The sequence below is a fragment of the Argopecten irradians genome, unplaced genomic scaffold, assembly GCF_041381155.1.
Source record: "Argopecten irradians isolate NY unplaced genomic scaffold, Ai_NY scaffold_0194, whole genome shotgun sequence".
Taxonomy (NCBI): Eukaryota; Metazoa; Mollusca; class Bivalvia; order Pectinida; family Pectinidae; genus Argopecten; species Argopecten irradians.
Window position 1 is genome coordinate 1 of NW_027187661.1, and position 69,087 is coordinate 69,087.

General features: G+C 33.1%; 3 protein-coding genes and 1 pseudogene across 3 annotated transcripts; 2 read left to right on the plus strand and 2 right to left on the minus strand.

The window, feature by feature from the left end:
• Positions 1-2,829: 2,829 nt before the first annotated feature.
• LOC138312055 (neural cell adhesion molecule 2-like) lies at positions 2,830-17,253 on the plus strand (annotated as a pseudogene).
• A 15,286-nt stretch (positions 17,254-32,539) lies between these two features.
• LOC138312056 (uncharacterized) lies at positions 32,540-37,769 on the minus strand. The gene is made up of 10 exons (XM_069253130.1): positions 37,672-37,769; positions 36,478-36,766; positions 36,027-36,152; positions 35,840-35,861; positions 34,631-34,686; positions 34,442-34,469; positions 33,986-34,053; positions 33,772-33,802; positions 33,151-33,218; positions 32,540-32,888 (listed from the first exon to the last, which is right to left on the minus strand). The coding sequence occupies exons 2-9, from the start codon at positions 36,617-36,619 to the stop codon at positions 33,158-33,160; spliced, it is 534 nt and encodes a 177-aa protein (XP_069109231.1). The 5' UTR covers positions 36,620-36,766; positions 37,672-37,769; the 3' UTR covers positions 32,540-32,888; positions 33,151-33,157.
• Positions 37,770-39,022: 1,253 nt separating this feature from the next.
• Positions 39,023-45,627, minus strand: LOC138312057 (uncharacterized). Its single transcript, XM_069253131.1, has 3 exons — positions 45,268-45,627; positions 44,322-44,669; positions 39,023-39,069 (listed from the first exon to the last, which is right to left on the minus strand). Exons 1-3 carry the CDS (start codon positions 45,290-45,292, stop codon positions 39,023-39,025), a joined length of 420 nt encoding a protein of 139 aa, XP_069109232.1. The 5' UTR covers positions 45,293-45,627.
• A 15,845-nt stretch (positions 45,628-61,472) lies between these two features.
• Positions 61,473-64,168, plus strand: LOC138312058 (uncharacterized). The gene is made up of 5 exons (XM_069253132.1): positions 61,473-61,558; positions 61,683-61,759; positions 62,328-62,364; positions 62,781-62,851; positions 64,072-64,168. The coding sequence occupies exons 1-5, from the start codon at positions 61,473-61,475 to the stop codon at positions 64,122-64,124; spliced, it is 324 nt and encodes a 107-aa protein (XP_069109233.1). The 3' UTR covers positions 64,125-64,168.
• The last annotated feature ends 4,919 nt before the right edge of the window (positions 64,169-69,087 follow it).

Sequence of the window (69,087 nt, forward strand, 5' to 3'; positions counted from 1 at the left end):
CCGAATTATAACGAAGGTGCGAAAAATGTACATGTACTGTATACGCGAAAAGGATGTGGTTGACGGTAATTTGATTTTTTGGTCAGCGACAATTCATAACATAGTGTATAATGGTGATCTGTATTTTAATCAGACTGAGTCAGTCACAGCTTTGTACAGTTACAATAGAATGAAATAGTATACAGTCAATTGATTAAATGAGTATTATGATATGTAGACTTGACTTATCCATCTTTATGAAAAATGGTACAGTATTGCCATGTTTTTGTTTCATTACTTATACATCTACAGTGTACATCCCATATCAGATATACATGTAATATCAGTCATTTCACAAGGACGCCTAAACTGGGTTCAATTCACCGACTGGGCTTGAAAATTGTCCACTTTGTGTCACCTAGCTGGCGCATGCATGTAATTGAATTTAATTGAAAAATCTGCACCATTGACTCTCTATTTGAAATCAGGAAGACTATGATTTATGAACATTAGTAAAAAAAGACAACAAATTCAGATTTAACTATAACATTTAAACAATGGGAAAAATAGCAATAAAAAGGGAAATGAAAAAATGATTAGAATAAAAAAAAAAAACCCAATAAGTATGCTGTACAATTTCTATTTGTGTGTCGAAAGAAAATCAACGTTGTTTTTTATGTCCACATTTATACATTTTACCACGGTTTCTTTAACAAAGACACAATGCCTACCAACTATGACAATTATACAATATTGCTCTTTGCCGTTGCGTTAGCATATTGACCGAGAATTCGAGATTCATGTTTGAACGGGCGAAAGTAACTTTTTCAGGACATGTCGCGGTCGGTAACCGTAAAAAATTGCACCCAAAATAATGTCAAGGCCACATAAAAGTTATGAAGACGCACTGTTTAATCTATAGGCCAAGTATTTGCTCTCTACTTTGTTTCTTTTCATTTTTTTACTGAAGCTTAAACAATAGTTTTTTTCATACTGGACCTTCGATTGAAAATGTTTTTTTAAACGTATTGTAAACTTAAAAGTTATCGTGTCGTTTTTATCCATCATGGATTTTGTGTTGAATCATAAAAGTTGACTTTTCTAGACGAGGAGACCGACAATAATGTCGACGAAGCAGCCGTCATCTCAGATTTTAAACTGCACTAGGGCTATCTAAAATATTTGAGTGAAAATATCAAAGTTGAGATGAGATTTTCTCTTTTAAAACGATAACTCTTCAGTTTAGAGGGAGAATATTTATGGAAATCAATGTTGTTTATGTACAGCTTCTGTGAACTGTATGTTACCTCCAGTCTCATTGTCTAAAAAATCGGCAGGAAAATCTGTCGGAGCCAATCAGATGGCACTTGACGAAAGCGGTGCTCTGAGATAGAGTTGTCCCATGGGTGATAAGTGTAGCGTAGTGTAGTGCAATCAACCATGGGTCATCGATGATGAGTCCTTGGGTGCAGAGATCATAAGTGATCGGAAACCCTGGGGTATCGACGATGCTAGATGGTGACTCTTGTGTTATCTACAGTGAAATGCGTTCAAGCGTCCAGAATGAGCTTTCGAATAGTCCAAAACACAAATCACGTGAATAGTTTCAACCAGTCGTATGCGAGTTTATCAGCCCTGGGGAATGGTGTCTGTCAAACTGGGTAGAGTTTAGTGAACAGGGATAATCTAACTGAGGGCGGAACTTGGCTGTTTTGGCCATTACACATTAAAAAATTTTGTGGTAATTTCAATCAGTGTTACATTCATTGATGTAAAATTTACTAATCTGACGTCATCAGTTATATACCTCAATGTTGAATGTAAGAAAATTTATTTGCAAAACTGTGCTATTCCAGTCATTAGCTTTTTAATTTGTTATTCACAGACAATAATGTTACGGTATCCAGATACAATGCATTTACTTAATATAAGAATAGCCATTGAACTCACATATACAGAACCATCAACATCTTTTGTACTCCGTTCAGACTTTTGCATGGTCAGTTATGGATTGGGGAAAAGCGGCATTTTTTCCCTATCATGCTAAATATGAGTGTTGATCCGAGTTTTTTGCCTTGGAATTAATGGACATATTTTATATGGATATGCTGAGTGGACAGGGATAGAACAATCTGATACATATTATTCTATCACGCTTACACTAAACATAATGAAACCAGCTATTTAGAAGCATTCATCGTGCCATCATTACAAGAACACATTATCTGTCATATTTCACAAGTTACCCAGCGATTGCTAGGAAAATGTCAATATAATCTTACCTATATGTCTGCCATATGGATTGGGATATTTGAAGAGTATGTTAGATTTGTCTTTTAGCAAAATACTTTCGGATTTTGGGCAGCTAAGTGGACTATTCTATTTATACATTCCTTTTCAACCACGGACAAATCATATCAAGCATGAGAGACTATTATTTCTATACACATACTTTTCTAAATTCCATCAATATGTGAGAGGATTTTACCTGACACTTAACATACTTTCCATCCCAAAGACACACTCTCATTGCGGAAGCTTACTCATATTATCTTTGTTGTTGTCATTGTTTCTGTTCTTGATTTGTATGGGAATCAGGAAACTCTTCTCCACCAACGAATGTGATATGTTAATTTTGAACGTAACGCTACTCGATATTATTTAGCTAAGTCTGGATTGTAGATTACAAACCGTGCGCAAACACTAATTTGTTTTTATCCGTAGCATACGCAATGATGGATGTTCTCTACAAATGATGTCTCCATCTTCAAACAAGCAATGATGTTTAAACATATCCGATATATCATTACTTTCAGTATTGCTGCTAACACCGATTCTTTATTGATACAGTCAGACCACTGGTGACCTTGACCCCTACAACCCTAACAGTAGTAGAAGGTCAGACAGCACAAGTAACCTGTGATACAGAAGGAAACCCTACCCCTAGAGTGGAGTGGTTACGTGGAGGGTCATCTGTACAGACAGGACAGGGGACCTCTCTGACCTTGACCCTAGGTGACGTAGATCGGTCAGAGACAGATAACTACACCTGTCGGGCTGAGGGGGTATCATCTGTACAGGGGAGACAACTCATAACACAAATGATGACATTGATTGGCGTTCAATGTAAGGACCATGTAGTTATCTAGATTTAAAAACGCTTGGCATTTTTTTTTATCTTTAAACAATATTTCATGAAGTCACTCATACACGTTCAGTAATACAACGCCGCACTGTATTTACAAATGAGGTTATTATATGGCCGAGTACTGCAATTAAGTCGATATTTTGGACAATTGTTAATCACAGCTTAAGTATTGAAGGTCTTTATTATTAATGTAATATATAACCTTATTTTAGATATTTGTTGATTTTCCACTACTCACATTGGCTAAAACATGGTCACGTGGGGTTCGATACTTGTATATTTATATCGATTTGGCGCTTGCAAACGTCTTTTGTGACGCCGATATTTTCCAGTTTGTCAATCGATGACCATAATTCTTCTTTCGATTAACATGCTTACCAGCAACAATACATTATAGCAATTAAGAATGTTTAATTCGGTCCATGCTGGGTTAGCATTCCTCGTACAATCTAACATAAAAAAACTCGTTTATTATTTATTCTACCATAATTATAGACCTAAACAAAGGTCATTGATTGATAAATGTGCCTATGCCCACGGACTAAGGAAACTCGGGTGTTTTATAAATAAATGTCAGAAATATAACCTTGTGCAGTAGTTATTCTGAATTATCTTAAAACAATATAAGTTTATCCTTTGCTCGAATTATTTGAGAATAAGGTGTTAATTAGATAATGATGTAATGTTAACTATTTTTAAATCATGTTACGTTATTTCCCTACTTCTCTCATCGAAATATAGACCCACCGGATGTAACGGTTGTGGCGCCCTCTGGTGTAGAGGAAGGATATACAAATGTTCAGTTAATGTGTCAGACGTTAGGAGAGCCCAATACACTGACCAGTCAGTCCTGGACTCAGACCATTGACCAGACCTTCATCACTGACCAATTCACGTACAAGACTTCATTACATGATACCATAGTGTTGGCAGAGGTTTCCATGGACGACGTGGGGATGTACACGTGTAGTGTTAGTAACGGTGTACCGGACAGGAATGGACAGACACTACAATTTAACAGTGCCATATTAGATGTTAAAGGTATGTGTGTAATGCTAAGATAAGAAAGATACCAAAATAACACGCAAAATAATAAACTGAATCGCCATTCCTTTTTATCCTTCTAATAGTATTAGTATGTTCCACACGTGAATAATTCTTAATTATGCATATGTAAATGAGGTGGCCTTTATAATTCTCGAAGATATATCTATATATATTTCAGTGATACCTCATTATAAAAGAAACTGAATAATAAAATTGCGGTGAGGTTATATATATGATACATCAATGTACGTTTCAGTAGTCGTAACGATGGCTTATTTTGACGCAAAATAAACTGCTTATGTTGCATACAAAATGTTCTTGGGAAGTAAAACTTAGTGCCATCAAAGTTTAATTTTATTATGCAGAATAAGTCCTCGGTTTGAAATAAAAAACAAACATTTAAAACGTAACAATTAACATTTAACTGTTTCAAAATATATGTCTGGAATGGTTATTATGTTTCTCAACTATCAGCTGTGTAAAATTATCTCAACGATATATAATTAAAATCATTGGAATCTTATATGCGTTAAGTAGTGACTTTAAAACAGAAAAGTGAAATAAAATAATAAAAACTTTTGGGATATTCTAAATAGTATCAGAGTAGATATAGCAATTAGTGTCTACGTTATCATTGCATTGAGGACGGTTAAAGGTATAACATTATATGCCATAAACGTTCGAAAATTTTGATGTTATGCAATCTCCAGTAATCTGTCGAAAATCATCAGATTTGATTAATTAAGCTGTGAAATGCATGTATGTTGCTTTAAGGGTATTTATTACAAAACAGATTTTTGCGTTTATATTTTTATGTTTTAATATGTATGTTTAGAAGAAACTTTTTTCTGAATTACTTATACATGTTTAACTGTACCAATGTAGCAATGTGAAATGAAATGGTAGACCACACGTTGACGTCTTGGGGTGATCGTGTGTTCTTGTTGTAATTCACTGTAGACCTGCATATTACTGTAAAACTATTCATTTTAAGTATTGTGATTCTCATTAAGTTCGTACATGCAACTGTTGGTGTTTAAAATTGATGGATAATTATTATGTAATCGCACCAAGGATTATAAAAATCATTTACATGTTCAGTTTCATAACAGAGAACGAAGATTTAGCCAATTGATTAGAACGTTTGATTTCTTCATAAACTGTTTCGATAGCGTAAAAGCATAATATAGTTTGTCAATCTGTGTTATGTTAATGGTGCTAAAACAGTTTTTAAATAAAGTCTATTGGCTTATGATTCCGTACTTTATACCATCATTTGAAGACATTATTGCCCGATCGTATGGCCGCACAGTTCTCATTATATAAATTATCATTGTCGTTTTAGCCAATGGGTTTTAACTGTAAGTTTTGCTTTCATAACAAATTTGTCTAATCTAGCTTTGATATTTATATTATTACTGAGTTGGTAGCAGGTGTTTTTGGTTTGATTAGTTTAACGTCCTATTAACAGCCAGGGTCATTTAAGGACGTGCCAGGTTTGTTGGTGGAGGAAAGCCGGAGTACCCGGAGAAAAACCACCGACCAGCGGCCAGTACCTGGCAACTGCCCCACATGGGATTCGAACTCGCGACCCAGAGGTGGAGGGCATGTGGTAATATGTCGGTACATCTTAACCACTCGGCCACCGCGGCCCCGGTAGCAGGTGTTGTTTGTAAAAAGACACATACATTTAGTTAGTAATGGTTATATTCGTAATGATTTTATTTTTATTTTAGTGGCAGCTAAATTTAATAACAGTGATGAGAACCAACTATTCTACGGAGAACTACAAAAAAACCCTTAGTTGTGAAGATTCCATTTTACAGTAACCCACCTGTTATATACGTGGCGGACATAGAGTGGACACAAATGACCACTGGACAAAATATAATACCATCCGGGGACATAACATTCAACCTCCATGATAGAGAGGGTATTTATTTGCCAATCAAGGGAGCCAAATTGTTATTATCTGGCCAGGTCGCTGTTATGACCATTCGGTCGTTTGAGAGTTCTTTTGTCGGAGATTACAACGTGACCATATACAATGACGGCAGACATCGGCATTCCACTTACAGATTTTCTTTGACCACCTTATCAGGTAAATAGGAAGTGACTGAAATAACTAACATAACACACATGAACATGTAGAAAAGCTGAAGCACGACGATTTAAATTATGTTATTAATACGACTTAATCTATTTTCATCCATTCACAGCAGTTAAATAAGATCAAAACGTGTACTTATAAACGGTAGACAGTTAGAGCACAATAAATAACATAATACTTCAACAAAAAGTGCATTGTTTACCTCAATTTCGACACGAGTTCAATTCACAAAAACAAAGAAAATCTAATTAGAATTTCAATTTACGAGAATTGTATTTCCGGTCCGTGAAGCGCGTAAAATATTGTTGAATAATCTACGTTAGAATTTTCAAAAGTCAAATTTCAACATCTGCAAGGATATAAAAATTCGAAATTAGCAATTTATTTAATTTTATGGTTTACAAAATAAATATTGCACAAAACAAGCCCTACTTTTATCATGCCGTCGATGAGCCCTTGCGCATGACGTTTTTCATTGTACTGAAGCCATTAAAAGTAGGACATTGGATGTTATCTAGTGGTTATGAGCATAGATCACCTGCTGTAAAAGGTAGGAAGGACGATATTTCTAACAAGCGCATTTGTTATCTATTATCCTCTGTTTCCTATGCATCATTTTTTTATTCTTTATTCATTTTATTTCTTCAATGTTATTGTTGTTTTCTTAATTAGCTATTTCATATAACTGTTATAAAAAGGGATCATATATATGATGATAGATTTGTTTTAAGATTTCAAGAATTATTAATGAGACGGTCCCCCGTCGTATCTAGTGACGTATTGGACATATTTGTTCTCTGCCTACCTGTCGCCAATATAAATCATATAAATTGACACACGTGCATTCAGTCTATCGGCTAGTTGTTCCTCATTCTTTAAATCTGTACTGTTTGATTTTTTTTTAAAGAAAATTATTTTATGCATATAAGCTATCTTTTGAATAAAGCAGATTGATGGAATGGACCTTTTGCAAAGAACCCCTCTCTAGGTGCAATATCGAACTCGAAACAATCTGATGCGAAGTATATTTCTTGATAAAAAAGTTGAAAACAAAACCTATGTAAGATTCCGAAATTAATCATTCGGAATACTTCGATCCTCTCCATCAAATCAAGAAGTAAATTTAGCCAAGCGGAATACACATGTAAATAGTTAAAATGTAAGTACAATGTTTGTGATATGTTTTGATATATAACTAATGATCTCCACATGGATTACTCGTTTTAATGAAAGTGCATTGTAGATTTTGCGTTTGGTTATATAACGCTTACAGATAGGAGTAGGAAAGAATATTGGTTTGATAAATAGGGCGTTTTTTTTATACGCACTGCTTCTCAGTCTCTAATTAAAAAGTAATTGAAAATAATGGTTACCACTTCCTTAGAAATGACATAACAAGCGGTATTTGCAGATAGTTTAAAAGAAAACATTTTTTTTCATTATATTTTTTAATTCGAACTATCAGATTACAATGCTTGATACTTCTAAACATGAATTTCCATAAACTCGACATTTTATTGTTACAAGGTTTTGTTTGGAAAGTCTAATTGTATTTTTGTAATGCCGGTCATTTTTTAATAGCGAACTAACCAATGTTAAGTTAGTAACTTTAAGTTGAAGATATTTCATCTGAATTGTTGTTTCTTTTTGTTTATTGATAAACGGCAAAATTTTGATTTTTTTAGAAACTACGCTGGTTTTACTATAAAAGATGCAAATAACGACGTTGTTTCCGTTGACAATAATACGCGGTTTTTTATATATGGAGAAATGACTCGCGGTTTTCTTCTAACTTATTTGAAAATGGTGAAATATCATAATTATATAATTGCATTAACAGATCGAGGCATTTGAGAAAAATGCTCTTCCATATATGAATGTGAACCAAAGGGATAAACCATTAGGATTACAAAATGCTGTAAAACCATTGGCAAACTTCATGTTTTACAACATTTTGTGACCCTCGGGTAGAATAATTCTATTCATATCCACATATGAAGGAGTCTTTTAATATTACCACTTTGAGGATAATTTATCATTTATACATGTGTACCAAGACTTCTTGTCAAGAGATTAAAAAGTCAAAAAGTATTCGAGTGTACGAATTAAATACATGTGTTTATCAGACTTACCATTATCAATTTACAGATTATCCAAAGGACCCAACAGGATTCCGAATTATGGATTACACATCGACCACTATAACAGTAGAATGGAACAAAGGTTTTAATGGAGGTCACGCGCAGACGTTTGTTATTATGTATGGACCATTCGGAGGGACTTCAGTGCAGACAATATCAGTCCTGGAACAGCAACAACTAACTTACACCAAGGAAATAACGGGACTCCAACCCAACACCAGATACCAACTCAATTTGTACTCCTACAACAAAGTGGGGAACAGTTCACTGAGCAGCGGAATAGGGATTATTGGTAAAACACAACTACGTAAGTATATCAAAACTACACCATATATACATGGTAATATACGCATTTAAGTCAACATAAAAACATGCTTTGAATAATGAAAATTTAAGTTTCATGTTACATTTAATATCGAATTACCGTGCATCATAACTTGGTGTTTGATATGACATAAACATTACAACACAATTTACAATACAACATCGTAGAGCTATTGTATCACGTAGAAGTTCCTTGAACAACTGAAAAAGAAAAATTAGTAAGAAACCATGAAGTCATGATTGCACTTTTCTTGTTATTTATGTATTCAGCGGCGGTGACATCCAATCTAAATACTGTGGCAATTGTGTTTTTCATATTAGCATCACTGATGCTACTCATAACAGCGTCCCTGTTCATATGCATTTTTTGTAAGTGTAGTTTATGTTATTCTCGCAGATTATTATTGATTGGTCGTAATAAATGTAAACATATGTTACATGTGTAAACTGAAATCAAATGAACATAAACACCCAATAGCACAAAAATATTTTCATATCATCTGAGAGTTGCCATTCTACCAAAGACTTTATAAATGACGCCGATGGATGGTAATTTGTATCTATTAAAAACAGGAGGAGATGAATTACTGATTTTCTTCAGTAGTATACGTGTAGTTACTTTACACTATTAACGCCATTGAAAAATTTAAGCTTCTGGTTTTACTTCAATATAATCGTATTTCAAGTAATAAGTTGTAACTCGAAAATAAATTATGACACTATACCCTATTTGGAATGAGGGACTGATTGACAACAAAAGCAAAACAAATTATATTAAATGTATTTGTAAGTCAATTTGACATACATATATACACGATTAAATATCAATTATTGTCGCAATGATAAATATTATTTATGCTCTATCGGCGATGGAGCATCTTTAATAGACAAACTATAGTCAACAGGCGGAGATAATTGCTAGTATCAGAACGACCCTAAGACCAATCATATGCATTTATTCTTTTTAAAATATTACGCCATATGTTATAAGTTGAGTAAAAAACATTGGATATATATGTAGTTATGCTGAAAAGTTACGACACGTTTGTGAAAGTGATCATGTCAAAGAGCAAACCGAAACAAATATTTCAGAGTCTTACTTAATATTCTTTTGAACGTTTTCCAGTTTGTTTTATAAAAGAAAGATGTACAAAACACAACATTTTGATTTTGGCGTTAGCGAAATAAAATGATTTTCTGTTCAATTTCAGGTAGACAAAAACTAAAAGGGTAAGTAAACGAACTTTGCTTAGATCGTATCTGCACCACTCCATGTTTGTACGGAATCGAATTTCTCACATTATTCACTGATTTGTCACCGGTTTTAGCTGTGAGGGATTCCTTTATCAACCTCTAGGGTATGACGGTTTGCGCACGCTAACCTAACGTGACGTCATGATTCAATGCAGTGTAAATGCAGAGTGTGTTGTTGATAACGTCATCAATATTGACATGCAGTCGACGGAACCATGTTCATGTCGCGGTGAAAATGCTTTTGTTTTGGATTTTATTTCATCTTTTCCTTTGTGTATGGGAGAAAAAGAATCATTCCCTACCTATGAGGCTGTGACAACGAAATCACAACCCTCGGGGAAATTCCTGAATGTCCAACCCTCGGCAAGCCTCGGGTTTGACGTTCATAAATTAACCCTCGGGTTGTGATTTCGTTGTCACACCCTCTAGGAAAAATTTTTATTAACCTCGTAAGATAATTGATATAAGTGTCAGCTACTTATCTTTGTCAGCATGATAAATATATTTTCTTGCATCCAGGATAACTGCATATAAAAGAAAGCACATAGATAAACCAGGTAAGACAAACGATCCTTTCATTGCTTTAATACCATTTATAAATAATTTAAGTATGTACTTAATCTTAAGTACATCCTTAGGAACACAATGGAACTTAATAATTCTATATAAACTGTTACATACTGTATTTAATAGATATAGAGTTTGTTGGATAAGGAATTTATTTCCCACGAGTGAGTTATTTTTTAAAAGTCAGAAAAGACACAAACTTTTAATTATTGAGTGTCTTGTACCTATTAAAGCATCACTTAAGTTATAGCATTCCTACTCAACAAACGTCTTTTTGATTCTAGGTATTTGAACAATTAACTAATAGTTGTCGAACTATATTCAGACATGTGTACGGCAAAGTGACATCGAATTCCCGCAAAATAATCATCAAACCATTGTAGCCAAGTTAAAATCCTGCCGAGTTGCGTTAATTCTACCGAAATCACCCAAGCGTCCTCTTTCAGCAATATATGTCACTATAAATAAAAGACAAGTGTTAATTTTGAGTCGATAATTTATTCTACGAATGGGAAAAACATGAAAGATTCCGACGTCTACACATATCTGTGTTAACAGCGGTTTGTTCTGAAAGCAGCGACATGACATCATTCGATTTTTTGACGTAACAATAAAACATAAACCAAACTGAGTCAAAGTTTTAAATCTCACCCAATTAAAAGACCGGCTAATGAAATATCCTTTTATTTATCCAACACCCAGCACATTTATACAATGGCATGATAATGGAATAACACGACGTATTGTGGTAGAAACTAATATAAATAATCACATTGTGCTTTGTAGAAAGGAGTTAAAATACCCAAAATGTTAGCCTTACGATTAAGGCTGTCGATTTAAAAAAAAAAAGTTTATATGTCACTTATTAATTAATTTCAATTTGAATGTTATCTATATCAAGTGCATATCCCTACACTTTAATAGAAAATCTAGTATCTTCTCAGACTATTTCCGTTTTCCAAGTCATGATTATATTTGCAAGTCAACAAACGTTAATAATTATCGTGATATTTAAGGAATTTTGTTCGGGTTACGTATTATCATTAATTCACCGTTTTGTCATTTATAGGGGGACATGGTCATCAATCAGACGGGTAAATACAAACGTTTAAGGCGTTAACGAAATGAATCAATGTTTCGATAATGATTGGTGAAATAAGAAATGATTTGGTAAAGTGGTAAACGAGAATGATGGAATTCTCTACATAAATACTTTTTCCTGTAGCTGTTTTATACGCACTTTATCATACATAGTGCTACATCTACTATCCTTAAATGTGTTTAATGTAAATTTATCCTGAACTAATGTGGTATCAGAAAAATTAAATGTGATATTATAGTCTTTGTGTAGTTACTATAATGTCGGCATTGATTTTCCTCTATTTATGTTTCAAATTATTTTCTTAATGTAATACTTGTATGATGTTGTTAATCTACAGATGAGAAAAAGTGATTGTGATATCATTGCTGATGATAATCAAGTCATTCTATTCAGCAGGTCAACTTATGATGATTTAAACCTTGAAGAAAGAGAACCGCCTTCAACGTACGAATCCATAGGAAGGGAGCCCGCGGGTACGTATTATTTGTATTTAAAGTATATTCTACAGATACAAAACACCGATCAATCTATGAATAATGTCAGTTTATCATTTGTTTACAATTTATAAGTTTTATTGACTGATTAGAGAACACAGATAATGTATATGGTATAATGACAAGGGATTTTAAATATATACAATCTCGCACTGTATGATTATCAATAAATACATTTGCATTTCCCCTTCAATTTTCAATTTATCTTTTCAAATTAATGAATGACTTCAGGTAAAGTTCTCTTTGTTACAGAGTGTGAAGAAGATACTGCTGACAACAGGTTGGTATAAACCATCATGCAAAGAGGCTCTTGGGAACATTAAAATCAACCCTTAAGATGCGTCTATAAAAATCCAAAGGACAATAGGGGTGTGTGCTATGGCAAAATTCTTTGTTTACCCAAAACGGTATCACAATAGCATTCTCTGTAATCAAATATATTATTTTCTCATGATTATAAGAGCATATTTTAATCATAGTGACAATAAAACTTTGTAACAAATTGGGTTGATATTTACTTTGTAACACTACGTTTAAAAGTACATTTGGTATAGTACACATGGGAAAGTAAAACAAACAATAGATTGATAGGTATAGATATGTGATAGTCAGAAGCAGCAGTGTTGCCTTGCGCGGTATCACGTAGTCTGTCATTTTGGGAGATGATATCCAAGATGAGCAGGGCGGAACCTGACTTGCAGTTTATCAAAGCGGTCAGCGGTACGGTCAACGTGATAACGCCGCAAAGCGTAAGGTTTAGGTTAAATGGAGATTAGAGATTTTGGGCCGCACGTGCCTTTTTTAAGAAATGTACAAAGGGGCGGGGCGGAGTAGATATTACATTTGTAGGTTGTTAGATATAATGAGAATCAAGGGAGTTGGGAGAGAGACTCCAGGATGTAGGCCACAAGGAAACATCACCCGGACGGGGCTCCGAGGTGGTGTTAGGGAGCCGGGCGTAAAAGAAGGACTAGGTAACATGAATATGTAAAACACAACGGAAGTACTAAATAAATTTTTAACTAAATATCATGTGTATGTGTTGTGTCACAACTTGCAGGTAGTAACATGTTAAAAACATACCAAACTTTAGGTAGGTGATTTTTATGCTATGTCACTTATTTACAAACTTTCTGTTCCAGTACGCCAACATATCGCATTAATTCAATTTACAGAATAAAGTCCAGGAAAAAATCAGGGACCGGGCGTAAATTTTGACCTGCTATATTTCCTTCAGAAATCTATTGCAAACAATCAGGTTTGATTAAATGAGTTGAGAAAATCATTCAAATGTACAGAAAAATATGTATTATGTCTTATAAAAATATGTCACAACACATAATTTATGCACTGTAAAATTCTTGTTTTGTTATGCCTTGTGTATATTTATGTGGAGATATACCTACATAAATCACATTACAATTAATAACTCTGTGAAAATGTGAAATGAAATTGTAGACGACAACTAGGCTGCATGTCTATCCGTATGTACTTATTTCACTGCAATGTAGGTGTAAATTTACTTAATTTTAACAATAACCTATTTGCATTTCTAAGATTAAAACATTTGGATCGTTAGAATTGTAATTCACAAAATGTTTGTAGTTTTTGGTGGTGAATAAAATATTTAAAAAAAATCTTTTGGATTTATGAGCATGGAAGGTATAGCACATGTATTTTTAAAGGTTATCATAATATGATATATGTAATAATTTTGCATTATTATGTCGCTAATGTAATATAACATGAAAAGCTTCTCGTTGGTACAAAAACAATTTTGACGTCACGAGTTGACGTCAAAAGCAAAAACCAGTTTCCAAATTAGAAGACATCATGAAGAAATGCCAAAAAACTTTACAGTTGTATGGTCTATACCTTTCGCTCTTTTTGTCATAGTGGAAACTGTTTAATTGGTATACATAGTTTTCTCCGTCTGTCTGAGTTTTAAACTTTCTAATTTATCCACTTTTTATAAAGTCGCAGCACTGGAAGTATTTTTAATTATAAAAGTAAAAAATCTTTTTAACGTTTACACGTGAAAAATAAAATCGAAAGATGCCGAATCTTCCGAACATCGTCGCGAGAGTTGTGAAACCAAGAAGAAATGTCAACAACTTTTCATAAACAAAACATGTGGTCGACCTCAGCAGGCTCTATCTACAAAGACAATAATGCTCGCACATTACAATATTTGATACACACAATATTTTACAGCAATGGGTGAATTGGATGCTTCAAATACTCAATCTGTGCACATACACCAGCATGATTTTCTCACATTAGCTAGAAGAAAAACGTAAACAAACACATGTGCGCTTATACTAGTTACCTGGCTCAATCCGTGCAGGTCGTGTCGAACGTCAACCACGTGATACGATTCTGAATCCGACAAAATCCGAAGTCACTGAACATTGCGATGATTGAAGGCGCTTTATTCAAAACCAGGAATATATGATTCCTAGATTTCGGCTCTCTTATAGGCCGACATATGCTTTTTGGGAGCTAAATCATCAAGTTACATGTCAATGTTTAAATATCAAATGTTTAAATTACATATCGTTAAGTGAAATTAGCAGCGATATAACTTTAAAGTGTAGCTGCGTTTGTATTTGTTACTTTATACCATGTTGTCACAATCAGTTATTGATACCCCTCGAAACATCAAATTAAGACATAAACTAATATTTGGTACCGTTGTGGCAAATATGGGAACATTTTTTTCACTTTTAATGAAAATTGCAGGATTGTAAATTTTTAGTAACTGATAACTAAAACATCTATATTTATAGCACTGTGTTACCATTAACTCTGCATTTGTCAACTAACACTATACTAACACAACTTTAAAGATAAAACTATAGCCTATTTTTGTTTTCGTTTTCATTGATTACTCACGAATGAATCGTTGAATATATGTGTGAAATTGTTAGTTTAATTAAAGAACGCAGGATGAGTACAAATATAAATCTCCCGACAAACACACACCTATGTTTTTTTATCTATTGTAGGAGACAGTATGAATCTCTGGGGACAAGATATGACGCATCGGTGTATGACGAACTCAAAGGTAACATATCCTTCTTTATCGCACCTTTACAGAAATTTCCCAAATTATTTAAGCATTATTCAAATATATTTTGGGAATATGAAGTCATAACCCCAAACGGAAGGTCATTCTTCCGCAAAGCGTCAATGAAAAATTATGTTCGTCCGTTTTTTGTCTATGACTTCATAACCCCAAAAGATATTGGGAAAAATACTTTACCAATTTTTGCCAATCTTTAATGAATCTATTTTTTTCTCTCCTTTCCCAAAAGCTATATACTTTTGAACATAGAAATAATCTTTAATAGAGTTTTTAAAAAGCTGTCACATTTAATGAACCATGTAATCATCTAGTTTTGTAAATATAATGTTTAATATAAAGAACAATTTCATTATCAATCTTATGGTATATACAATTTTGATCTAGTTTCCCAAAAAGCATGATAATAATACTTATAATTTAATTCAGATAACTCAATCAGGTACTAATTAGGCATAGATTTTCGTGATTTTACTCACTTTTACAATAATACAAATGAACTTGAGGCGCATTGATACATGTCTTATCCAATAATTCAGTTTGGCCAGTGACTGTACTATGTGCCGCTTTTGAAATTCCCCGCGAAACCGTTCTGTCTGTATGACATCATAATACTTGACGTAACATTCTTTCGGTCTATGGAAAAAAAATAACCTCAAAGATCTAACCAATAGAAATGAGTGTAACATATGAAATTAAACTATTGGCGGAGAGCCGTCACATGGTGACCCTCTAACACGTTATAGGGGGTCAGTGCATTTTATTTTGGTGCGATATGACGTACATGTATCTCGCCCTCGTTTCAAATTTGAACACATTCTCTTCAATTACATTTCCCATTTCATTAAAGTAAAATATACATTATTTCTTAATGGTTTGTGTAAAATTAACTAAAATCACTTTAATACCTCAAATGAAATAAAATACTAGGAAATTATGTTAGTTACCATTGTTATCCTTTTGTTACAGGGCCAACTAACAATACTTACGAAAACACGATTACTAGGAGATGATGTTAAAAAACAAAACTCAAACATGACATTAAAGATACATTTTTAAAAGAACTTGAATAATCAATAATCGATTAATTATCTCTAAACTGTTCGTCACGGTTTTTTAATGCAGATACAATGGCACTGGTACTTAATGTCATTGCATGTTCACAATATTCACGAAGAAGAATTTGTGGTTATTATTTGATTTAAGATAACCCATCATGGAGACAATTGTTTATGTGTATATACTCAACAACTGCAGTAAAGTGTTCTTAGTAAACAATTTGACCATGATTTTTATTATATTCATCAACAGTATCCCATTCATTGATTCAAAAATATTCCGGATCAGAAAATGGGACTACAAGCAAGCTATAAGGCATACCCTTAATTTCAAAGTTAAAGCAGTTTTAGGTGCTGTGCTGAAAAGCCAATTTTATTCAGGAGTGATCAGTACTTAGAGTGGCATGGGTGACGGCACGACACCCCCTCATGGACTGCCATGCATCGTGGTCTGCAACTTCCTCTTGAAAGCTGACGTGCCGAACCAGTAGCCTGGAAGCGTTGCCACTGCCTACCGATGACACTTTGACTCACGTTGAACTGTTCAGCAAACATTTCGTTCAGTCATTCCAGATTGGAGCATGCCTGAACAATACCTGCCTGTTGTGACGTCTTCGTTCTATTGTCACTTGCTATGTCTTTTACCACCGAAGAAAGCAAAAAAAACGTTGAAAGTCATTTACCCACGTGTCACCATCACTGTCACGTATAGCTGCAAAAAACGTGTAGTGATGTACGTTTACTGGGTCAGGTGGACTGCCTACGTGGCCTGGCCTTCACCTTTCCACTCACGTGTATAATCATGGTTGAATCGAAAATGGCTGTATCATACATATAAATTTTTATATATTCGCTTCAATATATTTCTTTATTTTTTGATACCCACATGATCTGACCATCAAAACTTATTTTGCTGATATATCTATATATCTAATTAACACAAAAATACACAGCCATGAAATATACTTAATTTGCTTTTTGTTGTCTGCGCAATCAGGGCCTTATTATATATAGGGTATAGTTGTCATAGCTGTTCGCATGCAATGTATTCAGTATATCTGCAAATTACTGCGTCATATAACCAAGTGGGAATAACTGGTGGTAATGAATTCGTGCTTACGTACATTGTACTATCTTGGCGTGTTTTGCTGTATTGCGGTTTCGTCTTTTCCTTGCTCAGGGTAAAGTTATTGTATTGTACTTAATCTTTGATGATTATTTATTGTTTTTTGGGGTATTTCCATGTTATTTCAGTGATATTACAGAATTACTGGAACTGTTTAAGAACGCGCTTATATATTTCCCACGGCGTGGTAAAAAAGGTCCACTCCCAATCTTGTCTAGTGAATGCAATCGTTTCCTACAACATCAAAGAACGTCTCACTTCGAGCGAAACCAAGTAAATTAATGGCGATATTATTTCGTGTTGAATGTCACCTATATGGAAATGATAGCTGAATAATCATAATACAAGCTTAGTAACTTACAATACAGGGTTTACTTTGTATCAGACACGAAAGGCCGAGATGACACGTTTTTCTGTATATTGAACCATGAGTCATAGTGAATCTTAGTAAATTAACAAAAAACATATTTCTTGTAACTACAGTTGTGTGACCGCACAACGTTACACGATGTGCGGACGATGTGCGGCCTGTGCGGTAGGAACGGTGTATGGGCGATAGCTATCGTGGTTGATACAAATTTAGGAATTCAATTTTATTGAGTAAATAAGCGAAACGATGATTGGATTTTATTTCTATTGTATTGAAGACATGGTGAATCTAAATGTGATATATAAAGGGTATCCATTAAATAATAAATATTAATTTTGTTTTGTTTTGTTTGCTTGATGATTTACATACTTGGGACTGATAAACAGTCTTCTGTACCGGCTAATTAGACAATTGTTACAATATTTCAGCTTTAAACTTTGATTGTTTATAAATAACTAAAACAAAAATATTTTGAAACAAGACAGCTTTATTAATTAAAACTATTATCATGTGATCTCATTAAGAAATTGCATTTAGATATTCAAACTTAACTATACGCAAAACCGTTTGAAAGATACAGTGTACATGTATGTAGTAACATTTGTTCTCGCTAGATTATAGATTTTACCTGAAATTTACTTAGTACATACGAAGGTATATTATCTACATATCTGGTTTAAAGATACGTTCATTCCAGTGTATTCACATCTATTGTCCAATACTAGATTCATTTTGAACTATGTATATATGTATACCTGAAACCAGGATAATAGTTAAATTGTCCAGAGTGGCGAAATACTCATAGAAAATTACAAGTAGTGGGCATTATATGTACATATGGGGCGGCGTCTAACATTGCTATACAATTGACAATTTGATAATGCTATAATGAATGCCCTGGGGTTAATAAGAAGAAAAATACCTAAGACCTTTACTCTAAGACGACTTGGTGTATAGCATGTCATCTCAAGATGTAGAATGCGTTGGTAAACGTCGCAATTGCTTATGGTGGAGGGATGGAAGAAGGAGGATAGATAAACGGCGCGCCAATAGTCCAATTGTCCATAACGACCAGCCCTGTGTATCCATAAAGTTTACAGATTCTCATGGAATTAAATTTTAATTACGTGTATGCAGGTAGATTGTATACCTGTATTCCCAGGTACATATGTACACTGTGCAGTACATGTATATGATTGACCAAATCGTTCCGATCGCACAGCTGTGCGGTACGGACCGCACAGCTGTGCGTTGTGCGATACGAACCGCACAGCTGTGTGCACGATATGTGGACGATGTGCGCACGCAGTTTTAGGAACGTCACACAACTGTAATTATGTGTAAACCCAAATCATGAATATATATAGAGAATACAGTGTCGAGCACCAAAATAAAACTTGTATTGTAAGGTACTAACCTTGTTTTCTGTTTATTCTGCAAACATTAACTTGCCAGTTATTAAATTTACTTTGTTTCGCTTGAAGTCAGACGCGTCTTCGATACAGAATTAAAAAATCACTTAACCAAATGAGAGTAGGAAAAAATGTATATATATGCGCATTTGGTAACAGCACCAGCTAATTCTTTTCAGTGTGTATTGTCACCGAAACAATATGGAAATACTCAAAAACAACAATCACTCATCAAAGAATTACTTTACAATACATATGTTTGCCATGAGCCAAGAAAAATACGCCATACGGGATTTCCAATATCGTAAAAAATGACTTCATTCCGGTGAATGTGGCGTCACTTTTAGGCAGGACTGAATGACGTTTCATTCACCGGAAGGTTCAAGTTCTATTGGGTCAAGTAAGAAAAAATTCCGTCAGATTTTGAACAAATTAATTTGATCGCATTGACGGATAAAACATTTGTTATTGTATCCAATTAATAAGTTTCCGTCCAGAAGATCAATGTTCGTGCCCTAGATAACCTGGGTAGTTCATCTAAATGTTAAAAATTTATTTCGGACCATATGTAACCATAGTTAGTATCGAATATATTCAGTTCATGACGATTTATATGGTGTTTTATGTTTGCTTTTTTATAATACCTTTTTCTATTGTATTCAATTCATGTTTATGAATGACATTATGCTGTATTATATATTGAAATTGAAAAAAGAGAGATAATTAATAAATGGCATTAACAACAACTATTGGCTCCATTATTATTTCTTTAAAGGTAGGTTTTGCCCAATGAAATATAAAGACTACGAAACTGAAATTTATCCAGATCATTTTCAATGCATATATCGAACAATATAGGTGGTTAGTGTCCTAGTTTGATCCGGAAAATACTTTATATAGAATATGACGTATTCTTTTCCGAAACGAGGCCGCATCAACAAAGGGAAGCGTGCAACAAAATCTCAGATAGCAGTGACAGTCTTGACACAGTATGTCTAGTAACAAAAACAACAACAACAAATCGAAAGTGCGTGGATTGTTTATACAGATAAATAATCTTATATAAACATTCATGTTACGACATACGCTCGCTAGCTTAGTACATCAAACATATATTTAACTTAACAGAGTCAAACAGAATCTTGGCAAGTTCCGCATGGAATGAGGCTTCTGTTTCATCTTTTGCTACATTACCAATCTCTGACTTTCCATCCTAGGGTGCTACCGATTCCATTCCAATTTCCTCCTCTTTGTTGCCGATTAAGATACCATTTGTTTTCTCCCATGCTTTCGCTCAGCCATTTTGTTTATTTTGAGAATGCAACAATGCGCATGTGCGAAAACTTTGACAACCCAATCCATCGCAGTTTCATTTGCATACTATCCGTCTGACATCGTAACAAATCAAGGATTTCCTTCGATTTTGTATTCAAGATACATTTGTTCAATCTCATACGCATAAAGAAATTAAATTGAGGTATTTTAATATGTTTTTTCATCTTTTCCTCCGTTTATCGGATTTTACAAAAAAAAAATATTTATTTGGTTGGGCGAAACCTACCTTTAAGTACGGTAAACATAGCTCCGATCACTTTATTTCATGTTGTGAAACATGAATGACATAAAATGTCATGTATCTACACAGAAAAAATTAAATGTCCTTAATACATATTAGTTCTCTAGATTATCAATTTACGTAAGGTGCTTATAAAAGTTTGTTGTTGGGAAACATTTTTGCTGCGTGAGGCCAAATATGAAAAATTTGCTAAAACATGACAATTTTTGAGGCTAAAAACTGACCATTTTTGAGCTTAACATCCAAATGTTTCATTTCCTGCGTACAAATCCCTACATGTATTGGATTATTTGGTCCTGATATGCATTTGTTGTTCTAGTGTGGTCATTTTGATAAAAAATGTCGATGTTATGACTATTTTTGACTTTTTAGTGAAATTCAAGATGATGGCCAACTTGATGACGTCAAAACCGGAAGTTCACCCCAACTTATGCAATGTTAACATTTTGATTTGTAATCAGTGGGTAATAGGGTTTCAGGAAAAAAAATGGTTCGGAGGTTGGGGGTGCATTTAGGACCCTCCTAGCCCATGGACTAATACTTCTACCAAAGATTAAATACTAATGATACTCAATAATTAAAAATCATGTACACATATATCAAAAATCGTAAACACAAAGAAAGCTCAGTATAAAATGCACATTATTTCAGAGTGTTTTTGATAACTAATACCAAACAAGAACCAGCAATATGCGTCTATGTCACCTTTCTTAGATATCTTATCTAAAATCGAAAGCGTATAATATTCAATGAAAGCTCGTACGTAATTGCCTACCATGCTGCTTCAATTTAATTTTTGACGAGATAAGAAACACACAACGTTGTCCTAATTTGATGATTCATACGATAGGAATCCTTTTGATATTACCATAGGACAGAAGTCATAAATCAGTCATTTGACGATTGTGTGACAATGTTTGCACATCATTGGAAATATAAAGACACACATTATAAATAACACTAAGTATGCAAAATTGACTTAAAGATCTGATAAGAATAAAATAGACGATGTTTTACTGACACTCATATACATTATGTATTGAAAAAGTCGAGTAGATATGTGTAAGTCTATTTATTATTCAATACACAGACAACATGCATACAATGTAACACGCCCAACAAATATAATACTTTTAATTTGAATTTATTGAAATCATCTACATCGAGAAGTATCATGACGAATGGCCGCAATATGGTCAGAGGCCAAAAGGAGAACTTGAAATCAAAGAACAGAGCACACCAGTGCCTCCCACGGTACTACTAATTCTGAGGGCTAACACCCATACTGCGTAAATCCCTCCATACGAAGCGAACCAATAACTCTGAATTTAATATACTTTCATACCCCCATACATATATGTATTTGTGTTCATCTCTATGTTATCAACATATGCCTATGCCTCCTTAATGTCCTGCTTAAGTGTGAAATTCACTTAGTCCCGATTACTTGGAAAGGTTACTGAAAAATATTCCAGCCCTCTCTAATACATGTTTAATAATAATTGGATATTCGACTGCATGATTTGGAACATTTTTTGAAAAATGAAAAATACCCTTTGTCTATAACAGAAAACGGGTTTCAACGAGCAAAACAGAAAGGTTCTATTGTTGTGAATACTGATATATTTCACAACAGAGATGTTGACTACCAACAATCCAAATAATTGTAATATGTTATCGGTTGTCAAACATTATGAAAGTTATATGAAAAACAGTGACAAGATGAGAAATATGTTTGAAAAATCCAAAAACAAACCGAGATGTGGCACCTGTAATATTATAGTAGAATGTGATAGGTATAATTTTGCTAATGGGTCTAATAAAGAAGTAAGATAGAGTCATACATGTATTTCCAAAAATGTTATTTATGCTTTGATTTGTCACAATTGTGGTGATTTTTATATAGACTGACATGATCTTAATTAAGATCACGGATGACTGTCCATAGACAACAAATTAGAACAGATCATTTGCTTTTTCTTAAGGTCAGTAAGCATATTCACCATTGTTCAAAAATGAATTCAAAATCCTTCCTTTTTATAAATCAAACACCGATGAAGTGATGGCTAAAGAACAGACAGAGGATTTTTTTTTCATAAAAGTGCTTAAATCCAGTTTAAATTCATGAGCTATTTAATGTTCAATTCAGATTTTAGGTTTGCTTAGGATTGTTGAGGTGTTTTTCATGTCATACATTGTATATATATTATATAAATACTACCTGTATTAGAGGGTGACAGTGCCTAGTGTCACCCCGAGGACACTAGGCACTGTCATCCTCTAAAGCAGGAAGTATTTATTTTATTATACCAAAAGTCTTGAAACAAAACTAGTTTTCAAGTATTTGCAATCTATTGAAACATCTTAACTTATTTTAGCAAAAGTAAGAAATTCACCGTCGGCAGTAAAATGTAAAATAACACATTAGCTTCTACTCAGTAGCGTTTATTACCATTGTATTGTAAAAAAAATAATACCAACATGTAAGCATTATACTTGAGGTATAATAAATAAGTGAACCATACACCCTGTAATATATCTATATAAATGTAAATAAAATGTAGTTTAAAATAAAAGTATGAATAGATATAATTATAGGAATATGCATTTTTATTATACGTCAAGTGTGAATCCTGCATTCTGATTGGTCGATAGATATTGGGTATTTCACACTATCACAAGGCAGTTACATTATAACAATTGGAGACAATACACACATTCGTAGCAACCCCCTCGCAACGGGTGATAGTGTATGTTTGACAGTATGCAATTGTTTCCCCCAGTACCAATGAAACAAATGATTTATTACCTGACTCACTATTTAAGAAACTGAACAAATTATAGTGAAATTATATATTGCAAAAGTATAGCATAAAATTTACAAAAACTTCTGCAGGCCGCGTGGCTTTTCAATATCAAAAGAATCATACAGTTTGTGTAGATCCTGTTCCGTCAGCGGATGTTTGTGAATGACACGAGCCTTCCCTTCTTTCTTCAATTTGACCAACATCGATCCAAATATTTTACATGACCTGTTGAAGTCAGGATGGTTTACAATGTCAACATGTGCTTTCTTCTCAAAGTGTTTTTGTAGCCCATACATTATGGAAAGAAATGACATTTTGGTATAGAGATTGCCATCTTTCGTTCTCAGTACGACGTATAATTTGCACAGAAACCCGTTCAATTCTGCGTTGCTGCATGTTTCATCTATCACGGGTAAGCCTTTCTCTTCGCAATATTTCGTTAATATGTTGACAGCTCCCTTGATTACATTCTTAATACTTAGAGAGTCTATTTTCCATCAATAACTCCAAATCTTGTTCGGATATATCCTGAAATCTGCAGCTGTCACTGTTGGGTTCAGCCATTTTCCGCAAACGACAACAAACAAACTGAATCCGAAAAACGCTTGAGTTGGGGTCCCGCACGGAGGAAATGCCTGCGCATATTTTTCGCGCATGTAACAGTACGGTGCAACAGTCGACTGCTATACCCTGGCTGATGTTTACGAAGTTTTGGTCGTGTAAACGGATTTAACAATAAAACAGTAAAAAATGCGTAATGTACCCTTAAATAGAGAGTCAGGTAATAATGCAAAATATTAGCCGCCCGAAACAGATGCGCACTCGCTTTTATTTTCCACGCCGTCTTTGTTTTCTGAAGCGATGCTTCAAAATCGATTTGCAGCTATTTAATAATAGTTTTGCCAAATTAGTCTGTTTATCAATATTGTTTTTCAAATTAAGTACGGAGCTTTCCGGTTACACATTTTCGCTCATCGTCCAAGCGCTATATGTTGGTTTTTATTAATCCCGTCAGTGATTAGGTGAGCGGAAGACATGGAATTACAAGCCTCTTCGTGACGTTGCTAATGTTGTAAACAGACGAGGAGATGAAACCAAAACTCATTGAGATTTACAAAAACGTTAAGATTTTAACAAGCGCAGGAAACAAGACAACACGAATATTTCACTGAATGCTTACTGTGAGTATTTTGTTTTGAATGCAATAGTAATATCGCTACTGAGTAGAAGATGATATGTTATTTTACTGCTGACGGTAAGTTTTCAACTTTTGCTAAAATAGGTAAAATGTTTCAATAGATTGCATATACTTGAAAACTAGTTTTGTTTCTAGACTATGGTATAATAAAATAAATACTACCTGCATTAGAGGGTGACAGGTAGTATTTTTATAATATATATCACAATACGCACTTAAAGCTGTCGATGATTTGATAATGAATATAGATGTTTTTTAATAGTATTTATAAACTGACAACACCAATGTACGTATATCCCTTTAAATTTTAGGTTGCAAACGATCTTTCCTCTTAAATTCTTTTTAGATTCTTAATTTCGCATTTCCAGACTTTTAAAATGGCTCAGATATGGGGGTTCTATTAAATATCTATATCTTATGGCATTGCAATTGTATCAAGCTTCTATTTCTTATTATTTGTTCAATGTTGAAATACGACAATTCCTCCATCGGTGTCAAGTTAACAAGTATTCTGAAAAGTTCAGTGAATATTACTTCAAAATAGGCCTTTGGTATATTTACTGACATATATAAATTTTACTCATGACTGAGTCCAATGTTCCATGGCATTACAACAGATTACTGCAAAATAAGGAAAGTTTGCAAAATTTGACAAATGATTCCAAATCGAATCAGTACTGTAATGTTTGTGTCAGCTATCATGACGAAGGTGCTTGTACATGGCATTCTACTTCTACCTGGTAAGTTGTTTTAATATCTAACCACTATCGCTTCAAAAATACTATACAAATATAGCATTTCGATGAGGTCGATACATGGTTATATCGACCATAGCAAAAATATTTATCGAGGACGTAGTCCGAGGTCGATATATTTTCTGTGGTTGATATAACCATGTATTGACCGAAATCAAAATGCTATAATTGTTGTATTATTTTTCTGGATTTTTTTACATTTTGAAATGAGTGTGACACTAAATAAGCATGCATTGTAAATTCTGCTTCGTGAAGACAGTTACAATATTATCATTTTGTAACAAGTTTAGTTTAAAAAAAAACATATGAAGACAGTATCAATTGATGCACTTCACGCTTTTATTATGCTTAGTACTCCATTCCGTAAAATAAAAAAATCGTATACATACAATAGGATTAGCCAAGGCCAAATGTTGTTACTAGTCTAGGTGGATTTTTAAAAATAAATATCAAACGTATTCACTATTCAATGGCTCCAGATGCTTAATGGATGTTATTCGATTATTTCCTACCGTGTTTATGTTGAAAATGTAAACGTTATCAGCTGGAAGTCATCATCATCTTTGATAGAAACCGAAACATTCAACGTCGTCTGTCACATTTTGTGGTTACGCTTCAAACATCAAAGCGTTTGTTTTAAAGCACCAGGATAACGAAGCGTTTTGGGTAACGTAGATGATAACGTTATCTAAAAATAACCGTGCAATATACTTTTTCTATAAACTACTTCCGGAAAAATCGTGCAATATAGTTTTTTTTTTTATCGGTGATCACGTGGCGTGTTTTTGACCAATTAGAAGTGACAAAAAATTCAGAAAAAATAATAAAGTCTTATAAACCAGTTTCTGAAACAGTTCATAATTATAAACGCCAGTAACACCACCTTTATTACCATCACAACATTTTTGTTTTAAACTTTCTAATTGCCGTACCTAAAAACAAAGACAATTTTCCCCCTAGGAAATTGCCTGCAACTTTTTATATGCATCAACTGGAGCATAAAGTTGGTAAAACGGAACTCGCGCATAATATCGTCAATTTCGACATCTTTTCTCTTCCCTTTCTACAAAACAATATGCATTAATATTTCGTAGATGAAATGTACACATTGGGTTCAGAACAACTTGTACAACGTATCAACAGTACTGCAACCTTTCACAGACCCAGTCTACTGATATATGCCTACAAGTTGTAAAGTGCCGTTGTGTAAATTGTTCTTTGCCCACGCCGTTTTTTTGATCCCGAAGCCCCCTTGTTGCATTGAATTAAGGTCACAGAATTATGTATAAGATCCGATTATGTCACTGCTTGTGCTCACACAATATAATCGTTGCCACCACATTGACCAGGACCGGGCTTGGAGGTCACCTCAAGGTAACGTGTGTCACAGTGGAGGCTTGTGTGAATAGTGATGGTCCAACATGGGTATCTGCTGGTTACTGACGGAAGTTACACACTGACGTTCACACAGGTCCGGACCAAGGACGCGTGATATACATGTACATGTACAATGGAAGAAGGGAAAAGATAATATCTTAAATTAAGTCGCCTTTTACGATTATGCAATAGGGATTAGCCACTGAATGACGAAAGCATAAGGTAAGTGGGGATTGTAAAATATGTTTCTGTTGTTTCTAAATGTGCTTTGTCAATAGATAAAAAAAGTTTCTCATAACAATGAAATCAGTTTGTTACCTATTGTATTGTTGATGATTTAAACGTAGTAGATCAATCGTACTTTTCTTTATTTTGTCAACAGACAATCGGAGTCTTTACAAGAACGACCTTCTCCTAGTGGTTACGATTATCTCAATACTTAAGCACGTGGCACGATTTTGGGGAGGCTGAAGTTGGTTCCGAGTTCCGAGTTCCGAATTCCGTTTAAGAATTTTGTTTTTTTAAAATAAAATTTAAAAAATTCAGTTTATGTTATTTGAACCTATTACAAATGTTCTCTCTTGTGTTTTGTCATTTTTTTTTTCATTTTTTTGTAATTCCAAAGAACAGGAAATTTTCTAACATTTTAGATAAAATCATTCTATATGCCTAAGACATATGAGAAATGCTGCCTGTTGGCTTTTTTAATGGATTAATATTGGTAAATCTATTTTAATTTAGTTTTCGATCAACTCCTATTTCGGAACTCGGACCGTTTAAGGTAATTCTCTATCATTTTAGATAAAAGTTATCAATGTGCTTTGCACATATTAGAAATGTTGCCTGCTGACTTTTCTATTGGATAAGTATTGGTAAATCCACTTTAATTTAGTTTTCGATCAACTCCCAGTTCCGAAATTCAGAACTCGGAAATAGGAGTTGATCGAAAACTAAATTAAAGTGGATTAATTACTAGTAATCCATGATAAAAGACAACAGGCAACATTTCTCATTTATTAGTATGCACGGCTGGTTTTTGTTAATAAATACAAGTATTTCCTTTGGCATTTATGTAAACAGGAGTCGGTAACTGCATTATGTTTTGGGGTAATTCATTGTAGATTTTATATTTTCAATCATAATTTAATTGACTACATTTTTATCTGTCTCACCTTTCATACCTACTGGTATATAAATGCTAAAACAATTTTGAATAGCATCTTTATTAGTATTTCCCTGTACTTTATAAATTGTTCGGATGTATATTATGCTTTGATTGATTGAGCGCTCATCTATTCATTTTTGTGTTTTATTATCAGGTAACAAGGGGCATAATGTTTATACAGTCATCGGAGACAAGAAGCGGCCTGATGATTAGATACAAAAATATCTATCACACAGTTACCTCTGAAATGTGAATTATAAGACCAAAATTGAAATAACATGTCAAGACTGTTAAAAAAATCGAATTCAATGTTGCATATACACTACTCAATTTATTATTGGCAATAATCCTCCATCATAAAAATAGATTCTGTACAGAAATTTACCGCTTAAAGCAAATGTTTTTCTTATTACATGATATTGCATGTGAGAAAATGGTAAATATCAGGAAGCATTGTACAGATAGAATGATACTTTTTCTGTAATTGCCCATGTTAGGATTTAAAATATAGTGTAGTTCTCTATATATTTGTCTGATTAAACGCACTAAGCCGGCCTTGAAGTTGGTTATTTTATCTTTCCAAAAAAAAATATATATGTATATAAACGCTTCTGTTGTAAGGTTAGCCGACATAAAAAAATTATAGTAGATTCCGACTGATAAACACATAGTGTGGATATAAAGTGCAAAGACACTGTAAAACGTAGTAATTTAGCGCTGTTCGCGTCAACAAATGCGGCGATAGCATACACAGGCATCATGCGTTTCATACATGTAATATATATATATACAGGGGCTCGAGCGTGTCTTAATTGGTAGCGAAGGTGTAATTTGGTATGCGAATCAAATATGGTGTCGAAAGTTCCACTTTGGGTATCACCCATGACATGTATGGTTATTACGTTTCGGTGAAGAACTGATTACAGTTTTTAAAATTTCAAGAGACTAAAGTAACGTGGTTGATTTTGTAACTATAGTTTTCAAAAACAACAAAATATTCTTTTTTAAATTAAAAAACTCTTAGTCGAATATGATAAAAACGGACTTTGATTCGCTATGTGTTGTGAAAACTGCCTGGTATAATCTTGAGATTGGTCCTTAGGGTGATATAATAGAACATTGTCCTTAGCGTACTTTCGATTATATTTATATATGTTTCAAAATTGTACACAGTATTAAAGTGATAAGAGTTGTTTTAGACATGTTACAACTTTTTTCAAAGCACATTGAAATGCACCATAGCATAGCAAAAGGAAATAAATACGTATTGTTTACGATATAAATGTACATAAGAGCTTTAATCATACACCATATTTAACGCATTTTGTAATGTTTTTCAAAGTGCGTTAATTTTTGAAAGTGGATTATAACAGCGCTTAATTTTGGACTAATTCACGAATAACGTGATTGATTTTAGTGGTCATAAAATGACGGTAGAAGATGATATCCCGCGCTAACGTCATTTAAGCAGGAAAATTACGGAGTTTTATCAGCACCGGAGATACTAATCCCGCACAAACGTTATCGCGTATCACATTGTACTGAACCATTCCCCTCATCACATACTGTGGTATTAGAGACATGTAAATTCGTTTGCCAACATGGAATAGTCTGACACATCTAACTATTAGTATAATATTTCCTTCGCTGTATATGGACAAGGTTTTGAAAAACGTGAAATACGGGTATATGGAATATACTTTATGTATCATTGTTTTTACAAATATTAATCAAAGTGATCGTTTGTTTTTCACCTAAAGTACTATCAATCATTCTCTATGGGAAAAATAACCTTCGTTTTATGATATCAATACTAAACTCTGAAATAAGCTGGTTTCAATACACGTTTGATATAGCCCGAGACTGGAATAATTCAATTTCGATCCATTATATGCATTTTTCCCCGCACCTCTTAGATATAGCTGGTTGCATAACAAACTACATATATATGCGTTCAGAAAGTAAGAGTCTGGAACCTCCCTGATTAAACACTTCATCTGCGTTTTAAGTTCAGTCCTTGAACTTAATACATTTGGTGATATCAAAGAATAACGATGATGAATCGGTTAACATATATAGGATCTTACACGAGATTCTATGAAACCAGTCAAAGTTTTTTTTTGTATTTTTGGGAGCCTTGTCGAGACGAGATTCATAAAATCTCATATGAAATAGACACAAATTTCTATTTTATATTTTTCTATTTGCGAGCCACATTAGTGGTGGTTTATTATTAAAATGTAAACATTACATTACGGTAAAATAGAAATGTGTTTCATGTTCACATTCTACGATTTACTATGGCTCACGACTGAATATTTGCGATATTCATTTCTACTAAATATAATTTCATTTCCATAATGTCCATCGTTATTAATATGTAATGAAATAAAATCACTAACTATAGGTGTCATTACAGGTGTACTAATTACTGAATCGTATTACCCTTCAATAATTGTTTCAGATGCTAACGACAGTATTACAGTAACTGATTATCAAGAATTTTGCTTTCTAAAAACCACAAAACCAGTTAATTCAACGTTGAAATACTGTTTTTATTTATGTAATGAATACAATTTTTTCTTCAAAAAAAAAAACAATTTAATGTAGAAGGTTATTTTGAATCAGATGTAAGTTATCGTGATTACATGATTTTTTTAAAAACTTATTAATGGTTGAATATTATAATAAAAATCAAACCTAATTAGAATCACTGCTTTTTCAATTGACCAAAAATTAAAAAAAAAGATAAAAGATAAAAATGTTAATTTCTAAATGCATTGAGATATAGAAATACTCTCATGCATCTACACAGTTACACACGGACGCGAGACTAATACAACAATGAATGTAATTGAAAAAGGTCTAAACATTTATCAAATCGCTTAATCAATACAAAAAAACAGGTATAGTCTCCCGTAGTCAAGAAGGACAGGGAAATGTCGCAAAATAGATCATGGCTGTTATCCAATCGCATTCCTAGTAATTATCATGTGATGTACTAAAATCAAACATACATTGTACAAAAATCAATCATATTGACAAATGGGGACCATTAAGTATGTATAATACCATTGCTGCAAATATGTAAGCGATAGGGTAGGTAATTTGATCGCTAAACAATTAGCTGCTATCTTCAAATCCCAGTATGGTTGACTGATGAAAGGAGCTTCAGCATCCCACAAAATAATTGACCAACCAGCGTGCGAATTGTCATACAAGGGAACGCCCGAGTACGTTAAATTGAAAAACACTTGAACAAACCAATTTTGATGGACCAAGGGATATCACTCTTAAAACCAAAATGTGCAAATTATAATAGTTACCTGTGCTACTTGTATTTAAAATTTAAAGTTTCATATCAATTTATTAAAAGGAAATCGACATAACAACAAAATTTCTCTCTCATCCGTCATTTTGATAACGACTTTGCTACTTTCGTTGTTTTCCGTTTTGCTTTCGTGTTTAAACACTACAACTTAGTGGTGCAATCGATGAATTTCAGCGAATTTTACACGGTGAAATGAATACAACACTCTTGACAGGTTTATTCTGTTTTCTATAATTATTTGTTCTCGTTCACCTTTCATATAAAATGATTGCATGTAGAATTTTTGGGAGCAAATGTCATGAACGTGAATCACCATTAACACGAACAAATTAATTATAGGTTTGATTATAATAGATGATGAAATATCAGGGCTGTCGTAGAATCGAATCAAATTCCATTGATATTTTACACAATATTTTAGCCACCATGATACCCATATCATGTTTAATTAAATTGCAATTTTTTGTAATATGTCATTGTATCGTCTTAAAATAAGTATGTCGAATCTTAGAAAACAAGTATAAACCACTCATGATATTTTAAAACTTGAATAGTAATACACGTATAGATTTATTAACCAATTAAGATACCAGAAATAAATATATAATGGTTATATATTTCTCTTAGCACTGTTTAAATGTGTTATTTCTACATATATTACTCAATGTCAACAAAATTACTGTTAAAATATATTAATTGTTTACCAACCATTCCAAACATTACTTCAGAATCTTTAAAATTTAATTAGATCAATACAAAAAGGAATACTTAGAAATTTCTTATTTTCAAGTAACTATAATCTTGCTATTCAACACATGATAATACTGATACTAGTAACTCAATTTGTTAGAAAATATGAAGAAAAACTTTTATTTTTTATATTGCTAATTTTCTTTTGGGTAGGGTGGAGGCGAAAACTCCAAGTATCCTATTCACACGTATACCTTATACATTTGAACTTTGCATCATTTAATGTGATGGTTTCCATACCTAACCTGGATAGTTTTCTTAAATAAATATAACCATCAATACCCGGTACATTTACACCAATATACATATACTTATTTGTGCATTTTATTCCATTTGTTTACTTTTTATATAATGAATACGATATAGAATTTGTCATCACCCACTTTTGGTTTTGTTTATTAGCTAAATAGAATAAAAACGGTGCTGCAATACAACTTCCGTAGTATTCTACAGATATATGTACATACGTCTCATGCAAAATCGAGGATGCAGGTCAACAATATTACTACACAGCTTGATGTGCAAAACGTTTTGGTGGCAGTTGCTTATTGATATTAGAATAAACCTTGTTATCAAATAGAACTTTCGATTATACAGGTAGCGTTTTAAATAATTGAGTGAACGTGAAATGTTATCTTAATATGCACCAAGTGATGTCATCCGCTTCGGTTGCCCTTATCTGCAGATCTCTTTGAGTTTCTGGGAATCACATCTGAAATTTGTAATAAACATATTTATACAATGTTTCTATTTGATCGTTTGTAGGGTACTGTGGAACTGTATGTACTTTAAGTGATTTTATGTCCTATTATTTTTCGAAGTAGATAAAATAGTAAATAATAGACAAGATGGTTTTATAGGATTTTTCTTATAATCAGGAATACGATTAATAAAAACAAATTAATAGATATCATCACTTAATATGAATAGGTCATTGTATTGCATACGTCGATCAAAACACAATCATAAAATACCTGTTTCTTATTTTACATTACTGTAGTCATGATCGGTAACTGTGTGTTGTTGCTGTTCACTTCTGTCCCTATTATAAACCAACAAACAAATAAACAAACATTAAGAGAAACAACTATTATTTAAAAGGACAAAAAACCCATTACATATGGTATAAACTAAAAAAGTAATATATCTGTTTAAACAAAATATAAGACTTGTGAGTTTGCACATGAGCTTATTATTACATTTTGTAATTACAACAGCTTGAGCATCTTCAAACATAAGTCACTAGTGTGCTATAACCGGGCACTTTTTTTGGGTAATCATTTTTAACGTCATATACTGACGTCTGCATAAAATGACATGATGTCAAGATTCGAGGACGTCATAACGAAACAGGATAGTTTACAACATATTTTGAATTTTTAATTCATCGAAATGTACATTGTTATTGTTATGTAATAATATATATATATATATATATATATATATATTTTGTTTTTATTATCATTTTGGACTATATCAGAACTAATGGAAGTCCTTCCGAAGTTTCACATTTTGCTGTAATAAATTTCTAGGCTTATCTCATATAAATTCAACACCCATTTAACATCATACATATATAACCAAATAGGCATTACCTTTCAGCTTTAGGAACTCCTGAATCATCCGCTGAAAATGACGGAACAGGTACATAAGTTATATCTTATATGCATGATAACTGAGTAAAATTAATTACTGTTTCAGTAAAATGATACGCACAAGTAAATACGTTTTGCGCTCATTTTGGAATAGCTATTAAATTATATGTTCAAATCATAAGGACAAAAATGAAATCGGTACGAAATTCAGTACCTGAGTTGATATGGTCATAAAGAGATGGTTTTCCAATATCCAAATGTTGTAGTTCCTGGTAATGAGAACTGTAAAAACACAGAAAATGTTTAGTATATATTTTTTCTATGATATTGAATTTTTTTTCTTTTATCTCATGACTTCATTTTCACCCTTTTTCTTCGATGTTTTAAGTAAACTACTTGGACACTCTTAGGAATAAAACTGGTTCCTTAGCCAAAAGAGCTGTTTAAGTTTAAAAATGAAATTTTATTTTTTATGTTTCCCATATTGTAGATGTCGTCTTTATTTCTGTATACAAAACGTGTATAACTCCCTCTAATAAACAAAAAATCATCTCTTTTAATCATTAGGTAAGAAATCCTACAGAGAAACAGGTGATTTTAAGTATAACTATTTTTGCAATGCATTAAATATGTATTTATGAAAAAAAATATTATCGTATGATTGCTTTACCTGTCTAGTGTATTTTCCTCGTTGTTTTCTGAAAATGTAAATAATGTAAGTAAAACCAAAATTAGTCAATAACAATGTTCAAACCATGATGATTTTCATATGAAATGTATCGACTGCAATTGGAACAATCGCAATATATATGAAGATCCTTAAGATAAAAAAAACCTACACGTTCAAGAAGCCATTTACCTGGTGAAATTTCTATTGCATTGCTGAATGTTTCCAACTTCCTCCGATTATCGGTTCTGAAAAAAATAGAACGACCAGTAAGCCAAAGATATCGAGTATCATTGTATTCGAATACTTGGACCAGGTAACTACATATTTAATTCATGACACTGAGTTGGCTTCAGCAGTTTCAAAAAAAGGTCACTATTCTTCACAGTATTGCGACCAGAAATGTTCAGTCATGTTTGTTTCTTAAAAACAACAATAACATAGAAAATGTCTATTGATGGCATGAGATAAGATTTCCTCCGTAATCTATATTACAGTGAAGATTCATTTCGACGTTTTGCCTTCTGGCGCAATGATAGTCAACTAACACATGGTAATTAGGACGACGACGGGAAACATAAAGACGACCCGCTGTTATAAAAATTACCATTTAAGCTATTGTTATTACACTGTTCAGAAGGTGCTGATGAGTGTACTAATAACGGTAAGCTTATTAGTTTTGTGACTCTATAAAATTATCAATATCGTTTTACACTCCCATTTTATAAATTAAAAGCCATTTCGTAAATGTTGTGGGCATTTAAAGTGATTGTTTACATGCATGGGTAAAATTTTGAAGGAAACAATTCAAATATGCTTCCTTGCTGTTTGACTTTAGCTTGTGCATAAATGAATGATGTCATTGATAATAGATGCCCAATTGTATGAACCTTCGACGTAAAACCTAGCATAATTGTGAAGGAAATGGACACAACGATACTACTAGGAATGTACGTTAAAGGTGCGATTGTACAGAGAGTATTGTTTGATAATTCCTTGTCCATCAGGTTGTACTGGTTGATATGACAGAAACGCGATAAAACATAACGGTATTTGTAAATATGATATCAACCAATCACAATAATGTATATCAAAAGGAAAGGAAGTGATGTGTAGCTTATAATGTGTTTTTTTTACGATTCAATTTTCCTCACACGTATGTGTATAACATCTTTTCTAAATATGATATCAACCAATCACAATAATGTGTATCAAAAGGAAAGGAAGTGATGTGCAGCTTTTATATTGTGGTTTTTTTACGATTCAATTTTTCCTCACACGTTTGTGTATGACATCTTTTCTATACTTACTAACCAATATCATGTATTGTATTGTAGTCATGGCATAGACACATCGATTTACATATAAGACATTTTATGAAGTAAAACAGTATGGACTCACCTGCTAACAATACGATATTTCCCTGCATAATAAAAAATGGTAGAATGTAATTAGTACTAGTTTAATATAATGCATTCCTCTTATATTCAGATACTTAAAAACAGTTTTTTATACTTTGCTGTCATAATTTGTTTTATCGAATTATTCATAAATTCATTCATTAAGAAAGCATCAAATATCTACTTACAGTACATGATTGTCCCTATTCCGCAACAGATTAAGCCCACTACTGTACAGACTACGCCAACAGAAATCAAAGCAGTTGCTGTATCAGTGCTGGGGTCAGATGCGAGCAAGGGAACTGACTCACAAGCTGTGACATAAAAACGATTTTTTTAATCGTTTGACAGCATGGCATGTGATTTTCATAAACTTCATAATTAATTCAAAACTAAGGAAATATCTTCAAAATTAACTCAAGATGTAAAGTGAAAAATGTTCTTTTTGACTATCGTGTACAATATGACAAGAATGCAATATATGTAAAAATAATTACCGATTAAATATAAACATTTGTGGCACGGCGTATATTAAAAACATACATTATTGCTTCTTTAGAGATGCTTGCAGTAAATAGAAAACGTAATCAGTTGTTTAAGAATTATTATTTATTAGACTGATAATTCATTGAAGCTCACCTGGAGATGTGGAAACTTGGAGTCGTAATTGCCCACTAGGGCCCGCGCTATTTGAGGCTGTAATACTAAGATTATACAGAGTATCTGGCCGCAATCCTGTTATTGTTGTAACATAGGTGTCTTTGGTGGCTGTGATAATCATGTTTTTCCATTGTGTTTCCACACAATCATCACAGGTAAATGAAATATTCAGAGCCAGATTGTTAGGACCAGCTGCAGCAACTTTAATGCTTAATGTCGATGGGTGTCACTTCCGTTATGCCAATCAGTTGTGGGATACGTGGAATCGCTAATTTGATAAAAAAAAAAAAAAAAAAAAAAAAAAAAAAACATAGTGAATTATTCAGTACAATAATTAAAATGGTTACATGTGGATGTAAAAGCATTTAACTGATGAAATATTTAGTTTCACTTAATGTTAATGAGGTAACCATCGCAATGCAATTACCCTGGTATGACTGCATAAGTTAAAGAGCAAAATGAAAACAAAAAATACATAATAACAAGAGGCCCAGAGGGCATGTGTCGCTGTACTGGTTTGTAATGCCATGCTATGCTCTGAATACAGGTTCATTGTTTCGTTTCTAAATGAATTTTAATATTTACCTCTATTTCCCCTATCAGAGCCACAATTCATACAAACTCTGTTCCCCTTCCCACAAGGATGTTTCTGGCCAAATTTGGTTACTATCCATGTAGAACTCATTGACTAGTAGCGACTTAATGGATTTACCTCTATTTCCCCTATGTGACCCGCCCATCCTGCCCCGGGAGATTAGAGCCAAGATTTCTACAAACTCTGCTCCCCTTTGCACATCGATGTTTCTGGCCAAATTTGGTAAGAATCCATTCAGAATTCTATGACTAGTAGCGTCGATTTAAAGGATTTACCTATTTTTCCCCTATTGGGCCCGCCCCTGCCGCCCCTGGGGGGTCACAGCCAAAATTTATACAAACTCTGTTCCCCTTTCCCCAAGGATGTTTCTGGCCGAATTTGGTTACAATCCATGGCAGAACTCTATGACTAGAAGCGATTTAAAGGAAATGATGACGGACGGACGGACAGACGACAGACGCTACGCCATGACATAAGCTCACCGCCCTTCGGGCCAGATGAGCTAAAAACGAATGGTTTGAAATAAGATGCCGATGAATATAAAGACATATACAGTGTAAATATATCATATTACGTACATAGCACTGTTAGGGTAATGTTGGCTGTTGATGTTCCTACTTCATTTGTTGCAAAGCAGAGTGTATACGCCAGCAATATTGTGTCTAACGATGGGTATATGGGTATAGCCAGTACTAGATGTCCACAAATATTGATGTTACTGGTGGGTCGGTACAGCACACTCAAGACACGTTTGTTTGAGGTTGATCTCTTTTTAGAAGGTGCTCACCACAATAATTGCATGTTATCTGGTGGGTCTCCGTGACAGCACACATTAGTATAATGTATCTGTACAATGAATGTCAAATTGTTCTAATGGAAATTAGTTAATATAATTATCTAGATTTCTATAAATTATCGGACCAAGCTTAATGGCACTTCACGCTTCGATTATAATATCGAAGCAACTGTTTTCAATAGTAATGGTGAGTGATGTGTAAGCCTTTGTGATGTATTATTTTGAGTAATACACATGGGATTATAAATAGGTTGTACATGAAGTTTAATAGTGAGCGAGACAAAATTTCGTAGCTGAATTAATTAAATACTGTTACAATTTAATTTTTTTGTTTATATAGTATTATAATGGTGGCAAAATGCAAAAACGACCCAGATCCATATATTGGTTGTCTTGAGTGCTCAGTAACGTTTTTCTAAATAAAGGACAGAAACAACATAAAAGTGAGGTCTTGCGTCAGCGAGATACAAAACATTCAGACTACTAACAACATGAATAATGTACCTAGCGATCGGTAACCCAACATTACGTCGATAAATAGTGTTTCTGATTTTAAAGACAAACAAGTGTAGTCACAACAATGCGACTAGGAAATCATTCTTTTTCTGTTTAAAAAAAAAAAAAAGAAATATTGTAATATACATTTTTTCGAAAACTTGCTTTACTTACTTAAACCGGAGAAACTATAGAAAAAAAGATATAAATTATTCAAATCGAGTTGAATAGTTCCATTTACATTGGTTGACTCTTGGAAAGTAAAAAAATACATTATTATCATCAGAAATTTCTGTTTCATCTATTAATTTTGGTATATATTTAACAAACATTGTATTTATAATTATCCTTCGCACAACAAACGGTTTTAATATCATGATTGAGTCCCAGCAACCATATTCCACCAACGATTACTTGCCCTACAATGGAGACACGTGTCCGGACTGTCGCCTTTGGGCCACCGGGAGGGGTGTAGTAGAACTGGTGGGATACAAACTTATTTTCCATCACTACTAGGACACTTCCGGTCTGAGTTGTGACGTTCACGCTGTCCTTGTACCATTCTATCTCAGGCCGGAGGACGGCAACTTCCGGTCACACACGTGTAAATCTGACTGCCCCCTGGGTGACACTGAAGACTATTGTTCACTGATAGGGGGTGTGAAGGTCACACTGGGGACGGGTACTTGAAATAAAATCACTAAATAATGACATGAATTGTTTTTAAAAAAAAAAAAAAAAAAAAAAAAAAAGTTTGCATGTGAAACGAATATCGAAATGAATTTGCTGGCTCCAAGTTAACTTCTGCTACAAAATGAAGAAGTTCCAGTTTTTTATGCTTGATTTATGGAGTTGTAATGTGTGTACATGCATATTTATACATAAGTGGTTGCGAGATTGTGAATATATATATCAGTACAATACATTCGTGGTTTCTAGATTTGTCGTCAAACGCATTGTGTGCGAGTTCTTAATTGCTATAACAAATCTTCTGTATTTGATGTAGATCGAAGTTTTTTTGTCATTGAAATAATAATTAAGGGCAAAAATAATACACTTCTTCAAAGTCTCGTTTTTTAATATATAACGTCACTGTATATCGTAAACATCTTCTCAAAACAACTGTAGACAATCCAGATTCGTTGTCCATAAAGCTGTGAAAATGCTAGAGGTGAAATGTTTTGAGATGGTGTATGTATTTTTTTTTTTTAATTTTTTATTTTCAAAAGGCATTTCATCAATACTATATCAAATATATATACAATGTGAAGTAACATATATAAGTATATAATCAAGATCTTCATTGATCTGCTACACATTCATAAATAAGATTTGGGGAGATATTAATGCATTATAGTACTGGTGAGATTTTATTGACTGGGAAGACAGATGTAAAGCAAGAAAGTAGTGGAGTGAGCGGTTAGGAGAGACTGTGATCTGGGAGAAAGAGGAGAGAGAGAGAGCAGGAGGGGGGTGGGGATAAAGGGTTTGATAGTGTGCATCTTAAAACTATTTGTAAATAATAAGCGTCACATTCAATAATTTTTTCAAAACAAAAATATTTAAGTGATGGGGAAAGTTAATAACATGAATAAAAAAGTTTGATTGTTGTGTATATGAAAAAAAAAACAAAAAAAAAAAAACAACGTCAAGGTTAAGCCAGGTTTACTATTTTCATCCACGTTTTTCCATTCAAAAATTTAATTTCTCTATATTAAGCTTGATCTTTTCCGTATGCGAATATTGTTTCCTGTTACAGCATGTGATGATCTTTTGATGCAGTATATCACCAATTTCCCATTACATTCCAAAGAATTTTTTACAAACATGCTAGGTCTATAATATATACACTGTTTAATCACAAGAGATAATTTTCATTTTCAAATCCTGTTGTATATACCACATCTCCAAATTCAGTTTAAAAAACTTGTACATTCGGTACAGATCCCCAAAAGAAGCTATAGTAAATTGTTCTCCCTTTCATACAGGAGGCAGAACACACAGTGATCATTATTATTAGAGAACCTACTCTACCATAAGATAAAGTATATTTGTTGTTAAGATGTGGTGTGAAATTCTGTATTTGTAGCTCCACTGACATATAAAGTAATTAGGAGTAATTCGGAAATGGAGTATGTTAATAAATCTTTTTGCCTATGTCTCCTTGTTCATAATCCATAATAATTTCGAACATACAAACCCCCAGTTTTAATCTGGAGCCAGTATTATTCGTTTACATTTTGAATAAAGAATTTTATAGATGATCTTTGATGATCCACACGAGGTCCTTTTTCTGAATTATTTCCAAAATGTAAATGGTGTTGATTGAGGAAAAATAGACTTGTATCAATATACTAATTTTAGCAAAAGAGTGTATTATTAAGGTAGTTTTATAAGAGTTCAAGATTAATCCATATATAATTGACGGGAAAGATTACAAAAGTTCTACCAATTGAATTTCACAAAATTCGTTTAAAAGAGAAGAATGATTCAATAGTGTATTATCTTTTAAACAAATCCTGTAAATATACATTGTATTACCTATTGTGTAAAAAGAAGGTCTTTGAATAAAATAATAGTTCTTGCGTGTCCCTAATTTTATATTTTCATATTATAACCATATAGATGTGATTTTTAACACATTGAATTTATACTTATTAGAAAGTAAACAATTTACTTTTAAAATTATATCCAAGCTTTCAGAACGATTCATTCAAAAAGACATTTGTTTGTATTATCTTTTTTCATGATTAGTCTTTAACTAATCATACTAGCACCTATAACGTTGCTAATAGATAAAAATTAAACGTTAGTTAATGTCAGAATAGTTACACCAACCCTACATTCTCTGTTCATATAGATTCTCCTTATCCAAACTTATTTTAAAGGTGGCATTCATTATTATTGACCCTTAGGTAACTCATTTTCAGGAGCCCTACCTCTTGAAATCCTCCTTGTTAATTAATTGCACGTCCAAGCTCTTGATTTTAATCGCAGTTGCCTATTCCACTAAAATAAAAAGAACTAACTGAGTTCACTTGGTTCTAATAAACTTATTCGTCAGGATTGTGGGGTATAGAGATTAAAAAGATGATTCCATATTGATGATAATTATAGGAGTCTGATTCAACTTAGTGTGATTTTACCAAGAGGTGAGTGGTAGACATTCTTTTACCCCATCCAACCCTTAATTAAAACTCTTAATCTTTAACTAGCTATTTTATTCATAATTCATATTCTGGGAATGTGAGCTCAGAGTTCTACCATAGAAAAATCAATGTCAAGAAGTGTTAAGAGGTAATTGACGTAGGCCCTTCCCCAATTTTAAGTGATAAGTGAGGAAAGAAGTGTATACTGCGCTATATTTTTTACTCTATCCTATCCAGAATTATTTACCCAAAATTAACTTTCAGTCTGGAAATTTTGTGTCAATACTAGGTTTAGCTCGTTAACAAGCGGATGATGTGACTCTTTCAAAGATCATCTCTGGGATCCATCAAGTATCAATGAACGTATCATCAGCATATTATAAATTTAAATATAGTGACAATTATCTATGTTTATACACTACAATTTTTTTATCATTTCTTATACGAATAGCTAAAATTTCAGCACAAAATAATAAAGATGATATGATGTGCAATTTGGTCACCTTGGGCGACAGCCCCGCCTTAACTTAAAAAGGGAAGAAAAGTTACCTTCCCCCTTGATTAACTGCTGAAGATGGCATTACTAATGAAAGATTCTTATCCATTTTTCTAATATCTATAATTCCAAAATAAAAATATTTTAATGATTCAATCAATAAATTACCATGAAACAGAGTCAAAAGCTTTTTCAAAATCTATCGGTTTGAGTCAGAAATTAATAATTTTACTCAAAACTTCTTTAATTTTAATTAGCTATTTGACCCAGAGGCAATTTTTTATATACATGTATTTAAGAGAGAGTTGGTCGCCAGTTTTGAATGCAATATCTTGATTTATTTGCTTTTGGAATACAAGTAATGTTGCCTTGACACTGAGTAACTGATAATTGTCCATGTAAAAAACCATAATTAATTGATCTAACTACAACAAAAATACTGTTTCCAAAAACATTTAAAAAATTCAGGTGTATAACCATCAGAGCCTGGACTCTTGCCATGTTTTATTTTTTTCAGTGTAGCTGAAGCTTCCTTAAAGGTTAGAAATCCTTCAAGACTTGAAGATTCTATATTATCTAATTTTTTGTACATCAAAATCTTTTAAAAAATCATTTAAATTCACCTTTCTATATTCTCGTCCTCAGAGTATAAATGTTTGTAAAATTTTTCAGCTTCACTCAAAATTTCGACTTGATTTGTTATAATTTCACTATTGTTTGTCATTTGAAGTTTGGGAATTATTTTGGATGTAAAGTTTCTTTTTTCTAGATTAAGAAAGTAATTTGTTGGTTTTTCTCCCTCTTCAATCCATAATGCTTTTGCCCTTTATCATGCTTCCTTTTATTTTTTTCAATCTTATCTCCTGAAGTTCATTCTTCTTATGAATGTATTCTTCACAATCTACCATATTGTTTATCTTCCAATGACTGAATTTCAATTTTAAGATTATTTTCTCTCAGATTATTTTGCTTTTTTATGAGATGAATAGGAAATGGATCTGCCCCTGATTTCCATTAATAGTGTTTCCAAAAATAGTTGATCATTTATCATAAATTGCAAATCTTCATTCGGAATGTTAGAAATATTATTAATATTATATACGGGTAGACAATTATGAGATTTGATCGAATGAATTGTTTCATTAACTATATTCAAAAAATCTTGATCATGTAACAAAGAGTTATTAAACTTCCATAGTCCTTTTTCTTTTTTGAAATCATTAAATTTTAATAAGAGTTTTGGAAATGAATGGTCAGATCTATAACCAGATTCGATTGAAGTTTCTAGTACACTTGACAGTAAATTTTGTGACACAAGGAAAAAATCTAATCTTGATTCCTTTAAAGGATTGGTGTATGTTTTAATCGAAATGATGCTTGAAAGGATAAATATCCAACAAGGCTATGATATGATGTGGGGGGTTAGGTTTACAGATAAACTAAACCCATCAACTAAACAGTTTGTTTTATAAACACACAATAAACATATACTATTAGATCTAACTAATCAAGACTTAAGCGTGAAATATTTCACGCTACAAGTGTACAATAGTAATTTTAAATAAATCAACATAAATTTAAACGTGGTAACGTCTGAATAACAAATAACGGTCTATCTTTACCACAACTTGTGACAGTTAGTAAATGATGCTGTTATTGGCGTGCGTGATATTGGGGAAAATTGGAAAATATGTCAGACTCTCTTACAATTTTCCACAGTTCACGCTGTTGGTTGAAGGAGGCAACGGCATTATCATTTTGTGCTGTTCACATTTCTTCGACCGAATATTCAATGTGTACTATACCAGTAATGATAGAAGCAAATTCGGGATGTAGGATTTTGTACGAAGTGTTTATTTTCTCAATGAAATTACTTCAATTAAAGGCCGTTATTAATCTCACTTTTTTTGCTCTAAAAGTAAACCAAGGCAATGCTTAGGAAAGGGACATTTTCAAGGACAAAGAAATTCCAATAAAAAAAGGTCCAGCTAGTAAGTGAATGCTGAGTATGAAATTTTGCACATGTGCAATAAAAAAAACGTTATTATCATGTATGCTATAATATGTTAGTGATGTTAATCTAACACGCGTTTTGCTTTTTTGTTAAAGACGCCTATAAAACATTGTCGTTTTGGTTATGTAAAAGAGTTCAGTTGAAATAAAAACAATAGCTTATAATGACCTGTGAAGCACCACACATTGGCTAAGATGTGTTGATCTGTGTGATTTATAAAGTAAACGGCATGTTGTAATCCAGGTAATGAAATAATCAGTTTTGTAATCATTACTTACCTACAACAGATACCTGTGTTGACACTGGTCCTATCGGTGTGAAGTCAGAGAGGTAGATAACACAGCTGTATGTATATCCCGTGTACAGGGTTGAGGATCTCCAGTCGAACTTTATTGGAGGACAGCTGGCTACAGTCTGGGGTGTAGTCAGCAGGGGATGATGTATAACATGGGGAGGTGTAGATGTAGGAGTAGCTGTGGCTACAACAGCACTGTCCTTATCCCTCCACAGTAACTGACCAAGTGTCCCTCCGTCCAGATCATACGTACAGGTCAGCCATAACACGGATCCCCCTGTTACCGTGGCAACGGGGGACGGCTTGACCTCTAAACTCGGTATTGCTGATGCTGGAAACCAATTTTTTGAAGGATAAAATGATATAAAGATGTTGTAAGAATGATTTTATTATTCTCAATACTAGCAACGCAATTGTTGTTTTGCCTAGACATAAATTCAACACGTGTTTGACATATTAATAGTATTAAATATAATGTTAGTTATTATATTACAGTATGATACCATTGCTGGAGTCCGTCCAAACTATTGGCGTTTGGTAATATATTATGGATATATTCAGATTATAATTTACACAAAATAGACCGATACAGGAAATGGTACCCAAATCTACGATTTCTTATGACATTTTCGCCTTGAAAAAAGATATCAGATACAAACAAATACAGTGTATATGTATATGTGTACCAAATGGTAGTAGTTTTCTCTAAAGCTGAAACATATGCAATGGATACTTTAAATGGGAAATTAGTATAATTTCACTTTCGATATCGAACAAATTCCATCTTAACTAGAAATACAGTTCAACGTATTTATTTGTGCTTCATCGATTCTCACCACATGAATGGGCAAGGAGATAATGACATCATCCGTATGTCTTTCATAATGTCTCATAGGCGTATGTATATGTATTATTTCGATCGTACTTACCCGACACAAGGAGCAAGGCTGTCATCAAAAATAATTAGTGAATAGTCCATGATAATCACATCACAAATACAACTGTATGTAAGAACATAAAACACAGACTTCCTGGTATATAAATAGACAAACAAAAATATAGCTATATTATAAGATATGGATCAAGGAAGTAATATGAAGTTCGTTAGGTACAAAATGTTTGTCGATGGCAAACTTTATGAAAGCGGTATTACTGCAGGAGGGCAGAAACTCTTAGTAATGCATCATTACAACCCTCTGCAACTACGGATCGCGCTTCGACAGTAGGATACGGCATCGTGAGCCTTCTACGCCTGTGGTAGAGCGTCCTCAAAGCAGTCGCCATCACGACGTACCAAATAACGATACGGGATCTCGAGACGCAAGCGATGATCAGAATGAGACATTCGTAAAGATCGCCCCAGATAGGACACACAGGAGAACATATCCACTGTTAAGATATGCTCCTGGAATATACACAGAATGGTTTGCAATAAAATTGTAAACAATGATTTTTTTGGGAAATTTTGAAGGATTTGATATTGTTTTCCTCAGTGAGTGTTGGGTAAAGGATGATTTCTCAGTAAATGAGTTTGAATTTTTCCCGCCGTTATAGAAAAGTCAATGTAAAGGAGGTGATATGATTTGTTTATTTAAACACTGGATTAAAGAGCATTTATCTCTAGTTTCCGTTGATAGTGTCGTGTGGATTAATTAGATGGTAAATTATTTAGCAATAACATTGACACCTACATTTGTTTTGTTTATATTCCACCAGAAAGGACGACCTTCTACCATATTGCAAAATGTACTGGTTTAGGTAACGTTTTGGTTACAGAGGACTTTAATAGTAGAACTGGTCGGGAGAAAGACTTCATTTCATTCGATGTATTGACCGAATATTATACATAACATTTTTGGTAGCGTTATACCATATGGCGATGGAAATTGTAGTCTTTTACGTAATTCTGAGGATACAGTTGTCAATAAATTTGGACGTCGCTTACTAGAGTTGTGTAAAGCAACTGATTTTAAAATTGTGAATGGTCGCGCACTAAGTGATAGTAATGGTAAAATTACATTTTTAACGCTTTAGGTACAAGCACCATAGATTATTTACTTTCTCATAAAAATAATATTGATTAGGTGAGGGATTTTAAAGTTGGAAACTTCAGTGACTTTCCTGATCATACCCGGTGTTTTCACCTGTTTGTATCTTTGAATGATATATGTAATTGCTGTGACACTAGCGAAAGGTGTTAAGTCAGTACTGTATTGTGGACAGAAGAGGCAAAACATAAATCTGCTGAAAAAGTTGATAGAATAAATCTTCGTTAACCGCATCATTTGATGGATTAGAGTATAACGCAGACAGTACTAATGCTTGCTTAGAGTAGTTGACGAACAATTTACATTCAGTTTTTGATGAGTTTTGTGTCAATGACAAATCTGTAAGTAAATGTGATTGCTCATGTCACCAAGTTAACAAATGTAAGGAGCCAGAAAAGCCCGGGTTTAATATTGAGTGCAAAAGATTGTATAGTGAGTATAGAAAATCATGTATTTGTTTAATAAATGTGATCCCCGGTAATTGAGAAACTTTAGTTCGTCAAAAGAAAAAAAATTAAAGTGTACGAATCAAAGTTAAAACGTAATTATCTTCAAATAGATAGAGATATATTAAGTATTTTAAAGAAAAATGATCCCAAATCGTTCTATAAGCATTTTTCAAAAAAAGAAATAGCCAAAATGCAGGAAATTTAGGTTTGGATCAGTTTTATGATTATTTTAAAGGTATTGGCAATATACCGGTTGAGTGCTCTGATGTACATTTGGATTCAAATGCAAAGAAATGAAAGTTCATATCCTGAACTTGACAACAATTTTAGCGTTGAAGAATTATCAGTTGGAATCAAGGGGTTGTCTAGAGGTAAAGTCTCCAAGACTAGACGGGATCCTTCATGAATACCTCATTGATTACAGTGATGTGTTTAACCTGTTTTATTGAAATTATTTAATTCGATTTTACAAGTCGGTTTATTTTCCCAAAGCTTTGGTCTGAAGGAGTTGTCATCCCTTTGCACAAGAAAGGAGATAAAAGTTGACGTTAATAACTATAAGGGCATTACTGTGATTAGTCCTTTAGCAAAATTATTTACATCGCTTTTGAATAAGCGCCTTTTAGATTGGAGTAAGAGCGATAATGTAATATCTGATGCTCAGTTTGGGTTTAAGACCGAATGTTTTACAAGAGATGCATTGTTTGTTCTTAATAGTTTAATATCTAAACCTTTGCAAAATAATAAAAGATTATATTGTGTATTCGTAGATTATAAAAAAACATTCGATAGTATATCGCATGATAATTTATGGCTAAAGCTTTGAAAATCTGGGTGAGGGGTCGTTTATTAAATTTTATTAAATCTTTATATAAAAATATAACATCCTGGGTAAAATTACATGGCGAGTTATCCCCTTATGTATGACCTAGAGGTCGGGTTATTACAAGGCGAATCTTTGTCCCCGACAATGTTTTCTTTGTTTGTAAATGATTATGGAAACTACGGTGGCTGGGAGCGGACATGAAATAAATAAAATTATTGCGTGGGAACGAAATATTATTGCGTTCGAACGAAATATTATTGCGTGGGAACGAAACATTATTGCGTGGGAACGAAATACTATTGCGTTCGAACGAAATATTATTGCGTGCGAACGAAATATATTATTGCGTTCGAACGAAATATTATTGCGTTCGAACGAAATATTATTGCGTGGGAACGAAATACTTCGAACGAAATATTATTGCGTTCGAACGAAATATTATTGCGTGGGAACGAAATACTATTGCGTTCGAACGAAATATTATTGCGTGGGAACGAAATACTATTGCGTTCGAACGAAATATTATTGCGTGCGAACGAAATATTATTGCGTGCGAACGAAATAATTATTTCGTGGGAACGAAATAATTATTGCGTGGGAACGAAAATATCAACGGTTTACCTTTGGCTATTTCAAATGTGGAAGTCTGCAATTTCATATCAATATTCTTTGTAATTGGTCATTTAATGTGGTTTTGTGTAATCTTAATAAGGTATATTTTATAAAGTATATTTTGCTTCGAAACCATTAATTTAAAGTTTTTTGCATGTATTATTTGGATTTGTATTCTATTTCAGCATTTGCCGTCAATGATTTGCATTAAAATTGTAGAGAAAGTCATGTAAATTCATTGTTTTACTTTTTAAAATAGTTGACTAAGTATTGATACAAAACAACTTTCGTTGTAACATAATTGCACATATTCAAATGGAAACATTGAAGCATAATGTATTAAAGTCATATACACAGTAATATAAAAGCACATATAATGCTTTTATTTACGGCAGCGTGTTAGGTCCAATATATTGTTTTATCATGTCCATACAGATTATTATCTTGTACGTTTAACTTAGTATCTTTTTAGTACCTATTGTTACAGTATCGTGTACATTTGTACGTACGTATGTACAAACACTTATCTTGTACGTCTGTACGTACATCGTTGTATCATGTACGTACAAACTAGTATCTTGTACCTACAAATTATTATCTTGTACGTACAACTTCATATCTTACAAATTATTACAGTATCTTGTACGTACAAATTATGATATAGTACATTTGCACGCACAACGTAGTATCTTGTACGTACAAGTTTATACACTAAGTTGTTCATATGTACAATATACTATATATATATATATGCTGTACGTACAAGATAGATACAATTATAGACATGTATAGTGTCCCCTGTACGCCATCATAGGTACGTGTATTTCATTAGATATATAAAGTATAATACAATAAACAAGACTTTAAATCGTTAAAAATAAGGAAAACATCTTTTTTAGATAAGGTGCCGTTTCATAAGTTGTAGGCCATATCTTAATCATATTACTACGGTGGCATGATTACTGTCATATCATCCATGTATGATAATGAGTTCAATAGTTATTTCGTTCGCACGCAATAATTATTTCGTTCGCACGCAATAATTATTTCGTTCGAACGCAATAATTATTTCGTTCCCACGCAATAGTATTTCGTTCGAACGCAATAATTATTTCGTTCCCACGCAATAGTATTTCGTTCGCACGCAATAATATTTCGTTCGAACGCAATAATATTTCGTTCGCACGCAATAATATTTCGTTCGCACGCAATAATATTTCGTTCGAACGCAATAATATTTCGTTCCCACGCAATAATATTTCGTTCGAACGCAATAATATTTTCGTTCCCCACGCAATAATTTTATTTATTTCATGTCCGCTCCCAGCCACCGTAGGGGAAAACAGATTTTATTGAATACAATTGTCAAAGTTATCAAATACAGATGCTTAAACCTTTTTTCATGTATGCTGACGACACTGTTTTGTTCTCCGAAGATATTGATGATCTACAAAATATGCTTGACTTCCTGAAACGATATTCTGATCGATGGAATTTGTCCGTAAATATAGATAAAGCCAAAATTGTTGTATTCAGAACAGCTAAGCGTTTTTTACCGAATAAACACTGGAAATATGATGGTATAGATATTTAGGTAGTAGATCAGCTTTGTTATTTAGGTTTAGTTTTTAATTACAATGGTAAGTTTACAATAGCACAAAACATCATTGCTACAAAAGGCAGAACATAATTTTATCTTCTTCATCATGAAGATGAAAAAAGTTTATATTGAATGAAAATACAAAACTTTCATTGTTTGATACTTGCGTATCTTGTATTTTGAATTATGCTTCCGAAGTCTGGGGGCTATTAACACTTCGCCACAAATTGAAGAGCTACATTTGATGGTTTTTAAGTCAATATTGGGTGTTAAAAAATCTGTTAACATTTCCATGGTTTATTTTGAATTGGGACGTTTTCCTTTTTACATTACGAGACAGATTTGTATTGTGAAATATTGGCTTTATTTATGAAAGATCGAAACTGCATATTGAGGGCTTGTTATGATGAATTAGTTGAACTTAATATTAAAAAGTCTAAGTGCAAAAAAAATTGGGTATATCATTTGAAAAATGATTTAAGTTAAACTTGGTTTTGGCGTTATATTGGTATGAACAGAGCGTTACAAATGAAAAATATTTTTTGTTATTTTATAAACAACATTTACAAGACATTTTTATTCAAGAAATGAGAAACTAGTTTAGAAAGTTTTTTCAAAGTACGTTATATATAAACATTATCGTTGATAAGCTTATGATACAGGATTATTTCAGTAAACCATTGACTTTCAAAATAAAGCGAATAATATCCAAGTACAGATTAACTGCCCATTATTTGTTTGAACATTGAAACTGTTAGATACATCGGTATCCCTAGACCACAAAGGTTGTGTACGTTTTGTGATAGCCATGAGATTGAAGATGAAGCCCATTTTATTTTATTTTGTCCAAGATATTTAGATTTAATCGTAAAATATTTAAATTCATATTCTTATCGTCGACCATCTGTTTTTCAAAATAATTGAATTGTTTTTGTAGTACCCATGTAAAAAACTTTAAGAAATCTTAGTTATATATCTAATTCATGCAAACAGCTAGAAGAAATGTACTATTAAATAGTTAAGGAGTATAGTTATATAATACATGTATTGAACACAACTTTATCGTAGCAAATTGCACACAAGATCTCTTATTTACCAGTATCTATTGTCTTTTCTTTGTTATTAATTCATTTAGTTTGAAAAACTGCATTGTAAATTAACTGTATTGTATGACACATATATATACTTACGGACTTTAACGAGAAAATTTGCGTTTTTGAAGTCCGTCAGTATATATTGTTTTCCTGTTTTCTCATAAAGACAAACTTATTAATATTAACATTTGCCTTTTGTAATGTATATCATATTTTTGTTTTGTATTACATTGGCTGTGTTCTCCACCATCTTGCACATCTTTAATATGTTTTCATATGTATGTTTTATTTAATCAAATATGTTGTTTGCATTCGGAATAAAATGAATTGAATTGGTTATTTTCTATATTTACCTTATATACCTGATTTACCTGATATTCGGTCTACTTTAAGCAAGGTAATGTTTCTAGATCACCTTAACTGTCATTACTGATGTCGTACCGGGTTGCGCATTTCCGTTATGATCTATATACATTGATGAACTATAGAAACCATTGCCTCCTGTATAATTTGGATAAGCATCATCCATCTTCATTGAAGATAAATCAGGTAAAAGTTATTTACAATTTATGTACAGAGTCACTTTCCTATAGAATTACTGATATATACTATGGAGTATATATACATTCTGATATCCCACAAGATATGTACAGTTCAGTCAGTAGCAGTCAGGCATAAATTTTACTGGGTGATCTTTCCAGTTATTCAAATTATATTTTAATATGTTGTCTCTGCATCTTAGCCTGGTTTGTTGTTTGATCAGTTTCTTGCTGTAACCCCTTGTTCTGTTGTTATTATGTATGTGTTTTGTATCTGTTATGCCTTTTAGCCCTTGTATTTGCTTGGTGGCTCTCCTTTGGATATTTTCCAAATCAATAACATATTTTTGTAACATAGGATTCCAAAATGTCACTTCATATTCCACTTGTGGCCTAATAAGCGATTTGTAAAGTGTTACGAACATATCCTTATCAATGACGGTGAATGTAAGTTTTATCATTCCCAGCAATCTATTGGCCTTTTTGGTAATACTAGCTACATGGAGACTGAATTTCAGTTCACCGTCAAAGGTGACTCCAAGGTCCTTTTCACGTTGAACATTTTCAAGATCCTTTGGCATACTATTAATGTCCATAATGCTATACAACGTTTTTTTCATGCTTGTGTCCAAACTGCGCTGTTTTACATTTATGGTGTTGAATGTGTAGTTGCCAAATTTCTGACCAAGCACCTACATTTTCTAGATTTGACTGACTTTTTTCTGTGTCCTGAGGTTTATCACTACATCCATATATCGGTGTCGTCCGCAAATAGTTTTGACCTAGTATTCAAAGTTGATGGTAAATCGTTGATATAAATCGGAAGAGTACATGACCATGCACACTTCTTTGAGGAAACTCTTTGTCTTCTGGTAGTGAGAAATGCTTTGGTCCAGTTGCAGATTTGGTTGCCTAATCCAATAGAAGATAATTTTGTTTTTAGTCAGATGTGAGGGGCAGTGTCAAACGCCTTATTGAAATCCAAATAGGTCTATACTATGTCCTTCATCCAGTTTAGTAGTTGTATCATCCATCACCTCCAGAAGTTGCAGTGTTGCGGACCTACCAGGTCTAAAACCAAATTGTTCATCATATAGTAGATTGTTTGTGATTAGATTATTTATAATTTTGGCTCTGAGAATTGATTTGAGACTCTTTACCACTACACTTTTTAAACTGATTTGGTCTGTAATTTTCAACTGATGCTTTCAACTGATGATTTCCTTTCTTGAATAATGGAGTGATGATCCTGTAGTGACTTCTTGAAGATCATTGATAGTGGTAACCTTAAGGTATTTGCTGTCTCTTTGAGAATTTCGGATGGTGATTTAGATGGATTTAGAATAGATAATTTCTTGAAAACTTCCTCTGGAGTGACTGGAATGTTGTCTAATTCTTCTTTGATGGCAATTTTTGTTGTTGTTGGGATGTTGTACTTTTGTGAATATATTTGCGAAAAAAGTAATTCAGTTCCATGGTTTTTTTCCTTTCGTAAGTTGATTCTAATTCCCCATTACTGTTCTCTAAACTTGGTATACCGGATTTTGTTTTTTATTTTTGATTTGATGTAATTCCAGAAACTCCTTGGATTGGTCTTGAATTCTTTCATAATTTCATGCTCGTACTCGATTGAAGCCTTTCTTAATTTTGTTGTGGCTTTCTTTCTGGCTTTCCTGTATGTTTCGTAGTTGTTAGCGGTGGAGTTCCTTCTGTAGATATGCCTTCCTCTTTTCCTTTGATGCTTCAAGAGCAGTTTTGTACATGTTTGGTTTTCGATACTTAATTCCGAGTCTATTGTTAGTCACTTACCAGGTGTAACGTCGGTTTTGATAGGCTGACACATCGGCATAATTATTTCAGAAAACAACAGCCATTCAGTGGTATCTGTTACTTAGCATTACGTCGACGTATGCGAGACTGGTAGAAGAAGACATGTTTTATATACAAAGGGACATTGAGGATTAAAAAAAGCAATTTTTATCATAATTTCAGAAATATGTCTTTTATAATTCTTTTATATTAACTCACACACGTTTGTATCAACCGATCACAGTCTGGAAGATACATTTAATTGTAATAGTTTTAAAATATATTATTAACGAATGACAAATAGCCTTACCTTTGGAATAAAAAATTTCAAACCAACCATGGTGAGTTAGTAATTCAAATATCATGCTTAACTTATATACAAATGTACGTCCTTTTAAAAACGATGTATTGTTCTGATAGGGGCCGCGCGGTGGCCGAGTGGTTAAGATGTCCCGACATATTACCACAAGCCCTCCACCTCTGGGATGCGGGTTCGAATCCCATGTGGGGCAGTTGCCAGGTACTGACCGCTGGCCGGTGGTTTTTCTCCGGGTACTCCGGCTTTCCTCCACCAACAAACCTGGCACGTCCTTACATGACCCTGGCTGTTAATAGGACGTAAAACTAAACAAACCAAATATTGTTCTGATATTCAAACTGAATAAGTTAATCGAGACTGTGCTATACTGATACATATGTACATGTGTAGTTATATACAAAATGTACCTTACGTACAACAGGGTATATAAGGTTTGTTTGATTAGACTTAATGTAAATGTTCTTTTACAGTATACTATCCGTTCTTTTGTCACTTTTGGAATGTGATGAAAGCAGGTATACAGTTATCGACTTTTTTTAGAGATTTCTACCAGGGCCCCCATGCGGGTTATTTTATCACATGTTTTTTTTCTGTACCAGATAGATTGGAAATATGTACGATAGGTTGTCTAGGAAGTAGAAAAAGCAATGTCATTTACATTGTAAACCAGGTGATATCAAATATATTTTTGTACGATTAAAGCCTTTCTAGTCGGCGAATCAAACGTAATGCTGTACGAAATAGAATATTTCAGTCCACAGCATGCCGGTTCTCCTCACAATTCTTCATACTCGATTAGAGTTCGTTTAAAAAATATGTCTTTTCGAACTTCCGTCTTATGTTAGTCTTTGACCACGTAAAAGCCGCACCGAAGTGTAAGCTGCACTCAAGTTTTCCAGGTAAAACAGATGCGGCTTATACAAAAAATGGAAAATACAATATGTTTCGTATCACAAGAATCCCTGAAAAAAAATATTAAGTTCACTTTGGAAATTTTACTTGTAAACAAATACAACGTATTTATTGAAAGTATACAGTAAATCTAGGGACTACAAAACGCATTTACAGTCCATAGCATGCCGGTTCTCCTCGCCAATTCTTCAGACTCGATTAGAGTTCGTTTAAAAAAATGTCTTTTCGAACTTCCGTCTTATGTTAGTCTTTGACCACGTAAAAGCCGCACCGAAGTGTAAGCTGCACTCAAGTTTTCCAGGTAAAACAGATGCGGCTTATACAAAGAATGGAAAAAAATATGTTTCGTATCACAAGAATCCCCGAAAAAATATTAAGTTCACTTTGGAAAACTTTACTTGTAAAACAAATACAACGTATTTATTGAAAGTATACAGTAAATCTAGAGACTTCAAAACGCATTTACTTTCAAATTATATATTATGTTTCATGATTTGCTGGTGAATGTTGATTACTACATCAGGAGACAATTTTAACAGCAATCAGTTTCGTAGTACACATTTCCAATGACGACATGTTTCCTTAACAGTTGTGCAAACACAAATTGGTATTTTACGTATCCTTGTGGTAGCAACACTACACATGATATTTTTACTGTATGAATAAGTAATCATATTCTCTGCGATATACAAATGAAAACCAAATGATATAGTGATGATAATGAGACCAACCAACTAAATAATTTTACATAGACCAAAGTCTTAAAGTTTGTTAAAGCTTTGTAATGTATTACCAAAGCAGCTGAATATTAGTTAGCTAATGTGTTCTATACCATTGAAATTGCAGGATTTTTATTAGTGCAAAATGCTCCTTATTTCACCTGATTAGAGTTTGAGATGAAGGACCGACGCCTTTTTTATTCAGTGTTATATGATAACCTAGACTTTAGTTATGAATTGTGTTTGCATCTGCACAGTGAATGCTACTGAACGAATTCAGTAATGTATATGAATTGTCCTATAGTGATCAAGATCCCAACCGAGGCGTTAGTCGTTTTTCCTCAAAGCATAACTAACTGTATGCTGCGATCACCAATCACTATGTAAATAGTAATCAATAAAATTACAGAGACATTTAAAAGAGATACAAAAGGCGAAATTGCGAATGGTATTTCCAACCATGTCAATTACATATACATGTATGAACACATATGATTCACCCATTTCCCATTTGATAGCACCAAATCATTTTGTGAAAGGTTGGTGTATTATATAAAGTTAACATTTTCATCAGCGTCCCCGAACTTTAAAGAGTATGATGTAGTGGTATTATATACATATATATAAATAACGTTTACTCGATCTAGAGTACTTACCTCTTACGGCAAGGAAACATAGTGGAAATCTATTGATGTTAGCTAGATCATAACAGATTCTGACGCATATGATCGGATCTGCGACGGAAACTATTCAAGTAATTCAATTAACTTCAAGTACTGAGCTTTATAGATATAAAATTTCCCTGTTCCACCAACACTTTTCATTATTCTTAGTATGGTTGTGATTGTACTAAGTTGAACTTTGAATAATGTACTGTAAACCAACTTATTTATATTTGAGATAATATTTTCTGTGATTCGTGATTCGCAGGCGATTAAAACAAACGCAAAGGTGTATCAGGAATAGGTACAGAAGTACTGAAGAATTCGTTAAAAAAAACGCAAAGTTGTATCGTGTACAAATAAGTTTATATTATGGTATCGTTTTGTTTTTGTTTTTCTTTTTTTTTAATAATGTTACCCCATTTTTTGCTTATTGATCGCATTCAAACTGAAAGTATAAACAGTCAGAAATGTCAATCAGTTCTGTTTCGACAATCAATTGTTAAAAATCGTTTCGATTTTAAACACTCCTTGCTATAGCTTATAGCTCATCATATGTAATGATCGAACCTTGAGCGGCTAAAGTATCCCATATGGAGAGTCCTTATTGTCGAGGTACATTATCGATTCATTGTGATATAATGGAGGAAAATGCGTTCATGAAGTCATGCTGATTTAGATACATTTTTGGAACCGAGAATGGATAATGGTGGACATATTTCAACACTAAGATACCACGAAATGCTCACATGTTGCTACAACTGTAATATCAAGTTAATTAACACTAAGCACTAAGCCCTAACGAACAAAATATCATAAAATTAATGACTTTTATGTTAAAGGCACTTTTGGAGTGTCTGGGATTTTAGATAAATAAAGAAAGGTAAAGTGAATATTTTTTTCTATAATTTATTTCATACACGTGTAAGTAAATTGTGATATGTCCTTGATGAATTTAACATTTTAATTGGCTGATGATTTGTGAACAAATCGTTTTTATAGATATATCGTATTAGAAATAATAGTAGTGTTAAGCAGATATAGGAAGATGAATATTTTTTATTTCTTCAGTAATTTATTTCATGTACGTGTAAAATGTGATTTGTGGATTTTACTCGGCTAAAGATTTGTAAATATATATATTGTATCAGAAATGAAAGTTTTAAGCTGACGTAGTTCGCTATATAATTTCAGGTTCCGAAAGTGACAACGACGGAAACGGTGTGGGTATGTAAAACATCATGTATTTTTAAAAAAAATCTTAATTAGAACTGGGATACCTTCATACCCAAACATATACCCATTATTAGTTTTTAAGGGCTGCGTCAACTTTTGCAACACGATTCCGAATATTGCACTGTGCTGGATGTTTTAAGGACAGTTTCCCCATATACGTGTTGTATCTCTTTGCTTGATGGAAATTCTTCCCTATCTTATAATGTTATCATAAGTAGACACACCACATGTTCATTATACTAACAACGGGCGAACCAGTTGTCCCGATCCCTTTATGGTTAGCGCTATACAGGAACAAAAGCTACTTTTTTTTTGCGGACTATGGTGTGACTCGGAATAGAATAGTGAACTTTCCTTACAGGGGTGGACGCTCAGCACAAGGTAAAATATTAATATGCTGTCAAAAGAGATGTACGAAGGAGGAAAAGATATCAGATCACCAATTTATTCGCCTTTTAGGATCTAAATATAGGGCTTGCAGATAACATATAACGCTCTGCATGTATGGCTATTGATTGGAATTACTATGAAGAGGAAAACTGTGGGGTTACTGCTACGTTTTAGTGCTACAAGAAAAAGTTTCTTCTCAACGAATATCACATGTTTTTCTAGGTTCCGAATTATAATATAAGTTACCTTTGCACTCTTTTGATTTGGAAAAAAGATGATTTATAAGAAATTGAAAACCTTACATTAGTTGTCACCATTGATCGCATTTTCCCCAATCTAACCCATATACAATTATAGTAACCAAATAAAATAATCACAAATGTATATCGCACGAACCAGTAAACATATTATCTGTAATGAAGGAAAAAACTCTGATATTGCAGTAGACACGTTTAAAGTGCATAACAATGTTTTTTTTTTTCATTCTGTACATTTATATCACTAGGCCTTACGAGTCACTGGAAGCACGATCTAACCCAAACCATTACGAATAACTCCAGAGTAAACCGTCCGGTTAGTAACAAAACAAATTAATTGTTACTCATTTTAAAAAGGGTAGGATATATATATGATTAAAAAACCAAAAGTTTCAGACAATTTCATTTCGTTAATATAAGTAAAAAGAAAAAAAGTAGAAACCAATGTGTTATTGCAATCAGAGATGTTTTAAAACAGTTTTTATATGTTGTCAGGTAACTGCGAGACCTACATCAATACCAATGCCTGGTTATTGTTGACATGGATACAGACGTACCGGTCAGCGATATAGTAATTGAACTCTCCGACATCAAGGACAAAACTACTAAATGATGATGATATAATCAGATCTGGCATTGTTTTGATCGACATGTTGTAATTGTCAGCATACTTTCAACATCTTGGATTGATTCATTACCAGACTTAATTTGTGACCCGCTTATTAACCTGCATTTGTGAATATTTACTTCAACTATATCATATATAAATATTCATCAATTCATCCATTCAAGGGTTTATATTGGATATAAACCTGTCCTAATTAGTATCGCTGTAACCTGCATATATGGTTACATGTGATCAATACTAAAACCACTTTCTTCCTCCCTCCACATCCGATGATACCAATCCATGCCGGTAAACATGTTTTATCTATAAGTCCGCTGCAAGTGTTCAACATACATCAAGTCAAAAACGTATTCACCAGACAACGTTTCAATGAAATAACATCGTCGGCTAGATCCCAAGTCGATTACATGAGTACACCGGTCTCTTCAAAGAAATATTGTAAAGAAACGATGTATCAATTATGTCAGTGACATAAAACTAGCAGAAAACTGCTTTCAAAGTTTACTTTATCAAATTAATATCGTGCCGGCGATACAATCGGCATAGAAAGAGCAAGTAAAAAAGCTGCCATCGACAGGGGACTCTAATAAATTATTCTTATTTTGTTTACGTTTTGAAATGTAGTTATGATTTTAAAACTTGTAATGTCAGCTTTAAACATAGTGTAATTTAGGTAATTATCAAAGACAAAAGTGCGATAATATCTAATTATTACATAACCATCTCTAAATGTCACCCCTTATCAGCCGATGCTCTAACACTATATATAGAGAAAAGAGCTTGGCGTTTCGCCCTATTGCTACTTTGGCTTCTATGCCATCACAGTGGGACTGCTACCATTAATATTTATGATTTAGACTTTGTGTAAATGATGTCGGTCTAAATTGCGAGGTTATGTCACGAAACTCAGATCCACTCGTGGACACGAATCAGATAAGGAACGGAATAAATGGAAAGATCTTATATTTGAGTTCAAACATTAATTTCCTGATACAGGCAAAACGGACGCTATCTATCACAACGGGGATATGGGCGATGCACCAGTTGTCAAGCAACATCCTTACCGTGTCCATCTCATTGTTTCCCTCGTGTTCTGGTACCAAAGTCAGATAATTCCTACCTATTTAGAAAAGTAAATTTCATTATTAATATATCTGTATATTTTTGTATATGTAATTAAATGTATTTTTAAATAAGCTGCTGGTTTTCCCTTTTATTTACTTTTAATATAACAATCTTCGTATTTCCTCTCTATGTTTCTCCATTTATGAGTCGTCTCCAATAATTTTTTTTAATTGTACATGATGGAGTTCGAGTCTTTACTAACAATTATGTTGGATAAAGACCTTATTGGTATTATGTTTTTTTTAAGAACTGATAAAAACAAACAAAGGCTTAACTCTGTCTAAAACGATACATTTTACTTCGAACAATTGGCAAGTTATAAAATACACTTCCGCCACAAATAGTCGAATTTCTCAAAGGACACCTCAAACATGATTGGTAAAATGTATTGTGAAGAACCGATAAAAAACAAACTTAACTATGATTAAAGAGATACATTTTACTTCAAATAATTGACATGCTACATCTGAGCTATAATACTTCCTCAACTCACTTTATATTAATCATACGATGGTACTATTTTTCCTTCAATAAGAACAGTAAATTGTATAACAGCATTGAACCGCTAACAAATACTCCGTCAATACAAACACAATCAATGGCATATCTGTCTGACCTACTGAACACAATTTATCTGAAATATGTTCAAGTAGGCATGTACATTGATATAACCATTGATTTTCACAACAAATGCAGATGTCTAATGAACTTGTTATTTGCTAATCATATTGTCCGTATAATATATGTATAAGAGGTATGTTTCATGAGAGGAACTGTGTGGTTTAAAAGTTAGCAATTTTAAAATATGTTACAAATTATAATTGGATTCCCATATCAAAGTTTTGAAGTAAGGGTATATTGGAACCAGGCTTGTCTGTTCGTTCCCGTCTGTAGGTTTAACAATGCCTGACAACTCCGGCTTAATTACTCAGGTGGTCGAACGTCTTTTGGTATGCGAAGGTGTAATTTGGTATGCGTAACAAAATATGGCGTCGAAAGCTCCGCTTCGAGTATGAAACATGATTAAAAATCACACATGTCTCTTCTATGCTTCATGCAACACTCTTATAGATATTGCGTTTCGGTGACAAACTGATTGCAGTTTCTAAAATCGATCATTTACCTTACGGAATATATTTTGATGATTTCTGTTTTATTAAATCACAAAAGACGTTTGCGTGTGATATATTGAAATAGAATTCCCCCACGCTGAATTGAGTTGTTTTTCTAAGTTTGTTTACTATACATGTTTAATTAAATGTACCTGTTGAAATTAATGAAAACGCAATATAGCGTGGGAGCAGGGAAGTCTCGAGATTTTGAAGGTTTGGGGTCGGGGGCAAGATACGAGTGTCTTTAAAAAGTAATATACTAATTAAACCTTTTTTTAACATGGCTGTAGGGAACTTAACTTGTTCGATAAAATTTAATATGTTCATTTGATCGATCATTTCTACATGTAGGAGCCTTCGCATCGACTTGCTTCGTGTTTAGTAAAATCATAAATTCACAATCGTACTATCGGATTGTAATTAATACATACATATTACATTCGTAATGAACGTTAGCGACAAACTTTTGAAAGTAATGAAACAATCCAAAAGTGCATGCTACCATAGTTACTACGATGATTATAGCCTTAATTAATACTGAAACAGCGTTTTGCCTAACTTAGAATATGTTTCAGAATGTCAACGTGTTCTTTGATTTATTTTCAGCCAGTGTCAGCTATCAGATAGAGGTAAAGTTATTTATATAATTATTCATAATGTGTTATCTCAGTAAAATTACTAATCAGGCTTACGCTCCTGACAGTAAGAGCCTTAAACAGGCAAACTTTCTTTTGATGTTTAGTATTTAATTTAATTATGAAATCAGAACTTTTTTTTATAATATTATATGTGCTGAAATGATTTATGCATTACCTCACTTTAAGGAAATAATATATACAATCTATATTTCAGCTGTGAGAGTTCAAGATCCAATTAATGAGAGGTAAGGTTCAACGTTTGATAATAGTGCAAAAATATATTTGTTATTTTTAAACATCATAATTTATTTGCTGACACACGATTTGGGCTAACAGTAAAATGTGTGATTTTTCTTTATTCCTATTCAGGTCTGTATATGATCAACTTAACACAACGGATGTTGCACAGGCTTCTGTATACTCTGATCTAGGAAGAAGTAATCACGGTAAAGATAAACTTACATCCTTTCTGATTAATCAATCTGATATAATGTAATCCATGTGAAGGGGCTGCGTTGGTCATGACACGACATATTTAAACAAGTCATCGACTTCTGGGTCAAATTAAATTCAGAGCAATTGCCAGATACTAATCAATGGCGGTGTTTTTCTTCGGGTAATCATCAGGTTTTCTCCACAAACTTTACCCGCGTGGTACGTCTTATAATTATCCTTGCTGTTAATGGATTGTTAAGCCAATCAAATTAAATTCAAAATATAATATAAACAACATCCAGAAGGAAGTAACATGAGATAAATAGTAGCAGATTAATTTTTTTTTTTTATTTCCATTTTAAATGAAAATTATGCTATGTTGGATACATTCTATAGTTATTACGTGATTTCAATCTCACCAGATTTGAAGTCCCGCCATATATAACCATTTTCTGGTATAATAGTGAAACACAATTTACAAATTACAATTATATTGTCAAATCTATAATTTGGTAACCAGTAAGTGATGTTAATCCTATAAGAGTTTTATCACATTTCATTGGTGTTTTGCTGTTTCAGTGTATCAGAATGATTCAGTCCATCAGGATAATGGCGGGTAAGTTGTGTTAATCAATATTATAGTTTTTAATGTTTTTTTTGCTGTTGTTGTTTTTTTATTGTTTTATAATTAAACTTTGCGTTATCCATTTAAACAATTGCAAGTAAATCATACGAATTGTTCATCAATTCATAAAACTTGTTTGCAATTGTAGGGGATATCGGATCCATAAATCGTAGATTCATTTCCTTAAATGGTAAGGCATTAGATGTGTTTCAAAATTAACTCTAAACGTAATTTTCTAATAATCTCATTAATCTGAGATGGTAAAACAAAGATTATTTCTCTTATGTTAAGCACATGGTTAATGTATCATGTATATTACATGTGTCTCTACATTATACAAACCCTTGAATATATTCACGATAATTACAATTTATTATCACTATGTATTCACTTTATTACTTTTGAAGACAATACGAAATGTTGGGTAGACAATCACATCCGAATTTCTACGATGATCTGCATAGTTCTACACCATCTGGTAAGCTTTGTATTAATATTGTGGTTGCTTGTTTTCTGTAAAACCTGTAAGACTAATATCAGCTTCAGTCCTATGTCAGCTACAGTGTTTTTGGTTCAATAATAGTGTATACCTAATGCAGAATAAAATTGAAATATATCAAGGTAAAAATTGTACATACAGTATAACCCCTTTAACTCGAACCCTGATTCCTCGAATACCCCCCATTCGTCGAACTGGTCGTACGGTCCCGACCGTGTCCCTATAAAATCTATGTAACAAAACCCCGGATAGCTCGAACAGCTATTCGTCGATTATTCCTCGAACAGTAATATATCCCCGTTTCATCAAATACATAGTATTGTACGAGTATCAACCCATGTATTCGTCGAACAAGTGTTCGACCCTTGAAAATATTTGTACTTGTATCACACGTGACTGTACCAACCAACATGGATCACCTTACCACTGTCTGTGTTTATAAGGCCTTCAGGTAATTAAAGATTAACGGTGTCAGTATAACCTATATAGCCAGTCGTTGTTTGATGTTAACTTTATTTCAACATTTCAGAAAAGGCATTAAATAATGTTTCGATCGTAATAATCTTCGCTGTAAATACGAAAATACGAAAGTTGTTGATCCGTGCTAATAGAAAATACGGATTGTGAAATGACAAAAGAGGTGGAAGAAATAGCTTACGTCGGCTTACCTACAATTTATATGTTCAATATGTTTTACTTTCATTCGACAGGCATGTGGAATACTAGTACTCGTTTCGTATGATATATTTCAGAGAAAATATGTACAGACATAAATGACGATCGCTTTCTCTGCTGTGAATGACATTTAATTTACTTTCTCGTCAGCATTTTTATACGCTCATTTTATGTAATACATATTTTTCAACTTGATATTACTGTATTACTATCAGAAGTACCTTTTCATAAAATTTCCAAAATGCTGCAAGTTACGGTAATTAAGATGTAATTGACACGCATTGCTGGACACAGTTTGAGACCAGACATTTTGACTCTCAACGATCGATCGTGACCAACCTCGGAAGAATCGCATACCCTGTATTCCTCGGAACTATTGATCTGGTCCCCTGCAGTTCGAGTTAAAGGGGTTTTACTGTAATTTGAACTTCGAAATGCTAGTTGCGTCCTGCATTAAAAATGCAGTGTTCAGAAATTACTTGTAGCCTATGAATTTTGAAACAATATGAGATATTTCATTTCAGGCGATAAAACAACTTACGTCAACACCGTTATTGGTGGATCCAAATGGAAATAAATCCAGCATGAGAACTTCATCCAATGAGATGCATTTATTCATTCCTAAAAAATATGTGTATTTTATTGGGCAATGAAATCGTTCTAACCGTGCAGACAAAATAGATTGAGGAATTTCCATGACATATTGCCATTTTATCAAGATATATATAAAGCAAGCTCATTTACATGATATTAACAATTCGTATATATGGTATTATATGTTTTTGACAGTATCATTAAAGCTTCATTTACATTTTATATAGCGGTTTTCAAGTGTACTGTACTACCCGTACACTTTTGTACATTGAAATTATGTTTTTTTGTTGTTGTTGTTTTTGGCCAATTTACAATAAAATATATAAATACTTACAGCCAGTTTTATAACGTTCTTTATGTGATTTAGCTTTTTTTGAATATATGCGTATAATTCAATTTTGCTTGTTACGAGCATCTTCATTGGTTTAAAAATTTACTTTATCAGCCCATAAAGGAAAAAATGGCGTCGCCGTTTGTGACGTTGCTTCTGATTGGCTGAGATGACGGCGTAATGATTTCATAGACAAAAGAGTCCCAGAATGAATTTTGAGTATTGAAGAGATCATCTTTAGTAATTTGAATTATAAGGATTAATTTGAATAGATTTTTTATGTTATGGAGATATAACACAAAAATCTGAGTGTACTCTCATCATAAACCGCTTCGCGGTTTATTTAGAGTACACTCAGATTTTTGTGTTATATCTCCATAACATAAAAAATCTATTCAAGTTAATCCTTAAATATTTACCAATAACATATATTTTTATGTAAAGTATAGCAATGACTGAATGCTACGCAACAAATTTCCCTAGTTATATTCAATTGTTAATCAGTTGTTGATGCGATTCCTTCGATCGCACTAGCTAACATTATATATGAATCATGATCCATACCACAAACCCTAAAGACATATACATCTGATGTAAAAGAATAAAAATTGTTTTATGTTTTAAATATCAAGTAGTATTTAAAAACATAATTTATATATATAATATATATACTTGCTGGTCGAACTATAAGAGCAATATTTGTAGTGATATCGAATTTTATCAATGATTATTATCAATAATTTGTCAATGACATATGTAACATAAACCAAAATAATAAAGAAAGACATTTTCATGGTTGCAGACACATGCATATGGTGTACATGCATAATAATAAATATTATTTAAAGTTGATAACAATGTCTTTCATTACTTACAATACACCACATTGCAGGGACATAAAAATATCGTATTAAACATCGGGGAAAATAAATATCGTATTTCCCTGGGGGCGTATGTCCCATGGTGATCGCCAATCTTACACTTGCAGTCATCTCCCCTTCCAATTGTAAAACAATCGCTGAATCGCTGACATGACATCTTTGGTAAGCTTCTGGGCTTGTTTGATGTATGTTTATACTTTCTTCGACTGGTATAGTACTATACATGCGCATACTATTTATTTAAAACTTCCGGTTGCGTTAAAAGGTGTCTTTATTTGACACTTGGTAATCGTTCGTTAATTCATGTAATGTTGATTTTGTACATATACGTCATGGTGACCCTATTGGGTGTAAAAAAACTCCCCATTACAAATGTTAGTGGTTGTTTAACAGTTCGTACTACCACTACACAGTTCAGTTGACTAACTCACTAGTAGAACGATGGTCGAAATTTGGTTGGGGGTGGTTGGCCCACAATTTGTTCAGTCTGGATTTGAAGCAATTAAGCGTTGGTGATGTAATCACTTCCTCTGAGAGCGAGTTCTATGTCTTAATTACTCGATTACTAAACAAATTCCCGGTTGAGTGAGTTAGCCTAAATTGTTTTTTAAGTGTTTTTTCGAGTGTCCTCTTGTTGCTATACCAGTTAGTTCTCTAAACAAAGTTGTTTGATCCAGAATGTATGTTTTGTTTAAAATCTTGTAGACTTGAATCACATTTGCCCTGTTTCTTCTATATTCTAAACTTGGTAGCCCGAGTTTCTTGATGCGCTCTGTATACGATAGGTTTGGAATTGATGGTATCCTATGTTTGCTCTTCGTTGTTCGTTTTCCAGTGTGATTTTATCACGTGTCAACATTGGTAACCAAATTAGTGGTTGCGTATTCCAAATGGGGACGAATTAAAGTTTTGTATAGAGTAAGGAATATGGTCGGACTCATATAAGTGAAGGTGCGGAACACTATTCCCAACATCCTATTCGCTTTTAAGCGCTGCTGCATTACATTGTGCTGGTTTTGAGTTGGTTGTCTATAGTGACCCCAATATCAATTTCCATGGTTACTCGTGAGATAGTGGTAGTATTGCCTTGTATTGTAAGGGGGTAATTGTTGTTTCCCAGATTATTTCAAATTTCCAAAAATTTACATTTGTCCGTGTTTAGGCTCATTAACCATGTCGACGTCAAATCACACATGTTGTTGATATTTTCTTGCAGCTTAGAACGGTCTTCATCAGATGTTATTTTTTGCTGATAATTTGGTGTCATCTGCAAATAGCTTTATTGTGTAGTCCAGCATATCTGGCTTATCGTTAACGTAAATTAGGAATAGGATTGGTCCCAGCACACTCCCTTGAAGTACGCCACTGGTGACTGGTTGTTCTGTCGATAGTTGACCATTAACGGTGACACTTTGAACGTTGTTGGCCAGGAATGCAGTTATCCAACTTAGAACGTTTCCTCCAATACTGTACAATGATGGATGAGGTGTAAAAAGTTAAATTTTAGTAATTGTAAATTTAAATAATACGGTTTTATATTTAACCCCAGAGAAGCATAATAAACAATTTATGTCCCCAGTGACAGTGTGAAATCACATTTTAGCTTACTCGTAATCAATGGAACATATTTAATTTTAACTTATTACGGAATATTACACCTTAGGGTAAATAAACCGTCATACCACACTGTCACCGGGGCTATGAATGCATGTTTTTGATTCCAGACCCCATGAACGGACGATATAATTCAATCTTGTTCATTGTATGCACATTCAATTGGTGATAATCAGTTCTGCGCAACTCAGACAACTCAAACGGTCACTTGACATTTTTTTTCATAAGTTAGTTAGGGGATGTGAGGGGGGGGGTGGTTAGGAATCCGTACGTCTTTGTTATTGATGATTGTTAATCAGGCACGATCTGCGTCTGCTTAAAGGTTATTCATGCAGTGACTCGTCACCGATTTGTATTAACACAATTTTATCACAAAACCCAGCTAAGTCTTGATACTGCTCTAATCTGAGCTCTTATTAACATGCGATTTGAATGTAATCAATTGCATTGATCTTTTTATATTCTCACACAACAAGCAACGTCACTACACTCTTTTTGGTTTACAATCCTCTTGGTTTATTACCTAAACATTGTATCAGATCAGTTACCTCTAACTACAGAAAAGATAACATTCAATGCAGCTTATTTTCTTCAGGAACATTCTGTTAGAGAAATAAATTCAACTATATTAACATAGACAATACCTGTCAGGTCAGTTTCTATTCCCCACATAATTATACAATTTTTCATAAAGTCATTGTTTACCAACTCGTATGGCGTGCATGTCATGATTTTTAAAACTACAGATAAATCTAATGTGACATATTTATTGTACACAGTTTTCAAAGCTTCCTGGGTTTTCAACTTTTTCAAGTTATTATGATAGCATGGGAGTGTGTAGGCGATCTAACACTCTGGCTATTTCTTATCTGTATTGTGTTATTCCGGCTCTGGTACCAGGGACATACCAAGCGGTAAGTGAATAGGTTTCTTACGTCCTTTTATTTCTGTTAATATCTGTTTGCAAGATAGATTGATCCTTAAAACGTTTAGATTAGTTATGCATGTTGCAATTTCGTTCTCAACCTGAAGGTTCGTATTGTTTTATGTCTGTAATATTGGTTATTTCGGACCCACACTGTTCACAAGTTACCTCCCTTACACAAGTAGGATCTATATAACTTCCGCGTTCTTAATAATATAGATAGGGTTATTTTGTAAAACAAGACTAATGATTATCTGTGACATAAAGTTGGCGTCCCTGCCTTAGCACTCGCCGATAAGTTACTGACAGGTTCACGTTATATGTACATGCTTCACAGGATCTCAAAAGACATCGTTCATAATGTATTTTATAACTAACCATTGACCTTTGCGGAGTATTCAAAATACCCAATTCATTAATATCTAAAACAATCATAGGGTAAAAACATTTCCAAGATACTTAGTTACACTGCATGAAAAATTGCGCTTAATTGACAATTATTTGCAAATTTATTTGTCTTTTATATGTAAAGTTTAAGGAATATTTTGCATAAAATTGGCAATTTATACTTCAAGAATAAATTACATATAATTCAAGTTTAAACTTCCAGTAAACTTCAGCGTTTACTTGCGTATAAACTGAACTTTATATGCAATTAAACATGGAGTTTAAATGCTTACTTAATCACATTTATACTAATTTAAACTTAAAGTATAAATGCAGATATAAATGCAATTAAATCACTGATTTAATTGCATTTAAATTAACATTTTTATCCAATTATATTTTGAAATATCACGTATAAACCTACATTAAACTCCATTTGATTCAAAGCTTAATGGTTTTTTTACTCTATTAAACTTCAAATACAACAATAAATTGTTGCTTAGGTTGAATTAATTGATATAGCTTGAATAAAGTTACGAAATAAATGACCTTTTTTAAATGATATACCTGATATTTGATGACTTTAGCAATACCCACTCGAAAAACGAAAGGAATAAAAACACAAATACATGTTAACTGATTAAAATTATGTATTGTATGAATATTTTCAATAAATAAGAAGCATAACAATAGGCAAAACTTAAGAGTAAAATAGTACAAACGTAAGAGAATGTTGTTAAATGTTGGTATTACTATTGCAAATAACAAATGAATGTCAAAAAGGAACAAAACCATTCAATATTATTAT

Excerpts from the sequence above, each read along its gene's own strand:
- LOC138312056 (XM_069253130.1), bottom strand. The coding sequence starts at position 36,619 with ATGATTATCACAGCCACCAAAGACACCTATGTTACAACAATAACAGGA. Across the intron at positions 36,153-36,477 it reads CCAAGTTTCCACATCTCCAG|CTTGTGAGTCAGTTCCCTTG; the intron begins GTGAGCTTCAAT and ends TTTATGTCACAG. Across the intron at positions 34,470-34,630 it reads TGCAATAGAAATTTCACCAG|AAAACAACGAGGAAAATACA; the intron begins GTAAATGGCTTC and ends TTACATTTTCAG.
- LOC138312057 (XM_069253131.1), bottom strand. The coding sequence starts at position 45,292 with ATGACAGCCTTGCTCCTTGTGTCGG. Across the intron at positions 44,670-45,267 it reads AGCCTTGCTCCTTGTGTCGG|CATCAGCAATACCGAGTTTA; the intron begins GTAAGTACGATC and ends ATTGGTTTCCAG. Across the intron at positions 39,070-44,321 it reads AACACAGGTATCTGTTGTAG|TACCCGTCCCCAGTGTGACC; the intron begins GTAAGTAATGAT and ends TTTTATTTCAAG.
- LOC138312058 (XM_069253132.1), top strand. The coding sequence starts at position 61,473 with ATGATTTATGCATTACCTCACTTTAAGGAAATAATATATACAATCTAT. Across the intron at positions 61,760-62,327 it reads TCTAGGAAGAAGTAATCACG|TGTATCAGAATGATTCAGTC; the intron begins GTAAAGATAAAC and ends TTGCTGTTTCAG. Across the intron at positions 62,852-64,071 it reads GCATAGTTCTACACCATCTG|GCGATAAAACAACTTACGTC; the intron begins GTAAGCTTTGTA and ends ATTTCATTTCAG.